The following is a 72,089-nucleotide window of genomic DNA, read 5'->3' as shown; positions in this document are numbered from 1 at the left end:
ACATAAACATTTGTAATTAACTAGTCTTACCAACAAGTAAGAGCATTTATAATCATACAAAATAGTAATTTAGATCATAAGTAAATACATTACCAAGTACGCCAATATTCACAACCTATGTATGTAAACACAAAAACATGCATGAAATGCATAAACACTTAGGCTAACATATAACACATAACACTAGCATACTTATGAACACATTTAATACATTGTTATATTGTTCATCTTTCCTTACTTGGGGGTAAGTCTGAGGACTTAACTCCCACTCAACAATCACATGGGGTGTTTATTTTAATTTTTCCAAGAATTCGAAGAGTATGTGAACTTTCACAGGGGGTGGTTTGTGACCGTGAGAACCCACAGTGAATTGTGCAGAATCATAATTCCTACTCTATAAAGTGATGAACTACCTACCTAAGCCTCTTTGGTAGCCCGACTCCCTACGTTTGAGGATGAAAGACCCATGGAGATGTCTTTGCTCTCCGAAAACATTTACAACACTTTTCTCGACCGTGTGTACCAACTACCATCTCCAAGGTAGTTATTGTCTAAATAAGCTACTAAGTGATCTTTACTTAAGGTTGTTTAAGTGCTCTCAACACTAAGGCTCTTTTAGCTCATATCCACTTCAAAAACTATAACACATGCAATTTGTAGTCATTTAAGATCGAGTTCTCGATCATACCCCATATGAGTAACCTTGAGCCAACAGTGCCTCTTTAAGGCTTAAGTGTGTATGAGTATGTCAAATATTTACTTTTCTTGGTGCACACTAGCACTCACGATTCCACTAAACTTGGCGCATCCATGAGCCCAATGTATGCATGCCTTACCAGACTTACAAACATCACATGCCGCATATCACACTACTTGATGCATGAGACTCATTTCAATATAACATGAATCCTGAATAATATAAATAATATATGTATGCCAATGCACACTGCATGGTCCATCTATCATGCCCAAAACTCATAGGCTAATATGCAGTCTCATATGTCATCATGCATAAACCATAAGCATGCTTGCATACACAATAATCATATAATGTCACATGTTGTAAAACACATGTATACCATTACATATCATAAGCAAACATGATTATTCAAAATAAGACAAGTTCACAAGACATAACATGTGCCAAACCAGGGACGATACACAACAAAAATTTGGTGTTGTTCCTAGCTCTATGGACCTTAACATGGCGCATATCTAAGCTCTTAAAAAAATAACAGTCATATCAGAGGGTGTTTGCTTTCATATCGAAGTGATAGCTCAGAAAAAACTATTTTCATTCGTTTGTAGTCATTCATGGATTGTAAGCTATTTTTTTGTTCTGTTAGAACATGACAAAATTCTGTTTCGCAAAGAAACAATCACCACCCCAAATACGGGAGGAGTCTTAGCCTACTCGATAGCTTTCAAATAAATATTTTTTCATTAAAAAACTCCTTAATATGATTTTTTTGGAGCAAACCCTATCTGAGACAATCCAGATATAGGTTCTTTGCAGAACCCTGATTTTCACCCGACTTGTGTGAAATTATGGGATTCACAAGTAAAGAATTTGATTTTTTTTAATTTTATCTAAATTCACACACATGACACCCATGACATTCAAAAATCAATCAAAAATATTAAATCCCTGATTTATTGGATTTTTCACACACTAGGCTATCGAAAACAACTCTGCATATGCGACAAAAAATTTATCCGATGTTACGGTAGCTATAACTCTTCCCCAAAGGGTTTTCTGACCAAGCCCTAATTACTGGGATACTATGTTGATGTTTACATGGTCCATGTAAAAGGGTTTTATCATAAACCAACCCGTTTGAGTGGTACAATTCTCCTACCAAATATGTTTGGTTAAAAAAAGTCAAAATCTCATGTGTAACATATACCAAAACATGCTTGACTGAAAAAACACATGCTTTAACATGTAAAACTAATTTACCGGCATCAACCATATACACAATACCTATGCACCACGTAGGCTCATAACATGCATCACATGATCATAAAACATGCGTTGGAGCACTTCGCTTCTTTAAATTATCCAAAACTATCCATATATTTCATTATTCATACAAAAAAATATGTAGTTTACAAATCTTGCATGCAAAATAACCATAAAACACAAAATAAATTGCAGATCCATGATCCATGCTGTAAACACATGAAATACAGTAGATATAAATTTGATCATGCTTAACTAAAGTAAAATCTAGTATCATACACAAAGATATCGCATAAACTAGACATGAAATGTGCGGCTTGGATAAAAAACATGTATTTTTCAATCTTAGTCATACAAGAACACCGTAAATCATGGAAGATACATGTCCAAACATAATACATGTTGAACACACCGATGTTTATACAAATATCAATTTGGAATTGTTTAGAAACACAAAACTACATGTTCTATGGTACCCGATTTTTTGATTTGGGCATTCAGGCATAGTTTTGCCAGAAATGTGATTTCCATTCATTTTTTAAACCATGATATCAATTCAAAACATTTTTAACACATTTTTCTAATTTGTTTCATGTCTGATCCACCATGGACCGACCTACAGAATCGGCAAGGCGCACAATCTATGCGCTTGCAATCGATCTGCGACTATGAGTAAGGAGTACCCTACCTTCATTGGTTTCCCGAATGGATTTTCGCCTTTGTCTTCCATCGGAGCTTCGTGTTGTAGAAACAAAGGCTGCTATACACACACCTAGGCATGTGGGATGAGGAAAGACGAAGAGGATACAAAAAGAGGGAGAGAAGGAGTTGTAGAGAGGTGTGTAGGGATAGGAGACATAAGAGAGAGAGATTAGAGGGAAGACCCCTCTTATCGTGGAGAGGTGGTTTCCCAAACCACCTCCCGCTCGCTCTAATATGGGCCCCACTAAGGGGGCATCCAAGAGGACCCCTACAACAGATGAGAGGTGGTTTCCCAAACCACCTCCCTCTCTCTCTCTCTAATATTGGCCAACCTAAGGGTTGATCCACCTAGGAAACTCCTCTATGGAGTCTCCACTACCTAAACTATCTCCCATTGTTGACTTTTCTTTTTTTATTTATAATCTCACTTACCTAATTAACAAGGTGAGGTCCACTAGGGGGCTTCTAGCCCCATCATATACTTTAATTAACATAAACTAATTAGATTTTATCTCTAATTTTCCTAATTGCCAAGTCAATTCCCAATACTTACCAACTTTAAGAAAGAGAGAATTATAGATTCCTTCTTTAGGAATTTCTTGAAAACTTCTCTAATTAACTTTTTTTCTTAATTATTTTTTTTAGATAATTACCCATATTTTCAAGTGTCATGAAACCCACCTTTAGAATCTCTACTCATTCTAAAACCACCATGTAGCATAGAGAAGGTGTGAAGGAGCAAAACATCCCTAGCCACCTCTATGCCTCCTATGAGCCCCCACGTTGACTTGTGGTACCATACAAGGTTGGGCGTGACCCTCTGGCCTCAGATGTCAATAGTGGTATCCTATAGGGACTATGGGTTGGGTCCAAAATATGTTCTGGTCAATTTTTCAAAACACATTTTCTAATCCAATCAAAACCCAAAATCTTCTAATCGGACCTCCTACGAGATTTGTGGCCTATTTCAGATTTAACAAGAGTCATCGTTCAATCATAACTCATAAATTTAACCTGAATTTTACTGGATTTAAATATTAAAAGCGCGAAAAACTCATAGGTATTATATACATAAATTGTTTACGAGTATGATTGTATGATTAACGATGATACCTACATAATTGTATGCATGAGGTATATATGAGCATAATTTTATGCTTAAATGAAATAGATGTTTAACTATATGCATGAATTTGCATGTGAGCATAAGTGTACGCTTAAATGACCTATGTGCATGAATATATGCGCAAATACAAGTACATATGATTATATGTGCACATAAGAGTTTGTGTGAATTGTATGTTTTACTTACCCAAAAATAAGTGTGTAAATTATAAGTATATTTACACATAAAAATATGCATATGTTATATGTTTATGTGCGTATAAATGTATGTGTGCATTGTATGTTTGATATATGTAAAAGAGTGTGAGTGACTGATTGCGTATGTATACATCAAAGTATGTGTGCATTGTATGTATGGTATGTTTGCTTACATCATCATAGGATGATGTAAAGGTTATGTAGGTTAAACCATAACCATTATATTTTGTATTCGTATATTTTAGACCTAGTAACTATGTGCAAAATTGTGTTGAGACATGATGTGTCTGACACCCCATTTTTTTCTCTTTTCAACTTTGTGGAAGTAGACAGACGAATGCTGATGCACATAAGAATGACTGTGTTTCACTCAAATATACTTTTCTGTTTCTTTTTGGGTTTTTGTGTACAAACTCTTAAATTTTATTTATAAAGTAAATAAAATCTTTTTATGATATTTGAATTATAATGGTTTAATTCTAATTTTGTGATGCGCTCGAGTTTGGGGATAATTTCAAATTGGTTCGAAAAAAGTCTTCCACTATATTTAAAAAGAAAAACCCATTGAGTTAAGGCAGGGCGTTCTAGGTGGTTGCCTGAAAAAATAATAGAATTTATTTTTTATTTTTTAAAGATTTTTTTTAGCAAACCACTGGCTGGTGTTGCTCAGTATGGGCGACACCAACTCGACCATTTTCTGGGTGGTGTCTAATTCAAAATTTGCTGGATTTTTTAAATTTTTTAATGTTTTTTTCGAGAAAAAAATTGATCAACCACCAATAGGACAATCGCCAAGCCGATGTCACCCAATGTGGGTGACATCATCCCAGTTGCCATTTCTTGGTTGGTGGTTTATTAAAAAATGACCATATTTTTTAATTTTTTTATTAAATTTGCAATAAAAAAAAATTGGTTAGCCATTGGCAGCAAAATGATCGGGCCAGTGTCTCCCAACATGGGTAACACTAGCCCAACCATTTTCTGGTTGGTGGCTGGTTGGAAAAAGGTCAGAAAAAGTTATATATATTTTTATCAATTTTTGAATAAAATTTTCAGCCATTTTCTAGCCAATCATTTTTAAATAAACTTTTTCAAATGTTTTTTTTAAGATTTTTGGTTCAAGTCGACCACCAACCAGAAAATGGTGAGGTTGTATCTCTTGGTGAAGGCAACACTGGCCTAACCAATTTTTGACCAATGGTTGCGAGAAGATGGCCAATGTTTTTTTTTACCAAAAACTTGGTTTTGGTCATCCAAACACTTGATAACCCAAGTTCCTCTCTTGTCATCTAAACTGAACCTTAGTTCCAATACAAAAACTTGAAGGCTCTATTTGGAAAACAATATCAGAGGAGTTGAGACTCTGTAAGAGACACTTACATAACATGGTAGGGTCAAAGACTTACATGTCATGGCAGGATCCAAACATATTTGGATTGTGATTGGGAGAGGGAAGCATGAATGTTGGATAGAAACCAACCACCTTCAAATACTAAAAATTTTAAATTTCAATTGAGCTAATAAAGTGAAAAGAGTAATTTTGAAGACTTACCATGCTCGTCTATCTCTCAAATGAGCAACACGATAGACTTGGATAATGACAACAATGCAAGGCACGAGTTTTCAGCTACTCAAATTGAACAAATGAAGGCTAGCATAGCAAGTCACGATAAGGATCCATTTGTCACGATAAGTCACGAAAGGCAAAACAAGAAGGGTAGCAAATCTGATAAAAATAGAATGGTAAAGGATAGAAACTATCCTAACAGAACTGGGAGATTGGTTAATGACGATAATCTCCACCATTTGTATAAATTGGAAAACATAAAGGAAACACACCACGAGTGATTGTGTGTATGATCGTGGATGTAGGATTGATCAATCCGAACCACGTTAAAAAATCTTGTTTTGTTTTCATGGTATCAAAGCGTTGAAGATCTTTGCTCTGCCACTGCGTGTGTTGCTCCCTTCTTAACTTGTCGTTTCTGTTAGCATTTGCTGAAGAAGGACTTTTTGTATCTTCACTATGTCAAGCTCAAGTCAGGATCTACACCAGCTAAGTATCCCTATCCTTCATCTATCAGTGTGGCAAACTTTGTCACCATAAAACTCACACACAAAAACTTCCTTCTCTGGCAAACACAAATCCTAGGCTTAGTTGAAAACCAAGACTTAATCGGTTTTTTGAATGAAGAGTATTTTGTGCCACCCATGATTGTCACTAGAATTGACAATGTGTCCACACTGAATCCAGACTATCTGGTATGGAAAAAGTCTGATAGGTTACTAAAGGGTTGGATCACTGGATCTCTATCCAAAGAGGTTCTTGGCCTAGTAGTCAGTCTTCAAACCTTGACAGAAGTTTGGAATACTCTTGTCTCGACTTTCGCTAGAGAATCAAAGCATTGTGTGTTCCTTATGCAAAAACTTTGAACTTTTCATAAGAAAGAGATGTCTATTACTGAGTATATTACTGGTTTTAAATCTATATGTGACGAGTTGGCTGCCATTGGAAAGCCTATACAAGATCAGGATAAGGTCTTTTGGCTTGTTAATGGACTCAGATATGGCTACAAAGCTTTTATGACAGCTATGTTGAAACTGTCGATTCCATCCTACTTGGATGTGGTATCATTACTCCAAGGGCATGAGACTGTGAAACATCTTCATGCAGGAGAAAATGAAGTGAACCAACATGTTGCCTTTTACAGTCAACAGACATCAAAATCAAAGAACTATAATAACAAGCACAATAATTGCTTCAACTCAAAAGGATGTGGATTTACTCCCTCAAGTTAGTCAAGAGGAAACCAAAACTCTAATCAGTCGAACACATGAACACAAAGAGAGAAGGCAACGTGTCAGATCTGTGGTCTTACAAATGACACGACATTAAAATGTTACCACCGGTTCAATCAAGCATATCAACCTCAAGATGTTCCTCAGGCATTGGCTGCACTCAAAATTTCTGATGCTCAAGATTCTCAATGGTTAACAGAGACAGGCGCATCGGCCCACACAACGGATAGTACATGTAATCTTTCTAATTTTGTTGAATATACTGGTGATGAGAAAATAATGGTTGGAAATGGTAGTAAATTGGACATTACGTACATTGGAACCGCAGATATTGATCTTGGGTCTTCTTCACTGAGATTAGATAATGTGTTGGTTGTTCCTAAAATTAAGAAAAATGTAATTTCAGTGAGTCAATTAACTTCCTCTATGCCATATTCGTTTGAATTCACCTCTGATGAATTTGTAATTAAGGACAAAGCCAGCAAGGCGATAGTGGCAACAAAGATTAGGCACAGGGATCTCTATGCTTTGGCTCAATTAATAAAGGAGGTGCACTTCTCTACTCAGTTCAAGTCTGCAAATAAGGAGGTTTGGTATCGTCGCCTGGGACATCCACACTTGCAAGTTCTGAATTTTCTAGATCAAAACAAACTTATTTTAATGTCTAATAAACAACAACATTCTGTATGCCAAAGTTGTCAGTTAGGAAAAATGTGCAGACTTCCATTTATTCCTGTCATTGAACATTTTGGTGAGATTTTTTCTAAAGTATATTATGATTTGTGGGGGCTGACACCTATTCTCTCATGCCAGAAGATGAAATTTTATGTTATTTTTATTGATGAATACTCAAGATTCACCTAGTTCTATCCAGTGTTGTGAGAGGCGTACGCCTCAATACCTAAAGCGTATGCCTTATAGGCGAAGCACACGCTCAAGGTATTGAGGCGTTTCAGGCTTGAAACGCACGCTTCACTCATGTGAAGCGCACGCCTCAAGTCGAAATGAGCTTCACTTCTAAAGCGTACGCATCTGTGTAGTCCCTACAAACCGCCCCTTTCTTGCCAAAATCCGTCACCAGGGACAATGACGAGCAGGTTGGCGCCATTGTCAATGGGCTCAGACCACTTGCTGGAGAGCCGAGGTCAATTTCGTAGAAGGTGAGATGCTTCTGAGCGTCGATGGAAGCATGGCCGGAGGGGTCCTGGTTGGCTTCAGAGTAGTCGAGCTTGGTGGCGGCAAAGATGGAGTTGTTGCAGTAGACGACAACGATGGAGTAGACGAGGGTGTGGGACTTGTGAGCCTCAAGAGGGGTGGAGATGGGGAGGCAGGCAGCAGTGTCGCGGTTGAGGGCGTAGACGAGCTTCTGCTTCTCGCAGGCGCCGATCATGACGGCGCGACCCTTGAGGTCGACGACGAGGAACATACCCGGGACGATTCGGTGGCAACTGAACTTGTTGAAGGTCTCTTGGTGGACCTTGTCGAAGGCGTTGCGCTCTTTGTTGTACTCGAGGATGCTGCTGTAGTCGGAGTCCTTCTGGGAGCCGGTGAGGCAGAACTGGGCGAGGGAGCGGACAGTGCCAAAGACCTCGAGAGAGAGAGAGAGAGAGAGAGAGAGAGAGAGAGAGAGAGAGAGAGAGGAGGATGCTCTAGGGGTCCGGGACTCAGGGGGTGAAAATGGATCGGGTTCGATTGAACCCCCAATTGATCATGAAGCTTACGCTCCAACGCCTCGAGGCTTACGCCTCACTTCATAACATGCTCAATGCCTCGCTTCGCCTCAGCGCATTTAACAACCTTGGTTCTATCCGTTACAAAAGAAATCCAAATTGTTTTCGAATTTTATGGAATTTCACAAAATGGTTCTTAATCAGTTTGACAAAAATATTAATTTTTGAGGTAAATTCAATAGTGATGCTTTAGCCACGTATTTAAAAAGTCATGGCATCATTCACTATAAAGCTTGTCCAAAAATGCCTGAGCAAAACGGATTTGCTGAACATGAACATCGATCAATCACTGAGCTTGGTCTTATTTTGATTTTTCAAAGTGGCATACATACTCGGTATTGGGTGGAGGCATTTTCTACTGCTACATGGCTTGTTAATTGGTTGCTCTCACCCACTCTTGAGGCGAAGAGTCCTTATCAATTGTTGTTTCACAAAATACTAGATTACTCATGCTTGTGTTCGTTTGGAAGTAGATGTTTTCCTTACATTAAGGGTTATAAAGCTCATAAGTTTGAACCAAAATCCCTGTCACATGTGTTTATTGGTTACAACGACTCTCATAAAGGATATAAATGTCTTTATCCTCCCACTGGTCGCGAGTATATTTCTCATCATGTGGTGTTTGATGAAAACTTAATCCCTTTTATTCAACCCAGACTCTTATTTTCTCAAGCTCAAACAACTAATGACTTGATTTCTTTTCTAGATGAAGCCCCTCTTTCCTCTACTTCTTTCTCTCCAGAGTCGACTCCTCCTCCGGAGATCACCTTTTCTCCTACTGAACAACCATCTTCTCAAGAGTCCGATCCACATGCATACCTCAACGTCTTGGATGAATCTTCTACTTCCTCCAACCCAACTATCAATGATTCATCTATACTTGATGCCTCTCCAAACATTGTTGCATCTCCTTCACTCGAACCTATTATTCACCATCCAATGGTTACTCGGTCACAAGTAGGTGTAGTCAAGCCTAAGCCTAAGTATTTCTTGTCCATGTCAATTCCTCTTGAACCTCACATTGTAGCCAATGCTTTACAAAACCTAGGATGGTGTTAGACCATGGAAGAAGAACTCCATGCTCTAAAAAATAATCATACTTGGACATTTGTTCCTCGAACTTCTAATATGCATGTCATTGGTAGCAAATGGGTTTATAAGACCAAGCTTCGTAGTGATGGACAAGTTAAACGGCTTAAAGCTCGTTTAGCTGCATAAGGATACACTCAAATACCAGGTCTTGATTTTTTGGAAACACTTTAACCTGTTATCAAGCCAACAATTATTCGTTTAGTCTTATCTTTAGTGCTTGCTTTCAACTGGCCCATTCGGCGGCTTGATGTGAAGAATGCCTTTCTTCATGGCAATCTGAATGAAGAGGTTTACATTGAACAACATCCAAGCTTTAAGGACCCGGCTATGCCTCACCATGTTTGTCGCCTTTATCGTGCCTTATATGCATTGCGTTAAGTCCGTCGAGCATGATATGACCGGTGTGACACGTTTTTGCTATGCATGGGTTTCTTTGCCAATTCTACAGATTCATCTCTTTTTGTTTGTCGACAAGATGGCACCACTACTTTACTTCTTTTTTATGTGGACGATATCACCCTCACAGGTAGTTCTCTTAAGTTTTTGGCAACCTTTGTAAAACAAGTTAACTGTGAATTTGCTATAAGCGATCTTGGAAATCTCCATTATTTCCTTGGTATTGAAGTCCATCAGAGTCATGACCACTTATTTCTCAACCAGAGACGATATGCCTTGGATCTATTAGACCGTGCACAGATGACAACATGTAAATCCAATGCTACACCTATGGTGACAAATCTCTGTCCCATGCAAGGAGGAGATCAGTTGTTATAAGATATTACTACATATCGCAGTCTCGTCGGTGCTCTACAATATTTGACAATCATACGCCCCAACGTATCATATGCTGACAATCATATTTTTCAATTTATGCACTCTCCAACTATGCATCATTTTCAAATAGTTAAATGGCATCTTCGATATGTTCATGAAACTATTGATTATGGTTTGACATACTCTCCTCATTCTCCAATCAAACTTGTTGCCTACTCAAATGCATATTGGGCAGGTTGCCCCTTAACTAGATGTTCTACTACAGGTTTTTGTATGTTTCTTGGTTCAAACTGCATCTCTTAGAGTGCTAAGAAGTAGCCTATTGTAGCCCGTTCTAGCTGCGACAGAGCCATGGCCTTAGCTGCGGCCGAACTCACTTGGCTATGCTACTTATTATGGGACATTGATTCTCCTCTTTTGTGCCCACCTACCTTGCTCTGTGATAACATGTCTGCTCTTCCGCCTCAGTCAAGCCTGTTTTTCACTCCCGTATGAAGCATGTCGAACTCGACTATCACTTCATTCGAGAAAAAGTTGCCCTTGGGACCTTTGATTACCAAGTTTATTCCTATTGACCATCAATTTGCAGATTTCCTCAATAAAGTTTTACCTAAGTCTCGATTTCAAGTTTAGCGAGACAAACTTGGCATGCGATCTAAACCCCTACCATGTTTGAGGGGGAATGAAAAGAGTAATTCTGAAGACTTACAATGCTCGTCTATCTCTCAAATGAGCAACACGATAGACTTGGATAACGACAACAACCCAAGGCATGAGTTTTCAACTACTCAAATAGAACAAATAGCAAGTCACGATATGGATTCATCTGTGGCTAAAGGGAAAAAAGGAAGGGTAGTAAATATGATAAAAATAGAATTGTAAAGGATAGAAACTATCCTAACAAAACTGGGGGATTGGTTAATGATGATAATTTCCACCATTTGTATAAATTGGAAAACATAAAGGAAACACACCACGAGTGAATGTGTGTGTGTGATCGTGGATGTAGGATTGATCAATCCAAACCATTTTTAAAAAAGACTTGTTTTGTTTTATAAAGATGTGATATTTATAACTCCTTGAATCACAAGGATTCCGGTGAGTTCTTGATTTTTGAATGGTTCAAATTGTTTACCCCGTTTACTTTGATAAATCCTACATTCATCTATTTTAACTCATTATTGACTGCAATACAACTACACTCACCTACAACCAAGCATGGTGAGGAATAGGGGGAGTTGAAAGCCTGAAACTTTGAAAGAGTTACTTATGCTTCCAAACAATAGAAAGAATCTTCTTTGAAATCTATTTTCCTTGAAGTCCAGTTTTTGTATTTCCCTGGACTCCTATTAGGTTTGAACTTGTAAATTATATAATCTGAACGCCCATTCTAATCTCATTTTAACGAACCAAGAGATAAAGGGTTCGACCAAACCGGAGCCATTTGCTCCTTCTGCCTGAACAATGTTAGAGTATGCCACAGCTTGAACTTAGGGTAGCCATGAGGCCGGGTACCCGGCTTGTTTTGGGTCGGCCCATCCCCATGCACAGGACGTGGCTCGACAGGCCCAACCCGTTAAATGGGTCAGGCTCAAAGGGTCCGATAGGAGTCCAGCCCAAGCTTGATTATTACTGGGTCAGACCGAGCTTAGGCCAGAAAATGGGTCGGGCACCGCAGGTCTTTATCGTGCCCTAATCAGGCCAGGCCGGGTCGGCCCGATGAACCAATCTGTCGGATCAAATATCGTCACGGATCCGATTCATTGAGATGTTGATGAATGACATTTACGTAATTCAAACATTATCCAAGGTTGCAAATAACAGCGTCTGTCATTTCTTTGTACAGCGCTGCATATAAATATCCACCGACCCAGAGTTAAAACCCTAATCTCAGTGCGGGGCTAGGGTGTGTTGGTTCGGTTAGCTCGGCGTCACAGATTTCCAGCGTTAGGGTTTCCCTTCACGGTTTGGATTTCCGGCGTATTCAGGCGTTTCGTGACGTAGATTTCGCGGTACGTAACTGTAGTTTTGATCGGTTTTATTAAAGAAATGGGAGAAAATATCCTTTCTATTTCGTCCGGAAACCTCATAGCGTGCGGAAACCGGCGAGGTTTTGGGCATCTTTTCGTCATATCTTTTGATTCATTCATCCTGTAAATTTATATAGAAGTTGGGATTTGGTTGGAAAACGATGATGTTACATCTTCTTTTGAATGAGTGCAAAAGTACGAGGAGGGCGAGAGGGAGGAGACTTGTTTATATACTTTCAATTGTAGTTTCCATTTCTAGCTGTTGCTGTTCGAAGGCGAATTTCGTTCTCGTGCCTGTGTGTCCATCTATGAAGATCTTGTTATTTATTTCATTGGGTCTTGTTGTTCTGATTCTTTTCATCTGTATTGTTGGATATCGCTTGTATTTCTTCACATGTTATTTTTTGGGATATTTGTCCGATGAGACTTTTAGGTTTATTGTTGGAGTATTGGACGATAACCTTCTTGTCAGGGTGTGTATTGCCTTCTTTTGCCGGTGTCATTTCCGCTTCTGTTAGGTTCTTTTACTTACTCTATTTTGATTGCGAACATACAAACTGTGTAGTTGCTAGCTCCAATACGTTAGTCTTCTTCACATATTGAAAGCTTCTATTTGTTCGATTGACTCTCAAGCAACAATCAGTTCGTTCCTGTTTTTCTCTTGTACTGGGAAAAATGCTGAAGGTTTTATAGAGCATCAGTAACACAATTCATGCAGAGCTCTTCTTTCAAAAATTCCCATCGTACAATACAAGCCTTTCTTTCGTGCATGCATTGGCAGAATCAAATATTTCTCTCTCTCTCTCTCTCTATATATATATATGTATATATCTATCTATCTCTGATTCTCTCTCTATATATGCTCTATGGGAATTTTGAAATACTTCTTCAATTTTGTTGAGGAATAAATGCTTGGCGTATATGTAGGAGCTCTTAGCCTCTTCTGTTCCTGCTTGTGTAAACCAACTAGGAGCCTTAAGAAATTTTGCTGAAACCTGTGTCCTCTTTTGTTCTTGCATTGAGTGAACCAAGACATTCTCTTTTTCATTTTACCAGGAATTTGATTGGTCCCTTTTCCACCATTCCATCTTGCTTATCTGGGAATCCCCTTAGCTTGAATGCAATTTTCATGGTTCTCTGTTTCTTTTGGTTGCTTCCGATGGAACACACATGCTGAAACCAGAAGGGTCATAGCTCTTCATATACAAAACAACGGTCGTTGCCTGGGTAATGCATGCAACACTATGTAGCCTATTTTACATGTGTTTCTTGTGTGCCCTCCATATTTCTCATACAATTTTCTTTTAACATTAGTTGTTATTATTTGCATTTTCATTACATATTTCTCTTTCCACTTCTGTGTTACATTTACTGATTTGGTCAAGGCTGCCAGCTGCATCTGTTTTTTCTGTTACTTGATTTGCCACTTTTATGCTATCCAATCAGCTATCCCTGGCTGTCTTGTACTAGTTGACATTTTATACTGGTTGGAGTGATTCTGTGATAATCCTACTCGATGTTGATTCACCTTTTGTTCCATGCAGGAGTCGTCTACTACCTAAAGTTTGTTCTGCCAGTATCATTTCTTGTTGCAAACCAAATGGTGGCTCGCCATAGTCATTACCTTGATAGGGTGTGATTGTTGAAGGATTTTCATCAGTTCAAGAATGGGCTTTGATAACGAGTGCATACCGAATATTCAATCACTTGCTGGAGAATATTTTTGCCCCGTTTGTCGTCAACTAGTTTATCCAAATGAAGCTATACAAACACAGTGTACTCATCTTTATTGCAAACCCTGTCTAACGTACATTGTTAGCACCACCAAAGCCTGCCCTTATGATGGCTATCTGGTCACAGAACCAGATTCAAAGGTATGGGCAAATGACGACTCATTGTTTATGTTTTCATCTTGTTTTGATTAGGCTGTATGGTTATCTTATGCACATTAAATGTTTGCAGCCCCTTATAGAATCCAACAAATCAGTTGCTGAGGCGATAGGACGTATACCAGTGTTTTGCCTCTATCACAGGAGCGGTTGCACGTGGCAGGGTTCCTTCTCTGACTGCACAACACATTGTACAAGTTGCCCTTATGGTTCTTCCCCTGTTGTGTGCAATAGGTGTGGGACACAAATTGTTCACCGGCAAGTTCAGGAACATGCCCAGAACTGCCCGGTGAGTTCACTGAGAATTTCAGAAGCCTTGTTAATCTGCTGTGCTGTTTGAGGAAATTCTTACTTCTGATCTCATTTACAGGGAACACAGCCTTTACAACAACATGAAAGTACTCAGGCTCAAGCTACACCTGCAGCAGTTGAACAGAACCAAGGTGCTGCACAAGCTGGTGCATCCACTGCCGAAGCTGCTGCTCAGACTGTCCAGGATCCGAGTCAGCCTACTATGAGTGTGCAACCTCAATCCGTTGCCTTGGTTCCAACCCCAGAGCAATGGTATCAGCAGTATCAACAATACTATCAACAATATCCACAGTATCAACAACATTTTCAGCAGTATGATCAATATCAACAACCTGTTCAGCAATATCAGCCACAACCACAGGCTTATCCACAACCTCAGCCACAACAGGTAGTGCAGGGACTGACCACTGCACAGCCATATTTACAGCCTCAACCTCATCCCCATGTTCAGCCTCAAGCACTTCCTCACCCACAACAGTCTCATGCACCGCTTCAATCTAATGCTCAAGCTCAAACACATGCACATGGGCAACCTCCTGCTCAACCCCAAGCACAATATGGCCAGGGAAGCCAAGTTCCTCATCAACAACCCCAGGTCCAACCGCAGTCACAGGCACAACAACAACCTCAGGCTCAGCCACAGATGCAGCCTCAAGCTTTGCAACAGGCGCAGGCCCAGCCCCAGCCCCAGGCACCGATGCAGCCGCAGCCACACCCCCAGTCACAGCCACAGCCTCAACTTCAGTCACAGCCTCAGCAGCAGTCACAGCCTCAGCCTCAGCAGCAGTCACAGCCTCAAGCCCAGCCTCATTTACTGCTGCAACCACAGATTTTGCCTCAGCACCATCCTCATCCCCATGCTCCTCAACCACATTCATATCCTCAGGCCCAAGTCCAGACTCATCAGCATTCTTATCCGCAACCTCAACCCTATGCCCATGTGCAGCAGGCACTTCCTCCTACACAAACTCAGACCCAGCCCCAGCCCCAGCCCCAGCCCCAGCCCCAGCCCCAGTTCCAGCATCAACAATTGCCCCACCCACAAGCCCAACCTCAACATCATCCACAATCCCATTTACATCCTCAGCATCAGCCACAGATGCAGCATCCTCCAGCAGACCCTTCTAGGATGGCTCAGGCAGTGACAGGTCATCAGTTGTATCCCCCTCATGGAATGCAGGCCCAGGTTCCACAGCCACAACATCAGCAGCAGGTTATCCCTGTACATCCACAACCACAAAATGCATCAGTTCAGCAGCATCCTGTGCAAATGCATGCTCAACAGCAGTCCTTAAACCCGCCTCTTCCTCATCAGATGCAAGTACCAAATCAATTTCCTCCCCAGAAGCTCCAGCCGCATCCTCCTCCAATGCAACCTCATGGACCTATGCAACACCAACAACAGCCAGCCATGCTACTGCCGCAGGCTCAATACCCACACACCCCTCCACAGCAGCAACCACATATGGGACCTCATCAGTCTGGCCAACCACTTCAAGGTCATCCTCACCCAGGCATGCAACCACCACCTCAGCTGCAGATTCCTCCACAACAGGTGCCTATGACACAGTACCATCAGCAGCCACAATCTCATTTGCATCATGCTCAGTCATATCCTGGGCAACCACCCAACATGGGGCATCATCAGCAACAGCAGCCTCCACAGCAACCTTTGCAAGCACAGCAATCTCTCCGTCCACAAGGCCCTTCTGTTATGCAGCAGCAACCTCCAGCACAGATTCCATTGCACCACAATGTGCCACCATCACAGGTTTTACCTCCACAACAGTTTGTGAGTGCTTCTCAGGGGGCTATTCCCCGACGACCCATGCAGAATCATGGAGTTCAACAGCAGCCCTTACAACAGACTCCTGGTGGACTCGCCCAGGGACAGGATGTACGTGCCTCTGTCAGGCCGATGCAGCCTAGTGCCAGCCAACAATTATCCTCGATTAAGAATATGTCAAGGACAAATGCTCCACTTGTACCTCAACAGCAACAAAATCCTTCTTTATTGCAACATTCTTCTAGTCGGCTCACTCTATCGACTGCTTCTTCTGGGTTACAGTCGGGGGCTAATCTTAATCGGCCTTTGACCAGTGCTACTTTGACACCAGCTGAGAAGAAACAAGATGCTGTACGGGATCAATTTAGTGAGTCTCCTGCTTTGCGTGTTAAGTCCGAGTCTCTTTTTGTGGATGGTATGGAAAGAGTTGAAGCAGATGCTAGACATGATGATTTTGAAGAGAATACAGTATCAAAATCCTTAAATGATGTGGAGTCATTGAATGATAAAGAGAAAAAAAGTAGTGAGGTTGGAGAGAGAAAAGTGGTATCTGCAGTGCCTTCTGTTTCTGAGGATTCTGATTCTTCTCCAAATCTTCGAAAGGATGCTGAGTTGGGTGAGCATGATGATCGCTCTCCAGTCCAGATTGTTGCCTTGAAGGATGATGCTTCTAGGGAGCTGTTAGAGCCTTCAGATAATGGTAATTTGGATGATACAATCGGAGGTCCTGATAGTGCCTCGAAGCATGATAAAAATGCTCAAGAAGAACAGGAAGGGCAAGATGTTCCTCTGGACAGGGAAACTTCTGAACAGGCAGTTGATTCCATTGAAGCAAAAGATGATAGTTTGCATGAAAAGAAGGATACTGAAGATATACAAAAATCTGAGCAGTGGCAGGACGCTAATGGGTGTATACATACTTTTGAAGGTTCCGAGAGAGGTCCACAATCGAACAAGCAAACTTCAGGCTCTCAGCCATGGGAGAATTCAGTTTGTGTACCACAAGCTTTTCCTGGACGTGACAGGAACGGTCATCCACCCATCAATCAGGGAACAGAAAGAAATAATCTTCAGACTTCACAGCAACATACTGTTGGAGGTCCTGATAGACATATCTTGCAACATCCTCAGCACATGATGGTCCCCATGCATGAACAGAAGGTATCACAGCCTGGTCTTCCGGAAAGAAATTTGCCTCCACTTTCTCACCAAGGCCCTGCCCCTGATGGAACCCGTGTAATAGGCCTTTCAGCTCGAGCAGAGCACAGCCAGATGCAAACAAATAACTTCATGCAGCCTGCCCATCCCATTCCTGCTCCCAATGAGAGGCACCCTCAGCCATTTTCTGTTAACCAGGGGCCTCCTTATGGGGCTATGCAGCGGCCTCCTTCACAACCCATGCCTCCTCCTGGCCTTAATCTAGATAGGAGATTTCACGGGCCACCGCAGCAGATGCAAACTCAAGGTCAGCTCCCACCAATTCATAGGCCTCAAGGATCTGGTCCATTGGAAAATCTCCCTCAACAAGGGCAGCAACAAATCACGCCTGACCATTTTCAGTCACTTGCTGTAAAGCAACAAGCTTTGCCGCATGGCTTCCTGAATAATGAACCCAATAATTTTCCTGGTGCACCACCGTTTGGCAGAGTGCAAAACATGGCTCCTCCACAGAAAAACTTTGACTTACCATCGATGCCGCCTCCGGATTACAGTCAAGGACATGCTTACCCTCCTCATGTTGCTGGCCCTAAATTTACTCCTGGAGATCCAGTTGGAGGACCACCCATGAGGCCACCACATCCTGGTCCTTTTGATTCTCCAGGCATGATCCCCTATGGTCCTGTGCGAGGTTCTGATGGTCAATTAGGTAGACCTCCTCCAAATGCAGTTGATCAGCCTGATGGCTTGCCAAATAGAAGGCCTGGAATTGTTGAAGGTTGGCAGCCAGACATACTTCAACCTTTATCAGCTGATTGCCCACCATTGGGCCAAGCTTCCGGTCTTCAGCCTGGAAATGGGCCTAATGGTTTGCATGGCCCTGCATTTCCACAGCCTTTGCCAGATGAAAGATTCAAGCCTCTTCCTGGGGAGAGGTTGAAGCCTTTGCAGGAAGAATTCAAGCCTTTGCCAGATGAGCGCTTCAGGCCTTTTCCCCATGATCCAGCCAAACGAACTATTGACCGGAAAGAGTTTGAGGAAGACCTTAAGAAATTTCTTCGGCCAAGTCATCTCGATGGAGAAAGGAGACCACAGTACGATGATTATTTCTCATCTTCACGGCATCAAGTTGGTCCATATTCATCTTCTATGAACTTTGACCATTCGAGGAATGCAGAAGGTGGGCTACACGGATTTGGCCGTGATTCTGGGCCTAAATCTGATGCTGCTGGAGTTCCACCAAGGCCATTTGGTTCATTTCCGGCTAACAGTGGAGGGTTGATGGAAATACCACCAGATATGGGAGACAGGTTCCGTCCTGCTGTTCATGGCGATAACCTTGACAGAAAAGCTGATCATGTTGCACCTAGGCCTGATTTTCTTAGACCCGTTCATGAGTTTGGTCGTCCTCGCCTTGATAGCCTGCCACCAGCAAGGAGTCCAGGAAGGGAATATAGTGGCCTGTCTGGGCGTTTCATTGGTGGATTACCTCATGTTGGTTCTGCTAGTCTTTCACACTCATTGGAGGATTTTGGTGGAAAAGAGGCACACGGTGTTAGTGAGGGAGCTAAGCCTTATAATCTCCCATCTGATGACATATCTAACAGTTTCCATGGCAGTAAAACACCAGCAGGTGCATTTGAAGGCAGGTTCCCATCATTTCCGTCATCTACTCTTGGTCTTGGGGCTATTAGTGAGTCGTTTGGTCCAGGTAAGTTGCCAGTCCACTTGAGACATGGTGATATCCCTGGCCATCTGCGAAGCGGTGAACCCATTGGTCCTGGCAATTTGTCTAGCCACTTACGGGGCGGTGAACCCATTGGTGGTTTGCCTAGCCATTCACGTTTTGGTGAGTCTGCTGGTCCACTAAACTTGCCTAGCCACTTGCGGATTTGTGATTCAGTTGGTCCGGGTGGCTTGCCCAGCCATTTACGATTTGGTGAGCCAATTCGTTCTGCTAATTTGCCTCATCTGAATATTGGCGAGCCTCTTGGTCCTGGTGCTGTACGGACTGGTGATCCAGGTTTCCCAATTCGTGGTGAAGGCAGTTATTACAATCCAGTAAGTAAAACTCTCTTATATTGCTTTGTTCTTTTTGTCGTGAACCTGCTGTAGCTTACTCATCTCTCTAAAACACGGACTATGCCTTCTCAGTTGTCACGTCAGCATGATATGAATCTCTTGGATCAACCAAGAAAGAGGAAACCTGGCAGCATGGGATGGTGCCGCATCTGTCAAATCGACTGTGAAACCGTGGAGGGTTTGGACCTGCATTCCCAAACACGAGAGCATCAAAAGATGGCTATGGATATGGTGATGAGTATCAAACAAGATACTGCAAAGAAACAAAAGCGGTGAGGGCTCTTTAAAATTTGTTTCTGCCATCTCTGAACTGATGAAATGTTCCCTGTAACTTCCAGGTTCCAGCCTATGTCACACGGACTCGGCTAGGGGGTCAACGCACCCGCGTCGACATGCCCCGACACGGGTGCGGACACGGATGCGGCTTCGGACACGGTCAACACAACGGGACTGAGTTCGTCCATATTTTGGAATCGGTCAACTTTGACCGAGTCTATTTTTGTCCATTTTAGGGCAAAAAAAGGGAAAAATTGATTATATATATATATAGCCGAGTCTTATTATTGTTATATATATAGCGGTGTCCCCTAATGGGCACAACTTTGACCGAGTCTTATTATTGTTATATATATATATATATATATATATATATATATATATATATATATATATATATATATATATATATATATATATATATATATATATATATATATATATATATATATAGCCGAGTCCCCGTGTCCAAATTTTTTGAAATTGCGCCGCGCCCGTGCCCACACCCATGTGACATAGCTTCCAGACCTCTGAGTAATACTTTCTTTGCTTAGAAGTTGTTTCTCCTTTTCTGCAGGTCGTCTGAAGATCATATGCTGCAAGACGATACGATCAAGTCTAAAAAATCCAGTTTTGAGGGTCGTGGTAACAGGAAGTGAAACAATGATACTGTCTACCGAATTCTATATCATTGTAATTGAAAACTGTTTTAACAGTTTTTTGGTTATTTAACCCCTGTCATTGCTTCTCCATTTCCCTGCTTTTGTTGTCGGGATTTTCTCCTGCCCCCTGGCCAGCCTGTTTCTGGCCACCTTTTGGTGTCCACTATGAATGTTTTTTGGGGCTTACTTTGTTTATTTTCTTTGCATTGCAGCTTCCTCTCCTTGGTCGGCCTAACATTTTGTGGAGATGGGTTGTTGATATTCAAGTTCCCAGATTGCTTTTGGTTATCTCAGCATCGTGAGTTCTTTAGCTTGTAGTCGGATAATTCACATAGTTATGGTCCATGATGGTGTTGATAATTGGATGGCAAATGCTTGAAGAGAACTTCTTACAGTGGACATTTTAGGGGGCCACAGAAAATACTTCCTTGCTAAGTTGCTCATGGCGGTTTCTTCTGTTTCTGTTTTTGGTTATTGTTATATTTTAATGCTATTTTTGTTCAGATACTTTTTTTTGTATGTCTTTGCTGTTATTCTGTTGACATCGAACATGAAAGTCTAGACTGTTCCATTGGTTTTCAGGACTTGGTTTCTCCTAACATAATCCTATTTCTTTCTAAAGGCGAAGATTTGATCCTTTTCTTGCTGACAAGAGCAAGCTTCTAAATTGTATATGCTCATGTTAGGCAGGACGTCATCGGTCCAGTTAAAGGGTTATTTTTATTCTTTCATCTGTCTCACATGCATGTCTATCACATTTTTGTCCCTTGTGCTTTATACCTGCTTTGTTGTGCTTTTTAATCTTAAGTTCATAACTATTCACTTCACAGTTTTACTTTCTGAGCTTGTCTTTTTTGATCCCTGATTGTTCTGAGGCTTCTGAGTTCACATCTTCCTCTCTTTTCTTCTACACCTATTTTCTGTGAATTGATCTATTCCGAGTGTAGATCCATGTCTCAAAGGTACTTTCTCTCCATTTCCCTTCTTTGTCATTTTACATTGTTCTATGGGAATACACAGAGGTAGTTGTATGCTGCAGCTAAGTCGTGGGCGCATGGTTTCAGATCATCTTGGGATATTCTTAAATGTGTCATGGTCTGGATAATCCTGTGTCATAAACAGTATTTGATTGGCAATGAGGAGAAATTAGTTCAGTTCTCCAATTTAACGACAGAAAAATGATTGATCAAATTTTATTGAGTCTGCAGTTACATTTATCAAAGAATTAGTCAAATGATTGAACAACCAGGGTTCATCTACCTAGGATAGTTGAAATTCACAAAGAATATCTAATGCTATGTGTTCAATAGAATCTATTTATCTAAAAGGTGGATATTCCTTGCCCAGAATCTGACAATTAATTGTCACCCGCTTTTGCAATATTTCATTGCTAAGCTGATGACCCTAAGCATTGAGTTGAGTCTGTTAATGTTCTCCAAGTTGGATTTACTGATTATCATGGACCTGGGTGAAGGTTGTATATCAACAATTTGTTGATTCTATTATGTAGTTAGATCAACTACTGTTGTGAGGTGATTATATGTTTGTCCTATTTAAGCAAAGCCTGTGTGTTGCCTTGTAAAAGGTGGAAGGACTGATTTTGGTCGCAGTGGATTTTTTCTTTCCCTTAGTTCAGTTGTATCTACAGTTCATGTTTGTGAACTGGAGAGAAGATTGCTCTTATTGATTTCTTTCATACTGACGTTGAAAAATTGTCTTATCTGTAATAAATTATAAAGATAAGAGATGCTCCTCCATTTTCCAGTCTCTGTTACCTGGTTTGTTGTTTCTTTGACTAGTTTGTCTCATGCTGGATGTTGTTTTTCTGCTGGTTTAACTGGGGGGAGTTCACAGTTATAGTAGTATAGATCATGTCTAAGACCACCATGAAAAATTGTCGATTTGGTGCCTTGTCTTTCATGTGGTAGAGATATCTTGATTGTTGCTTTAGGTTCAGCCTTGAGAATAAGCTATTCTGAATTGTTTATGGTTCTAGGTTGAACTCATTCTTGATAGGAATTTCATTCGGTATCAGGTCAGTTTCTCTAGAATTCCACTGGAGATTTGTCATCAGCTGCTCCTTTGTATGGAGAAGATCTCCTTTGATGATCCATGGCTGAATTAGTCGAAGTTGGACCTTCCAAGCTCTGTGTCGGCTAAAGCGTTTTATGACCATATTTTCAAGTCTTCCATCCATGTAGAGACCGCTTCAGTCTTTCTTCTGTTGTTTGTGGAGGCCATCGTGTGCGATAACTTTGATCCCTCATAGACTCAGGAGTTCATCTGTTTTTGGAATTCTGTGCAAGGAGATCCTGGGTTCCAGTTTTTTGTCACATGATTATTTTCTGAATCAACTGAGTGGAAATAGATCACTAGATGCCTTACTGCATATCGTTCTAAGTCACATGGACTCGGCTAAAAGGTCGATGCACCCGCGTCGACCGTACCCGACACGGGTGCAGCTTCGGACACGGGGCGGACACGGTCAACTAAGTGTCAGACTCGACCAACGCATTGGGGCCGAGTCCGTCCACATTTTGGACTCGGTCAACTTTGACTGAGTCTATTTTCGTATATTTTTAGGGCAAAAGACGTATAAAAACGAAAAAACAACTGATCTTCGATCGTCTTACTCCTTTATGTGTTATATTTTGGTAAGTTTGTGTTGTTACTTCAATAGAATTACTTTTTTTATTTTTGCTTTAAAATTTACAATCTTATATATATATATATATATATATAGCCGTGTTCCCGTGTCCAATTTTTTTTTAAAATTGCTCCGCACCCATGTCCGTGCCCGCACCCGCACCCGCACCCATGTGACATAGATATCATTGTGAACATGCAACTATTCCTTGGGGTTAGGCTGTCAGAAATGCATTATGACATTTTCTGGTTGAATGGAAATGTAACCTTTATTTGTGCCCATGATTCTCTACATGCTACAGCCTGGTCTATGATGTGACGGTGGGTACCGATACTTCAAGAACGAATATGACAGATAGAACTCATGTTCTGTCTGTTCTGTAACAACTGTACTAAGGCCAACATTTGTTTCGACTGTACAAGAAGCTGTGCTCCTTGTGTCCAATGTTTGTCTTACGTTGTGTGCGGACAACATGAACACACATGGATAATGGGTCGGATAACTTCGTTTTGGATCATACGACTCGATCCGCCCAACCATATGAGTGTTTTAAAATGTTCATTATGGATTTTAGCCCCGGATATAGATCTTGGATTGGATCTAAAAACCAAAAAATGTTTAAAATTTGAGTAATTTGAGAAAAAACAAGAATTGATATTTTTTTGATATATAAATGATTTAATCAATGTGATATTACACCTAATTATGAAAGTTTATCATAAAAATATCAAACACTAAAATCAAATTAACTATAAGAATCAATTATTAAATCCTATTAAATCATAAAACCTTAAAATGCAAGAAAATAAATCATAAATAAACCAAAAACCCTAAACTATAAGAAAATTAAACCATAAAATTAAATAAAAAGCCCTAATTTATACCCTAATCAAAGAAAAAAAAGTCATAATCAAATACAAGAAAAGCCCTAATCAAATTAACTATAAAAAGCTTTAATTAAAAAAATTGATTCAAAACCCTAATCATAAAAAATCAAATAAAAAGCCTTAAATAAAAAAAATTTGGTTCAAAACCCTATTCAGAAAAAATCAAATAAAAAGCCCTAATCAAATTAACTACAAAAGCCCTAATTTAAGAAATTTGATTCAAAGCCCTAATAAAAAAATCAAATAAAAAACCCTAATCAAATTCACTACAAAAGACCCTTATTTAAGAAATTTGATTCAAATCCCTAATCAATGGAAATCAAAGAAAAAATCCTAATCAATGAAAATAAATGAAAATCAAAGAATAAATCCTAATAAATGAAAATTAAAGAAACACTCCTAATCAATGGAAATCAAAGAAAAAAACCTAATCAAATCCCTAAGAACGAAGAACGTCTTCGCCTGCCGCCAGTGCCCTTGCTTGGCTGCTGCAAGGGGGGGGGGGAGAGTGAGAGAGACCCCCTCCACTTGTGTTTTTTTAACTTCATTGTTCCCCCCGTCTTGTTCTTTTTGTAACAGGTGGGAGGGGTGAAACATTGAAAGGGCGTTCCAGCACGTTCCGCCACGTCCAATGCTTGTTTCAACCATGGTTTTAAAACTCGCCGAGTCAACTTAGTGACTCGGCTCGACCCTCCAATGAGTCAACTCGGCAAGCTAAACTCGTTCTGCGAAAACTCGGCCTTGACTCGGCCTGACTCGGGTTGACTCGGGCGAGTTTTGGGCACTTTTTTTTTTTCATTTTTCAAAGTCTATGGGCATTTTTTTTCATATGTAAGTGTTCAGTTTTCAAAGAACAAATAGCATAATAACAATAGGCTTACCAACTTAATATAAAATCACAAAATTAGTAAAAGTCAATCAAATTTCACATGTCCATCATTCATTCCTTTTGGTAGCTCCAGGTAAGGAATCAAACCCAGTACCCCTCAATGAACATAGAGTGAATCCACTAATCTAGCTAACATAACTGATCCCTCATGCAACCATCTCTGAGACCTACACAATAGTTGGCAGCCAACCTGTTCAAAACCAATAGCATAAAATGCCCACATTTATCATTATAATATATATACATCACAACATTCTCATTATCCAAAGCTTATATGCATTTATGTGCAGATATATAAGGCATGGTCCAATTAACTCTACATCAGAAACACACTTACAAATATCATGATAAAGTTCAATGTTCCCAAAATTTTGCAAGGATTTTCTGAGGCCCTGCAGCACAACAGCTATGTCCATATATTCAGGATGTAAACCATGATCGAGCATGGCTATTAAAGTTCTTGAAGCTAGTAATTAAGTCATTCTTTATATATTGTCTTGAAAGACTTGCTCCTGCTCGTGTAGTTTCTTTAGTAAATGTGAGATTTGAATTAAGAGCAGTTTTACTCGATGTTATTTTACTTATTCATCAATTAAACTAGTAATGAAGTCATTCTACAAACCTTTATATGTTTAAATGACAATTTATATATTGTCTTTGTTTTAAAATCAAAAGTTAACAAAACCCGGTCCGAGTCACCGAGTTGACCCGCCGAGTCACGAGTCAATAAAGAACCAGTCGAGTTCCGAGTTACGGGTTTTAAAACCTTGGTTTCAACAAGCGTTCCCACTGTTCGTGCCGCCTGAAATCGGGCTGGGACAGTGGATCAAACATACCCTCATGGTACCTAGGCATGGATACAAGTGTTGGTGTTGGACATTGGTATAATGTGGTCAATCATGTTGAGGCTTAATGTCACAACTTTCGTCAGTTTGAAATTATAGTTATACAATATTTAGTTAAATGCCTCGACTAGGCACCGACTAGTCCGCCTAGTCAATCAGATGTAAGTAAAACACCTAGGCTTTGCAATTCCTAGGTGGGTACCTTAAAAGGTACCAATTTTGCCGACTAGGCACTAACTAAGGCACCTAGTGGGCGACTAAGCTGCCTCCTCCTAGTCACGAGGCCAATTTAGCCATTTATTATTCTTATATATTGTTATTTTTACGTGTGTGTGTGTTATTTGTTCTGTGAAATCATGAAAACATACTTAGTTATTATATTTATATATATGTGTGTGTGCTACTTTGCTTTTGGGATTTTTTCTATGAAGCATTGAAAGCTTGCACAGTTAATTTTAATTGATTATGTTTTTTATATTTGTGTGTTTGTTTCTAATGATTTTTTCTATAAATTCCTTCAAGCATGTTTAGTATTATGAATTATGTAATATGTTATTTATATATGTATGTGTTATTGTACTCATGTGAAAGGTTGAAAGCATATTTTGTTGATTATACTGAATATGTTATCAATAATTGAAATATATATATATATATATATATATATATATTTATTTATGTGTGTGTACAATTATATACATATATATTCTGGTTATGTATATTAATGTATTTTGTGAGAGCATGTGTAATTTTGTACTTGTGTAATGAAAACATCTTATTAGTAAAAGAATTAAATATATTTTTATGCCTAATGAGTGGAGGAAGAGTACTTTGGTGCCTCTATATAAGAATAAAGGTGATATACAAGATTGCACAAACTATCGTGGTATAAAACTCATGAGTCATGCTATGAAACTTTGGGAGAGGGTGATTGAGTCTATCGGAGAATCAATTTGGTTTTATGTCTGGAAGATCAACTATGGAAGCTATACATCTTCTTAGACAACTTATTGAGAGAAATAGAGAGAGTTATAAAGATTTGCATATGATTTTTATTGATTTGGAGAAAGCATACGATAGAGTACCTAGGGACGTTCTCTGGTGGACAATGATGAAGAAAGGTGTTTTTCTTAAGTACATTAGTATAATTAAAGATATGTATGAAGGAGTAGTAACCAGTGTCCGCACTTGTGGAGGGGTAACAACCAATTTTCCTATAACGGTTGGGTTATATCAAGGATCTGCTTTAAGCCCTTTCCTATTTGCTATAGTGATGGATGAGATTACGAGATCAATTCAAGAAAATGTGCCGTGGTGTATGTTGTTTGCTGATGATATTGTTTTGATTGATGAGTCTAGAGCTGGGGTTAATGCTAAGTTAGAATTATGGAGACAAACATTGGAAGCAAGAGGTTTTAAGTTGAGTAAGAGTAAGACAGAATACATGGAATGTCGGTTTAGTAAGCAACGAAGTAGTGATGGGAGTGTAGTGAAGCTTGGTGAGCAAGAAATACCGGTGGATGATTGTTTCAAATATTTGGGATCTATCATTCAAAAATATGGAGAAATTGATGGAGATGTAAATCATAGGATAAAGGTTGGGTGGATGAAATGGAAAAGTGCAACTGGAGTGTTATGCGATCGTAGAATGACATTGCTGTTGAAGGGAAAGTTTTATAGGACGACTATTAGGCCCGCTCTACTATATGGTACGGAATGTTGGGCTGCCAAGAGACATCATATTCAATAAATGAGTGTACCTGAGATGCGTATGCTGAGATGGATGTGTGGAAATACAATAAAAGATAAGATTCAGAACGAGGAGATACGTAAGAAGGTAGGCGTTGCACCCATTGAAAATAAGATGAGAGAGAATCGTTTACGGTGGTTTGGACATATTCGGCGAAGGCTTAATGATGCTCCAGTTAGAAGGATGGAGAAATGGGAAAATATATTAGTTAAAAGAGGTCGGGGTAGGCCTAGGAAGACATGGATGGAGGTGATAGGAAAGGATATGAATGCTTTGAACCTCACCGAGGACATGGCATTGGTTAGAAATGATTGGAGGAGAAGGATTCATGTGGAAGACCCAAAATGATTTTCTTTTTTGGTTCATATCGCCGACCCCAATTGTTTTGGGATGAAAGCGTAGTTGTTGTTGTTGTTGTATTTTTTTGTACTTTTTTATATTTTTAATTGGGGTACCGACTAGCCCCCCCCTTGTCCTCTAGTAGTCTTTTTAGGGGTCTACCGACTAGACACCGCCTAGCGCTTTTGACTACATAGGTTATACATGCACACGTGTTTGAATTATGTCACAATTCTGTCTTGGGAAAATCTTGTGATATTTTAAAGAACAGTATATTATATATATGTATATATGTATGTATATCATATATAATCCTAAAAAATAGGTTCCTAACTTCCTATCACATTAATCATGATAAGAAGACAATGCTTTCAAAAGTGATGTTTTGAGAAATTGTGTTTTTTAGAATTATATTTTCTTTTGCAATATTGCAATAAAATTGTGATATTTTCAAAATATCACCAATATCCATTACGTAGGTTTGATTTTTGAGCTACTGAGAGAGAGGGTAAAGCATTAGACATCGGTAAATAGGTCTCAAGTCAGTAATACAGTGCATAAGTCTAAAAATCAGTAAGATGCTAATACTTTATGTCTTGGCTTCTTTTGATGATTCAATTAAAAGCCTGAAGGTATATGTAACATGAAGGCATTAAAATGCTTTTAATATTAGACACAATTATCAAAAATGTCTTTAAACACAATGTCTAATAGCGAAAAGTTATTGAGTTCAACCAACGGGGGGCTTCACTTGTCTGGCAGGGGCAGTTAGTACACATCATCTTGTGTTGGGACGTTGTAAGTTAGAATCCCAAGTGGTATATGGTTGTATAACTGGTCTAACCCCAGCTTTCTCTGTCAAAAAATGGAAAGAAAAGTTATTAAGTTCATGAAGATCTAAAACATGGAGTGGTGTTGCCAACTATTAGACTTGGGCATGCCAGCCTATTTTGTATCCAGGTAACTTGGCTGATACTTGTGTAAGTTTGATTGACTTTGTTGGGAGAATGTTGCATTTGTTTAGATTTGTTGCTCGTTGATAGATTATATATTTATGTAGTTTTTTCGTGTCTTTGACTTCTGTGCTATTCATCGAAGGAGATAGGCACAGGGCTGTGAATAGACTGAGGAGGCTGGGTGTACCGGAACAAATGGATTAGTAGCATTTCTTTCGTATTTGTGTTGTTATTAAGTTGGGAAGATGGATGTTTTGGTGGAAACATATGAACTTCATGTAGACAGACCTCCTGCTCATTTTTTCCTGGGGTTGCTGTGAATTGGGAGTGCATGGTTTTGGTATGTGTCACCTGTCAAGTTTTGCGGTGTGGTGCCTAATGTAGGTGCAGTAGAGAAATAATGGTGGTCCAGACTCCAAACCTTCAAGGCATGACATGTGTATAGCTGTTAGTGGAAGAGTGCTTTAATACTTTGTTAAAGATCCATACTGTTGTCCAGACCTCTGCTTTTCCATTTTCTCTATTGTAGAGTGTGGTTGGTGCACTTGAACATCTGCTAAGTAATGACTTCTCTAGGAGAGGTTACTCATGGGCTACTATTATGTAATATGTGAAGAATGGCTGGGCAGATCATTTGGTTCCCTTTAGAAGAAGTTCATGGTTGAATTTCCATATTACTTTTCTTTGGAAGGAGTACATGGTTTAAGTTACCATAATTACTTGTTTCTTCATTGTCAATTATGGTGTTTGCAATCATTTTATTCAATGTATTGTGCAAACTAAGTTTGCTAGTATGTGGTTGCTTGTAATTGGAAAAATGCTGTGAGTGGAACTCATTGCAAAACTTTTTGGGGAATTCTTCTTTTTCAGGGAAACACCTGTCCTTGATCTAATTTTTATATCTGCATTATATAATCTTATGTTAACATACAGTTTTTCTGCAAATTGCGGAATATTCAAGTATAATTAGGAGTTTGTAACTTTGAAGGTTTATTCTTTTTGCTAGAAAAGACACTTCATAGTGACCAGCAATAATTTTAGTTCTAGTTTGCAAGCATAAAATCTGTGATATGGGAATACGTTTTGATGGTCATAGGACGGTGAGCACACTCAATGATATCGTTATACCTATTCTTGTACATTGCCTAGATGTTAACATACAATGACTCATGTATTGTTGAGGACAACATGTAATGTATTGGTATTAGGTTGGAAATGAAGAACCAAAAATAGGTGGTATAAGGTGAAAATAGGTAGAAATAAGCTCAGCAATACACATAAAGTGAAAATGAAGACATTTTGGAGTAACATCAAAGGAAATGAGTTTACCTTTGGTTTCCATACTTTAATACCTACTTCAATTTCATACAAATCTAACTCCTAGGGCTTGAATTTGAGGGTTAGAGGTAAAAAACATAGGTTGCTTAGGATGAAAATGGGTAGATTTGTGGTAAATCACACCTCCAGGGCTTGAATCTAGCAAAAATCCTAACTTTTGATATTGATTTGATCTAAAAAATAAACGGGTTAGCTATGAAATGGGGTTTGGGGGGAGAGGTGGAAATGGGGTCATTTGGGGTCAAAATGACACCTAAAGGCTTAAAAAGGGTCATCCTGAAGTGTCCAATCACCACTTTTCTAGCGTTAGAAAAGCTAGAAAATAGTTGACTCATACAATACGCGGTGTGTCGTATGATATAGGACAATACACCCCTGTAACGTATGAAACAGCAGTCTGATATGGACCAATAATCTTAAAAAATACGACATATGCTTTATATCGTATTGATTCATGCATCGGTACAGTGACACATCTTATTGTATGGTGTGGCACAATGCGATAATCTTTCCTTGTTTTTTTGAAATTTTGGAGTGAGATGGCCTCCAATTACCCATGTTATGAAAAACCTAAATTAAGATAACAGGGCACCAGTCCACACCCGTGTCGCACCCGCACCCATGCGGGCGTGACACAACTTCCTTTGTGTCAGGTGAAGTCAACCACACTGAGGTCCATTTTTGTCCAAAAGTAGATTCGGTTAACCCTAACCAAGTTCAGTTATTATCTATATTATGTATATAAATACATAAGTGCACACACATACACGTAGTGTTAACTTAAAACTGTTAAAAATTATATATATATCCTCCCCGCACCCTCGCACCCAAGCTTTTTTAAAGTGCCGAATCGCCGCATCCGCACCCGCACCTATGTGACATAGATTTGAATAAGAAGGGAAGGGAAGGGAAGAAGATGATGGATTGGTTTTGTGCTTTGCATGGGTAGTGAAGGTGAAAATGCGGCATTTGCCTGGTATCTAATATCAACTCTTTCAATGCGCACTGTAATAGGAAGATCTCAGATTTGGTCTACAGATGATGGATATCTGACTGGTACTGCTGTATGCTAATAATCTGCCGCAAGGTCCAACATAATATTCAACATTGCATAACAAAAATGCATTACGAAAGGTTTAATGAATTGCCTCATTAACCATGTATTATGTCTGGGTTAGAATCCTGATTCCTGAGCAATGGATATGCTTTAAAGTTGTTTTTGCTTATAACAAAGCGAGGTATAATACACATCACTTAGGCACTGAGGTGAACATCCCATGATTGAAATGCTGAATATTGTATGAACCTATATAAAAGTCCTAAACCTGAAAATACAAACTTGGGCAGTAAGGTTAAGCGTTTGTGTTCTTCGACAAATGGAGTATTCAGTACCCGAAGATGTTGCTGTTGTAGCTTGGAGTGGTGCACTTTTATTTGCAAGAATGGTGTTATTTGGATGTTTAATGAATGCCATGTATATCTGCTGGAAGGTTGTTGATTAAATTCAATTAGAGGGCCATGGCAACCGTTTTCCATCGAAAGATTAAAGAAAATACGATAATTAGCTTTTGTTGAGGAAATGCCGTAGTTCCTATTGTGTGTAATGTGTAATACCCTTTATTTGTATGTTTTTTTTATATAAATTATCGTATAGGCATATTACTGTAAACCAGCTTTTAACCCAGTACTCCACTATCTCTGTTTTGTCTTGTAGTGGCCTCTATGGGGGTCGACACCCCCTTTTTATCTTGTTGTAACCCTAATAGCTACTCAATGAAGTAACTCTTCCTCTCTCTTAAATATTATTCAACATGGTATTAGAGCCATTGAAGGACTGATAGAGAAGATTGGTGAAGGTGAGAAGTGGCTTCATAAGCTTGAGTAGAGGGCAGCTGAAGTGAGCATCGTGCATATGATTCTTCAGTTTTTTTTTTGCATTTGAGGGACATTAAGTATTATAGTTTGCGGGTTGAGTTGAAATGGAGAAAGAAGACACTATTCGGTTGACTTCGGTTAAGTTGGATGAAACAAACTATTATTTTTGGTCTAAATTTATGATAACCATCATTGATGGTAAAGGACTAGAGGAGGCTTTCTTGATAAACTGCAATGAAGCCCACACTTGGAGATACGAATTATGAGAATGTGGTTAAAGAATGGAAGATGAATAATGTGTGAAATGAAATGAAATGGGGATCTTCGAAACACGAGCTTAGATTAACAAGAGCAAGTGTCAAGAATGACACTAAAGCATAACCCTTAAAAAGGGTATAACTGGAAACAAAATAAAAATAAAAATGTATTCTTTATTGATATGAAAAACCAATTGCTTAAGAAGCATTGGAGTAAAATACAAGAGGGGCTGCACCCCTTTATATACACAGCTGAAAGAGGACTCAATAGAGCTGTTGGGCACAGTCCAACAGCTCTATTGCTAGTCAAGTCTGACAGTCATTCTAGTTCAAACTGAACTAGATGACATAAAGACAAAAAAAAAATAAAAGAAAAAAATTACAGAAAAGAAAGAAATGAAAAATGTATTTACATATATATATATATATAATAATATAATATTATTATATATACATATATGTACAGTTTTACATTTTAACACTCCCCCTCAAACTTACGGTACAATGAGCAAAAGTTTGTCTAAGAGAAAGTGAAATCGGGGAGTAGCGAGAGGCTTTGTAAAGAAGTCTGCTAACTGATATTCTGAAGTGACATATGGCAGATCAATTATCCCGTGTAGATATTCCTCTCTGACGTAGTGACAATCCATTTCGATGTGTTTGGTGCGTTCGTGGAATGTTCTGTTACTGGCAATGCAGATCGCACTTTTGTTGTCACAACACATTTGTGAAGCCTTTGTTGCTTCAACTCCCATATCAGCAAGCAGTAGTCGGAGCCAAACTACTTCCATGGTCGTGGTTGCCATGGCTCTGTATTCAGCTTCGGTGGATGAGAGAGATACCTTCTGCTGCTTTTTACACCTCCACGAGATTAATGATTCCCCTAAAAAGACACAAAAGCCAGTGGTTGAGTGTCTGTTATTGGGATCACCTCCCCAATCAGCATCAGTATATGCAATTAAATCAAGAGAAGACGAGGAAGATAAGAAAAGTCCTCGTGAAAGAGAGGACTTGATGTATCTGATAATACGCATGACTGCTCCCATATGAACAGAAGTAGGAGCATGTTGAAATTGACTTGCTGTATGAACAACATGTGCTATATCTGGTCTGGTAATGGATAGATAGGAAAGTGCCCCGACAAGCTGTCTGTAAGGAGTAGGGTCTGCAAGAAGTTCTCCATCATCAATCTTCATTTTAACATTAACAACTTCTGGAGTGTCGACTTTCTTATCATCAGTAATACCAGACCTGAAAACAATATCAAAAGCAAATTTAGTTTGAGATAATAAATATCCTCTAGGAGAATAAGCAACTTCAATGCCTAAAAAATATCTCAACAAGCCCAAATCAGTCATTTCAAAATGAGATTTAAGAAGTGTTTTGATTGTTTCAACTCCCTGTTTATCGCTTCCGGTGATGATCATATCATCCACATAGAGAAGAAGCACAATGATCCCTGCATCAGAATTCTTAATAAACAAAGCAGTGTCAGTTAAACAGAATTGAAAACCAATATCAATCATAACACGACTAAACCTATCATACCAAGCTTTTGGTGCTTGTTTAAGTCCATAAAGAGTTTTTTCTAAGCGAAGGACTTTACCCTTAGGAATACTTAGACCAGGAGGGGGTTCCATATATACTTCTTCAACTAGCTTTCTATTTAAAAAAACATTTTTGACATCCATTTAAAAAATAGACCATTTTTTGATAGAAGCTAAGGCAATTAAGGTTCGGACAGTAGTCATACGAGCCACCGGAGCAAAGGTTTCTTCATAATCAATCCCATATTCTTGGGCATAACCTTTGGCTACTAAACGGGTTTTATATCTTTCAAGAGTACCATCAATCTTGGTTTTAATTTTATAAACCCATCGACATCCTATAGTTTTCTTCCCTGGAGGAAGATCTTGAATATTCCATGTAGAAGCCTTTTCAAGTGCATCTAATTCAGCTTTCATGGCTTCTATCCATTTGATATCATTTTTTGCTTGAAAATATGTGGATGGTTCTTCATATGAGTGAATTAATGCAATAACTGCCCTATATGTGGGTGAGAAAGACTCGTATGATACAAACTTTCCTGGAGGCCTCGAGATTCGGGTTGATTGTCTAGTTGGAATGTTAGAATATTTCTCAAGTGCACATGGAGGATTAGACTCTTGTCGCCTGGAATATTGAATACTAGTATCTCTATGAACTTCTTCATTTTCAACATTAAGATCAATAATTCTTTGATCATCATCAAAGTTACAGTCAAGGTCATATTCATCAGATGTCGATGTTAGATCTAGCAAAAAGGAGTACTCAGTGATGTCTTTTAATTTTTTAAAATCAAAGAAGCTCTCATTTTCAAGAAAGGAAACATTTCTAGACACATATAGTTTATTATTTTTGAAGTCAAAACATCTATAACCAATCTGGTTTTCAGCATATCCTAAAAAGGCACAGGGAATCGCATGAGGGGAAAGTTTATCATTTTTGTCAGTAAATATGAAACATTTGCACCCAAATATTCTTAGTCTAGAGTAGTCTCGAGAAATGTTCATAAGTTTTTCAATGGGAGTGATATTTTGTAACGAAGAAGATGACATCCTATTAATGAGATAGGTGATAGTTAAGGCAGCTTCTGCCCAAAAGTCTTTCGGGACTTGATTTGCTATTAATAAAGTCCTAGTGGTTTCTATAATATGACGATGTTTTCGTTCTGCCAGTCCATTTTGTTGAGGTGTATAAGGACAAGATTTTTGATGTGTGATGCCATGCAATTTAAGATAATTTTGAAAATCTGTGGATAAAAACTCTCCCCCTGAATCTGTGCGAAAAATAGTAATATCATTTTGAAACTTGTTTTTAACCATATTATGAAAAGTTTGAAAGTATGAAAATACTTCAGACTTATGTTTGAGAAAGTACATCCACGTATGTCGGGAGAAATCATCGACAAAAATAACATAGTAAACAAATCCTCCTTTAGAAATTACTGGTGCAGGACCCCAAACATCCGAGTGTATTAATTCAAGTGGTCTTGAAGAGAAAAAGGTTCTGTAATCTTTTCATTTTGCCGAGAATACAATCTTTACAATCAAATGATTCAGAGTTACAAAATTTCCCTAGATTTGGAAAATGTTGGATTTTGGCTATATGTGGGTGACCAAGTCTCTTATGCCACAGTTCCAACTCTATTTTTTGAATATTATAACAAAAAGCTTTCTTCGGCATTTCCAAAAAATCCATGTAATAGAGTCCTCCTTCTCTATGGCCTTCCCCAATCAGCTTGCCTGACTGGCGATCCTGTACCCAACAACCATGAGAAGAAAAAGAAATATTACACCCATAATCAGAAATTTGAGATACAGCTAAAAGATTTAAATTTAATTTGGGAACATGTCTAATTTCTGGAATAATTTTTTTTTGTTTTATAAATTTTTTCAAAATTTCCTATTCCTTCTATTTCAAGAGAAGTCCCATCAGCAGTAAAGACCTTTGACATTTGAAAATGCGCTTGATCAGCTTCCGCTAGGCAGCTGCTCACGAGGTGGTGTGCAGGCCAATGAAAATGATTCTGCAGATGAAAAAGTGTCGGTACGTGGCTTTTGTCCGTTAGGTTGGCCAGATTGGGCAGTTTAGCGCGTCGGGGGTTTGCGAAGCATTTTATGCCCATGACAAATTAGTTGCAAGTGAGCGACTGGAAGGCTTGCAGCGGTAAGGAAGGACCGTCGCGTTAGACTGGCTTATTGAAGAAATATGCCTGTGACAAATTGGCATCAGAGCAGAAAGATTCACGGAGACCTTGATGCTCATTGTGTGCGACACTGAAGAGGACAATGATGGTTTATCTTGGTTACGCAAATTTTGCGCAGTTGAAGTATTGTTGACCGAGCACAAAAGCAAGATGCTGACATGATGGTATTGGGTATCTTGATCATGGTAAGCAGAAGTGCAAGATTGGTTAAGAGTACGTAGATAAGCCAAAGATTTTTACCAGTTGTGCGTTAGGGTCGTAGGTGAAGCGTGACGTTTGCCTTGTGCATGCAGAGAATGCACGTTGGATTTGGCTGCATGAATTTGCACCTTTGGGTATAGGAGACTCAACTAAAGTTTTATATTCTCTCTCAGGATTGTGGGTTAGCGGAGTGCCCATGTTGAGTATAATGTTGATTGTTTTGGTCCCTTGACTTGGCAGTTCTTCTGTGAATTGTGAATGCGGAAAAAGTTGTTTGTGGCTCGTCGGTTTGGTTCTTGTGGGAACGTTTTGCCGACTCTGAGAGAGAGTTACAATGTGTTGGCTCTGGATGAGAGTTGCAGCGTTGGGCCAAGGTTCTCTTGTGAGGACGAATGCCCAGGAATACACTTTGAAGGACTGCTTTGGGGTGATACGCAAGAAGGCGTTCCCTCACTTGAGGACTAGTTTGGACCGTTGGAAAACCGCAAGTTGGTGCCTAAGGGAGTTGATATTCCTGCAGCACACATTGGTGATGGTCTTTCTCTGCGAGGAGCATGAAGGGCTTGAAATTGCCCTTGCTGGGATTGGAAGGCACCCCAACCATGAGCTTAAAGATGGCAAGTTTGTCGTGCGGGCGAGGATGACCCGCTTGTGTATGAGACTGCACTGGTGTCTCACGAGTAAAGAATGCTCGATGTTGGTGAAGCGAAAGACCACTGTCCAAGTGATCGGAAGCGCGCTAAGGAGTGAAACTTGGCGTGTTAAAAGTTGCGGCAAGTGGATGAAAACCAGAATAAGTTGAGTAGGGTGAAGAAAAAAAGTAGACCAAAGATAAATACAAAGGGAAACTGTTATATCAGTTAAGACTGTGTTCTTAACTTGACATTGTCGAGGACAATAATGGTTTAAGTGAGGGAGAATGTATCATATTGAACTTTCGGAATGTGACGGTTGCAGTGCGGAGCTGTATTGAGTGAAAAATGCATTGAGTGTAGGAACGCACAATATGCGTTGGCTTGATCGGTGAGATGCGGTGGTAGCATGGCGCACGATAGGCAACAATATCGTCGTTAGTGCATCGCTGTGTGGCGGCACAGACGTGGAGCGTTGTTTGGTTAAGCAGTGCTAGCAGATAAGAGGATGTTGCCTTTGGAGATTTGGTTAAGGACCTCTCGACTTGCAGGAGTGTCCCACGCATAGCGGTTGGATGCACGGGGGTGCGTGTGAGTTAGGGCTAATTCCTTCAGGAATCACCTAAGGTGATTCCAACCGAGTATGGTGACTTGGGGCTAGGTGAGAGAATGCCTAAGCGCCGACGAATGAGTCTAGGTGGTGCTCTTCACTATGGTGTTCAATCATCAACTGATCTTCGAACTAGGGGCTGCAAGGTCTTGTTCCTTTAGTGACGAGGTTTTGCTGTAGTGTGCGCATGGAGTCGCAATATGTTCCATTGCATGCAAGGCTAAGGCAAAGTTTGTGCCCTTTTCAGAGGTGATAGCTGATATGAGATGACTATGCACCAAGTGGCATAGACTAGATGAAATTTGCTTTTGAAGTTGCGCTTGATCAACTTTCACTAGGCAGCGCACACGAGGTGTTGTGTAGGGCCAATAAAAATGATTATGCACATGAAAAAGTGTTGGTATGCAGCCTTTGTTCGTTAGGCTGGCCAGATAGAGCAGTTTGACGGGTCGCGGGTTTACGAAGCATTCTATGCCCGTAACAAATTAGTTGCAAATGAGCGACTGGAAGGCTTGCGGCTGTAAGGAAGGACCGTCGCGTCACACTGGCTTATTGAAGAAATAGACCCGTGACAATCATAATTCACATCTTCAAGTTTGGGCTTTACTATAGTCCCATCAAGAAAGCTTCTTAGTCCTTTACCATTAATGATGATTATCATAAATTCAGACAAAAAAGAATAGTTTGTCCTATCCAACTTAACTGAAGTAAACTGAATAATGTCTCATTTCTCTATTTCAACCCAACCCCAAACTATAATACTTAATGTCTTTCAAATGCACCAAAACTGAAAAATTGTACTGATGATGCAGACATCAGTTGCCTACTATTCAAGCTTTTGTAACCCTAATAGCTACTCAATGAAGTAACTCTTCCTCTCACTTTAATCTGATTCAACAACTTTGAAGGTTTTTTTGTTATGGGGTGAGTGAAGATTCATTGTCGATAATGCACTGTACTTGCAAGGTTGGGATGATTTTGGAACTGTATTGCAAGATGGTGTTTGTAAATCTGCTAAAAGATTGGTAATTATCATCAAGTGATTATGATATCGATTTACCTTCAGAAGGAAAAGAATATGAAATTGCCATGGTAAGGTTTGAAGACATTGTCTTATTGTGGGGAGCATGATTCTTGACTCGACATGCTGCTGTTGCTGCTCTTTATAATCAATAATCTATACAAAATGTTGTTAAGCTTCAAGCATACTTGTGTCAAACACATGGAAGATAATTTCACAGCTGATACAATTCCCTTATATAAGCTATGCACATTGGTTCTTGCTAATTTCAGAGAGAGAGAGAGAGAGCAGTTTAAACAGATAAACTGGAAGTAGTGTACAACTAAACTAAGAAACCAGGCATATGCATCTATATTCATGCTTCTTCTATATCTGGAACTGAATGAAAGGATTCCTTACGAGCTATGACTATTAAATTTGATACTCTAAGTCAAAGTTTGGTCACAGTGTCATGTTCTCACTTGGAGACATCATCTGCATGCTCCAATATTTTTTAGCAGCTTTCAAGAAGGGGGTAGCTGGGTAGCCTATCAACTTTACTTTATTTTACGGAGTTGACCTTTGTATATCTTAAATGTCTCTACTCCTTGTGTCAGTTGAATGCTGTGAAAAGACTCCTCCCTGTTTGGGAAAAAGTTTATTATTGTTCTTGTTTTTTGTCAGAGGATCCAGTGCCTATCTCATTACTTTTGAGTGATAATTTTTTTCTTGTATCTATTTGTTGTTTAGATGTCATAAGGATCAGATTCAACTGATTTAGTTGAAGGATTGGATTTATGCTTACATTTGGTCGAATTAGAAGGTATATTTCATCCACACTTTTGCTTTCCTTTTCCCCCTCTTTTCTTTTGTTTTTAATTTTACTCTCCGCAGCTTGAAATCACTCATTTCTATTATGAGGGGTAGGTGTTCTCTGTTTATATGGCTTACTGCCCATTTTTGTAGTTGCCCCCACATCTTTATGTGATGATTGATTTTATGATATGTCATTTTTAGAACTGTTGTGCATTCCACTTGTGGACTATAAATCTATCTCATAATATGGAACATGATTATGAATGAATACTGATAATCTAGAGATTGTCTTAAATCATAATATTGTTTTGAGGTTTGATATATATTTTTTTGTAGTCACGTTGCTGTAATACCTCAAGTCATGGAGAAGTATTCTAGATCTCGGTTGATGAAGGTCCTAGGGATTAGGCTTTTCATTGTCAATTATTGCTACCACTTGTTGTCAGGGGGTTGTTCTGTCTTTGTTGGTTTTCTTTCTTGTTTTTGAAATAGGTCTGTGTTCCCAGTTAGGTATCAGCAACTTCTTTTAACTAGGGTACTTCTGATGGTGAACCTGGAATATGGTGCTAAGGCTTAAGAAAGGAGAGAGATAAAGTGGAAATGAATAAAGATGTGGTGTTATATGGTGCATGACAAATTGGAGGGCCACTAGGGGCGTCAGTAAACCTAAAATATGCAAATACTGTAGGATGTCTAGGTCTTCTATCTGTAAAAGGGTAAAAGATCCCTTGCTATGGCAGCATGTTTAAAAGGAGGCACAAAGGTTCTTTTGCGTGTTTTGTGACATCAAACACTTGAATAAACATTACCTTGTATTTTATTTATGCAGAATGCTGCTAATTCAGTAGTTACTGTTGCCCCTCCTGTTGGCAAACTGTGAGTTATGGTGTGTCTTAGTTCCCATCTTCTAAGTAGTTTGGTTTAAGACTTTCTGATTTTGTTTTAATTGAATTCTGACGTCATTTGAACGAACAACTGACCCCCAAAAGCAGAAGTTTCACTGTGTTTGCTTGCTTAACCATAGGTAAAACTATCCTTGAGGTCTGGAGGATGGGGTGGGAGGGACATAGATTGGCAATTCATTCTTTGTAGTTTCAAACACGTTGTGTTAGACTTATTCAATGGATGTTTGTTAGAAAACAAAGGTGAAAGTAAAATAGTTAAATGCTAGATTATCAGGACTGTATACAGGAAAAAACCAATAGGAAACTTCAAGAGCTGGAGAACCTGGGCTGGAAGTGGAAAGACAATGGAATGGGACAAAAACTCCCTTTTAGAGGAGTATTTTTGCAAATTTATGAGTAATATTTAAAGAGTATCTTAGTCTTGACTATCCCATGATGGATTTAGTGTCCATCTAGATACATTGGTTAAAGACCGATGACTTGTCTCTTGTTTTGTCAATCTTTGCTGCTGAATTGTTGCCACCGAGAAATAAATGGATCTCCTTTCACATGGTTTCATTTTTAATCTTATGTAGCAGTGATAGAACTTGGGAAAACAAATTTATGTGTTCCTATATGACAGAGGGGTAAATGTTTGGCACAGTGGTATTCAAGATCTGTATGTAGTATCTAAAAAGTAATTTGCTGTGTATCTGTAAGTAGTCTCTTAAAACGTAATTTGAGGTGCATATGTATGTGGTATATAAAAAGTGATATTTTGTATGGTCTTGTCTTCTTGATTGTATGGCACACCATTTAATATATAATGTGACAAAGCAAGTGGCAGTGCACTTAAAAGTGCATGAAGGAATTGGAGTTTAGACTTTTGAACTTGTGCCGTTTAGGATCCTGCATCTTTACGAGGCTAGATTGTTAACGGTAGCTTACAGAAATTGCTGGGCCTTGGATATTGTAAACACTTGTATTCTAAGGGTGTGTTTGGATTCATGTTAATTCTCAGGAAAGAGAATTCACATTTCCTAATTTCCCCCTGCCACATCAGATTCTCATGTTTGAATCTGATTTATGTTTTGAGAAAAAGAATTCTCAAACATTTAGATTCCTTATTTCCAGGTGGGAACTCTAATTCTTGGCGGCCATGAGTCTCTCTCTCTTTTTCTCTCTCCCTCCGCCCCTTTCCTTTCCTTCTCTCCCCCCCTCTTTCTCTTCTTCCTCTCCTTCCCCTCTTCAGCCTCTTCTCTTCCTCCTCTCCTCCCCTCTGCCGCCACTTTCTCCTCTCCTTCCCTCTTCCGGCTCTTTCTCCTTCTCCACCTCCTCTCTCTCTCTCTCATAGTTGCCAAAGCTGGGTATGGGGACAAAAATAGGATACAAGGACAGGTACACAAGTTGCCAAAGTCATCTTAATTAGTACAAGTTTCTAATAAACATTGGCACAGATTTCTGGGATGCGTTCATATAAGCATTTATAAGATATTGGGTGTCGATCAACCCACTTGGAGTTTACATTGCAGGGGGCAGACATGATTCTTAGCTATGGTTCCTTGTCATAAAAAAGAACTAATAACTAGAACTTAATATTGATAACAAAGACATTTATAAGGAATAACTAAAATTGCTCATGTAAAGATTCAAAGGGTCTTCAATCATGTACCAAGAGTTCACCAACTCCAACTTGAGTGAATAACCAGAAAAGTTTTTACTAAGGGACACACTCACAAATCCCACAAAGAGAACCACAAAAGTGTTGTCTAAGGAACACACTCATAAATTCCACAAAAGGGGATGCAAACAATAAGGCACATAATATAAAAAATATATTTGATTCAACGAAACAAGTGTGCAAAAGCATACTTTACAAAGGGGAGAACACCTCTATTTATACACAAATAGAGATAAGAGAGAAAGCTAAAAGAGAGAGAAAGCACTTAGAGTTGAGAGAGACCTCCCAACGACTAGATTTCTATCCGTTGGGAGCAAGTCAAACTGTCTTGACTTGGTCCCAACTGCTAGAAATCTAGCCATTGGGATACAGTCAACTAGTTTGACTTCATCCCAATAATATATATTATATATATTTATAAATGAATAAATATAATATATATTACAATAACAAATATATATACATATTATATGTAAAAAGTATAAATATATGTATACATCTACGTATATGCTATACTATATATATATATAAACATGAATAGTTACAATGTAACACTCCCCCTCAAACTTACGGTAGGGTAACCGAAAGTTTGCCTAAAAGGTAGTGAAACCGAGGAGTAGAGAGAGGTTTGATGAAAAGTCTGCCAACTGGTACTTAGATTTAACATAGGAAAGATAAGTGATTCTTTGAAGATACTCCTCTTGAACATAATGACAGTCCAAGACTCCATCTTCATGTGCTTTGTCCTTTCGTGAAAAGTATTGTTGTTGGCAATGTAAATAATACTCCTATTGTCACAACACATCTTTGAAGCTCCTAAAGTCTTGATTCTCATATCAGCTAACAATCTTCTTAGCCATACCACTTCAATTGTGGTAGTAGTCATGACTCGATACTCGACTTCAGTTGGGGAGAGAGAGATCTTATGTTGCTTTTTACACCTCGATGAGATCTGTTTACCTAGGAAAACACAAAAACCCTTGGTTGACTGCCCATTATTAGGGCCACCTTTTCGATCTGCATCAATATATACAAGTCTAATGCAGATTAGGAATACATAAACAAGCCTCTAGAAATCAAAGTTTTGAGATATCTAATAATACCAAAAACTACTCATGTGAACAAATATGGGAGCGTGCTGAAAATGACTACCTGTGTGTACTTGTACTATATTAGGTCTAGTAATTATTAAGAAAGAGCGCCGATAAGCTGTCTATAAGGAGTTAGATCATCCAGAGGCTCCCCATCATCAATTTTCATTTTGACATTTGTTACCTTCTATTCTTAGAAAATATCGTAGAAAACCCAAACCAGTCATTTGAAAACTAGTTTTAAGAATATTTTTAATATGTTGAACTCTCTTTGTGTCTCCTCCATTATATCATCAGCATAGAGAAGTAGAATAACAATACTTGCATAGTAATTCTTAATAAATAAAATAGTGTCAATAACACAAGATCTAAAGCCAATATCAAACATAACATTGGTAAATCTATCATGCCAAGCCTTGAGAGGTTGTTTCAAACCATACAATGGCTTATGCAGGCGAAAAGGCCTTCTCTTGAGGTGTACCCATGCTTGGGGGCACCTCCATGTACACTTATTCTATAAGATTTTCATTTAAAAAGACATTCTTACCATCTATTTGATATATGGATCAATTTTTAATTGAAACAAATGCAATGAGAGTTCTAACTGTGGTCATGCGGGCAATAGGTTATCTATGCCATATTCTTGTGCATATCCTTTGGCAACTAGTCTAGCTTTGTATTTCTCACGAGTCCCATCACTCTTTGTTTTTATCTTGTATATCCATCTACAATCTATGAGTTTCTTTCCCTGTTGAAGATCTTGAATATACCAAGTTTGAGCCTTTTCTAGTATATTTAGTTTTACCTTTGCGACTTTAACTTATTCAAAGTATTCTTTGGCTTGAACATAAGATGAAGGTTTTATATATGAGTGAATTAAGGCCATGCATGCTTGATATTTAGACGAAAAAGAATCATATGAAACAAATTTTGATGGAGGCTTTGAAACTCTAGATGATTTTTTAGTTTGCTGGCCTTTTTCAGCTAAATTAGATAAATTTTCAAGTGCACATGGAGGTTTATGACATCCCGGTCTAGAGTATTGTAAGCAAGTTCGATTATCATGGAGACTCTCTATCTCTTGATTAAATGACATTCTCAAAATCATAATTACAATCACAATCACAATCATCAATATCTTGGTTGGAACCAAGATCAAATAAAAACGAGTACTGAGTTACTTCCCTAGTTTGATCTTTATCAAAGAAATATTCTTTTTCTAAAAAAGTTACATTTATAGAAATATATAATTTTTTAATCTTGAGATCATAACACCGATATCCCTTTTGGTTGTCGGCATACCCAAAAAAAGCACAAGGAATAACTTTAGGAGAGAACTTGTCATTTTTGTTGGTTAATACAAAACATTTACTACCAAAGATTCATAGTCTAGCAATAATCCACAAGTTGTTTTTCAATAGGTGAAATATTTTGTAAAGAGGATGATGACATTTTGTTTATAAGATAAACATCTGTTAAGACACCTTCTGCCAAAAAAATCTTAGGCACATGGCTAGCAATAAGCAAGGTTCTTGAAGTTTCAATGATGTGCCTATGTTTTATTTATGCTTAAGCCATTTTGTTGTGGTGTGTAAGGTTTAGATCTTTGATGTGTGATGCCATGAAGTTTAAGATAATCTTTAAAATCATTTGATACAAATTCTCCCTCTGAATCAGTATGAAGTATATAAATTTCGTTTTCGAACCTATTTTTAACCAACTTATTAAAATTTTCAAAATGAAAAAAAGACGATTTATGTATATCCAAGTGTTTCTAGTAAAGTCATCAATAAATATGACATAATATGCATATCCACCTTTAGATAATAGGGGTGCGGGACCACAAACATCCAAATAAACTAACTTAAGTGGTCTCTAGATGAAACAAAAGTTCTTTCATTGAATGATAATCTCTTTAGTTTTTCAAGAACATATTCTTCACAAGAGAAATAATTAAGATTACAATTTTTTTTCAAATTTAGAAAATATTGGATTTTTGATACATTTGGATGTCCTAGTCTTTTATTCCATACATTAAAATCTAATTTTTGGACATTACAACAAAAGACGGCTTTGGGTATTTCTAAAAAATCCATATAAGTATAGCCCTCCTTTTCTATGGCTATGTCCAATCAACTTCATTGACTTGCGATCTTGCACAAAATTTGAACACAAAGAAATGTTATAACCATGATCAGATATTTGAGAGACAAATAAAAGATTTAGCTTTAATTTAGGAATGTATTGGATTTTTGGAATAAAAAACCTTTTTTATTTTGAAAATTTCCTATTCTCTCAATTCGAAGAGATTACCATCGATCGTAAGTAGGGATGGCAATGGACCAGGGCGGAAGCGGGGGACAAGGTCTCCACCCCCACTCGTCTCAAAAATTTGCCTTCCATCCCCGCTTTTATCCTCGCACGAGTTTTGATTTTAACCTTCATCCCCGATCCAAATGGGGCGAGGTGGGGCGGGTTCCCGTTTCTCCCTGGTCCACTGGCATCCCTAAAGGCAATTTAGTTATTTTACTAACGGGGAGGAGGCAGGGCGGAGTGGGGCAGCAAAAAGCGTAAGTCCATCCCTGCCTCCATCCCCGCACGAGTTTTGATTTTAACCTTCATCGCCGCCTCCATCCACATTTCACGTCCTCCATCCCCGGTCCAAATGGGGGCCAAGCAGGGCGGTTTTCCTCCAGTCAACTGCTATTCCTAGCCGTAAAAACATTTGACACACTTGAGTTATGATATTCAAATAATATATCATAGTTTGGGGTCTTGTGAAACATTGCACTTAAATCGAGATGCCAAGGAAATCTACCAGGGTTGGATAAAGATGAAACAATGGCTGTAGTTGAAAAAGATGTTCCCTTGACAAGGAAGAGGTTGAATAACTTCCACTAGTTGACCTAAAGACATGGTTCTAATAGAGGATTATTGGGATGTGGGATTGTCACTGGACTATTGTTGAGAGCCAACCGAAGCGACCTTTTCAATTGTGCCTTTTAGCTTAAGACATTGCGGCTTGGTGTGTCCCTGTTCATGACAATAATAACAAATAATTTTCTTTCTATCATAGTCATTTTCTTGTCTTCTATAATGAGGTAGTTTATATGTTCGAACATAATTTCTTGGTCTAGAGACAGCCAAAATCGAGTCATCTTCATTTCTTACCAAACGTTTTTCCAACCTATTTTCCTCTGTACTCAACTCTATAGTGTCTTCAATAGAGAGAACTTTTCCTTTATGAAGAATAATAAACTTAGTTGCTTTAAACTCCGGTCTTAAACCATTGATAAATTGATAAAAGTGCTATCTATTTGTATTTGTTTTTGGCGGAGTTCAATATCTTTGGGGCAATGCCATTTTGGCTCTGAAAAAGTAAATTCTTTCTAAAGTTCGTTCAAGTCATTATATTATTATCTAATACTTTTTTCACCTTGGGTCATAGTTCGAGCTCTCTCTTGCATGTTACACACATGTGCAATATCTTTAAGAGAATACATTCTCTTGAGATACTCCCAAGCTTTGTTTGCATGTTCGAATTTGACAAGGCTAGAGCATTTTTTAACGTCCACATTATTATAACAAGTCAAGACATAATCTTGGCATGTCACATTCTCCATTCTTTTCACTTCTTCTCATAGTTGGTAATGACTTTGGTATTTCACTTTTGGTTAGTGGATCTTCTTTCTCACCTTCTACCTTGGTAAGAACTAGCTTGGGTTCCGGATCAGACCCATCTACTAGTCCCCTCAACCCTTTTCTCCAAATAAGGTACTTCTTAATAGAAGCTCGTGTTATATACTTAAAATTATTGAGTTTCACGGGTTTAATGGTGACATTTTCATTGCCATTCATTTTTACAAGCAATGGGTAGAGAGAGGGATAAATAGAAGAACGTAGAAAACAAAGAGAAGAATTCGAGCACTCCATGGTTATCACGCAAGCATTTGAATCCTCTAATGATGCACGATCACAAGCCACAAGCACTTGCACAATCACGATCACACTAACACTCCACCAATGTCTCAATCAAGAACACTTGAATGAGAATAAAAAAGAGCCAAGCTCTGATACCATTTTAAGATTCAAAGAGGCTTCAATCAACAAACCAAGAGTCCACCAACTCCAACTTGAGTAAATAACTACAAAAGTGTTAACTAAAGAACACACTCACAAATCTCACAAAGCGAACCACAAAAGTGTCCTCTAAGGAACACATTGACAAAGCCCACAAAGGTGATACACATAATAAGGCACATAATATGAAAAATATATTTTATTCAATTAAACATGTGTGCAAAAGCATATTTTACAAAGGGGATAACACCCCTATTTATACACAAAGAGAGAGAGAGAGAGAGAGAGAGAGAGAGAGAGAGAGAGAGAGAGAGAGAGAGAGAGAGAGAGAGCCACTCAGAGCAAGTCAAACTTGTTGACTTGACTTGTTCCCAATCTAGCTGTTGGGATCAAGTCAACTAGTTTGACTTAATTCTTATAATATATATTATATATATATTTCTATACAATAAATATATATAATATATTAGAGTAACAAATATATATACATATTATATGTAAAAAGTATGAATATGTCCGTATACATCTACACATATACTATACTATATACATAAACATGTATATTTACAATTTAACAGTTTGACTTAATCCCAATAATATTATATATATATATATTTCTATACAATAAATATATATAATATATTAGAATAACAAATATATATACATATTATATGTTAAAAGTATGAATATATATGTATACATCTATGTATGTACATGTATATTTACAATTTAACAGCTCCAAAAAGAAATCTCTAAAGTTTAAGCCTTTGCCATTCAAGCCAAAACTCTAAATATTTGAAATTTTGAACCATCGCATTCAATGCAATTTAAGTCATTTCAATTCAAGCCAAAGCTCTAAACCTTCAAAATTTTGATCCATCACATTTGTCAACCACTAAACCCTAGAATGACCTAATTCCTAAACCCACCACAAATTTTACTGAGAATAATTCAGCCAGGTCTAATTCTGAGAGAGAGAGAGAGAGAGTTGGCCCCACCCTTTTTAATTTAGTTTCTCTTTTAGTTTCCTAGGTTTTAAATGAGAATAGGGATGGTTTTTTACCCTCTTTATTTAATGTCTTTTACCTAATAAATATATTACTATGAAAGTACGTATGGTACCTGTTTTTCTATAATAGGAACTAGTTTTGTGTTAAATTGAAACTCAGTTTCACATTTACCAGAAAGGAGTTTCTTCTTTTCTGGTACCAATTTCGTATGTCTGAAACAAGAAACACTGGGGTATTACATCGTTTCATATCAGCTATACTCCAACCGTAGGGTTGCAAAAGGGTCTCTCTCTCTCTCTCTATACAACCTAGGGTTGCCAAGGGGGTAGGATACGGGATCGGTTCATGTTAAATCTAAACCAAAATCCAAAATATATGCAATAAACCTGGATTTAAATATGGATCCAAATGATATCCAATGAATTAGGATTTCAACCAGATCTAAAATACAAATAGCAATAATGGATCCATAAAAAAGTGCCAAAAAAGCATTTTTATATGTAAAAATGCTAACAGATCAAATTTGATTTGAAACCAAATACAGATACAGCACAAAATGGGTTTTGAATACGGTTTGAACTAGAAAGTAAACCCATTGTCCCCGTAATCGAAAAGGAGGATTCTCACATCAATACCATGATAAAACCAAATAATGATACAAGAATTTTCAAACAAAAGGAGTGAGTGGGTCCGAGTTATCCAAATGCTAGAAATCTAGAGGTTAAGAATTGTCTTAATATTTGTTTGGTATGAAATTTCATTCTTACATGAGAATTCTGTTCCTAGGATACGGATTGGTTCATGTTAAATCTAAACCAAAATCCAAAATATATGCAATAAACCTGGATTTAAATATGGATCCAAATGATATCCAATGAATTAGGATTTCAACCAGATCTAAAATACAAATAGCAATAATGGATCCATAAAAAAGTGCCAAAAAAGCATTTTTATATGTAAAAATGCTAACAGATCAAATTTGATATGAAGCCAAATACAGATACAGCACAAAATGGGATTTGAATACGGTTTGAACTAGAAAGTAAACCCATTGTCCCCGTAATCGAAAAGGAGGATTCTCACATCAATACCATGATAAAACCAAATAATGATACAAGAATTTTCAAACAAAAGGAGTGAGTGGGTCCGAGTTATCCAAATGCTAGAAATCTAGAGGTTAAGAATTGTCTTAATATTTGTTTGGATTGAAATTTCATTTTTACATGAGAATTCTGCTCCTAAGTATCAAAACACACCCTAAATGTTTCTTCGCTAACTATTTGTGATTTTTGTATTTTTTGCTTGGTTGGATACGGGTTTGGTTGGATATAGCTTTTGACTGATTGGATATGGTTGGATGCAGTTTTTTGTTTGTAGCGTTTTTTTGTTTTCCCCTTGGTGAAATTGGTGGAAGGTTGAACTTGAGCTGGGCATCCTTTATTTCATGGTTGTTTAAAATACACGGCTTGTTTAGTTTGGGTTGTCTTGTGGTTGGTTGGAGATGGTCATGGTCTGACCCATTGATATGCCTAACTAAAAATAAGAGAAACAGGTAAAAGGGCCTAAATATTTATTTTATTTAGGCAATTTCGTGAAGAAAAAGTGTTTTTTGGCCTATCTATGTATTTCTCACTATTTCTGGAACCTGTTTATATATATACCTACAAAATCTGTGTTAATTAGGGTGGGGTAGAAATCTTCATTTGTTAGGGAAGCAAATTGATGCCTTAAGCCGCAAGATTTGTAGTTTGACCATGGTTTCCTTGAGTTTGGTGCAAACCATCGCTTTATGCTTATATATTGCTCCACCTGTCTTTTCTGTTGTCTCTACTCTAGGGTTCATCAGATCTTTTTTGTCTAGCCTGTTGCTGGTCTCTGTTGACTGAAGGCATTCATTTGGACTAGTATTAGTTTTCCTATGCCTTTGCATGCTACCGAGTTAAAAGAAAAGGTTTAGTGCAGAAGCTGCTCTAGGTTTCTTCCCTTGTTAGTTATTGTTCTTGTTCATGTGCATCATAAAAGGTTAGCTGTTCAGACGAGCCCTAGGATTTGACACATGGTTCTCTAGCTGCTATGGCAACAAATAAATTTCTCTGATAGAATCATTTTTCAAAGTTATGTAAACCATTTCCCATATCTTAACATTCGACGCAGAGTGGTTGGTCATTTACATAAACAGACGAGGCATTCAAGTTGTATCTTCTTGAAATCCCTTATAAATCCTATGGCTTTGTTGGGGGAATGACATTAGCTTTCTACGGTTTCTCACTTGCTGGATATTCATATGCTTCCTAGGGTTTGCTGACTTGCATATTCTTATCAGCATTCAATAGTGGAAAAAGAGAAAATGAAAGAGTAATTTATACGGCCTGTGTGATGTTTTCTAGATAGCGTAGATGATATGAAACTTCAAGTTATATATATATAAAAACATCTAAACTCTTGAGGGGCTTGTAGCTTTCATTAGCTAATTCATGTAAATTTGATTCAGTTTCCTTTGTGGGAGTTAGGAGACTCTAACGTGTGCCGTTGATATTAGGGCCAAACATAGGATGATGATAATAGCACAACTGTTTTATGTCACCATAGACCTCTTGTTTGGTTCCTTTTTGTCCCGTTCAAAATCTGCTTTAAATTTGCCTACCCAAACTTACGAAGCCTAATGTCCAAGGGGAGTTTTTCTATCGTATATTAATTACAAATTGTCCCTAGGTGTTATTGCACTTTTAATAACTTTTATCTGCCGGATGTCACTTTTGTGTCATGTCGTGCATGATTTGGTGTGATTACATAATCATTTGAGATTTATTGGCGATTTTTATAGCTTTCGACCTCTAATCCTTTCTTTCAAGTGTCTATGCTGTGATCTTTTGCAAGGATTTCCTAGGGGACTTGTTAGAGGGACTACTGCTATTTGTTGAATACTCGGTCTTCTATACTCGGTCCTCATATCCTGCAACTGTGCATGTTTGGCATCTTGATTCTCAGATTCTGTAACATTGTTTGTGGCGTTGTGTTTGCAACACTTTGCTGACTTGGCGTCTCCGAGTCACCGATATTTTTGTGATACTCCACAAACGTTCTGGCTGCATTGGAATATGTTTGTATCATTTCAACGGGCTTTTGCGAGATTTTGAGCTCCTCTCTGGAATGGATTTCAATGCAAGCTTGAACTACCCCCGTTTCAAATTTGTTAACTAAGCTCAAGCAAGGCCATGATCGTGAAAAAAAATATTGGCTACACTAACTTTAGTGGGTTCTCTGAACCCCCTAATTGTAACTCATAGGGTCAGGTTGTGTTGTCCAATTTGACCTCATGGATGTGATGTTCAAGGTAGCAGGAATTGTAATTTTTTGACGTAAAAGGGTAAATTTATCACATTACAGGCCATTCATTTTTCTATCCTGGACATGTCTGGTAAATCAGATCCCCAAAAAAAAAGTTTTGTTTCATTGCGTAGGAAGTGGGCAGTTTCTACAGAAGTTCAGAGGTGCCTGTGCCATTTCTACTTGCCTCATAATGCAACCCAAACATGGGAGCTGCGGTGGACAGATTTGTATTCTGCAGAAGGTGCTGCCATGGCGCCTTCCACTTTATTGTCCCCAACGTTTTTCTTGTATACATGAAAAAATCTCATGGTTTGCAGTCCTCTCCTTAAATTCATTTTGGTAACCTTTGTACACTGAACGCTATCGTGATGGGATGCCGGGAGGGTGTGCACTGGCGTCCTGGCTCAATCCTTGTGAGGGCTCCAAAGTCTTCCGGCGACTCAAGGAGGAGTTGCTTCTCGATTCCCTGGGACAATGCCCAGGGGTGCTGCCAGTCAGTTGGTATTCCGGCAGCTCTGTAGGTGTGTTGGGAGGGGTAATGCCTGAGGCGGGAAGGCTTACCTCTGCGATGGTGCCTCGGAAGGGGCTTGTGGGGGTGACCACGGATGTGCACACAAGGCTGGGGCTGCGGTCTGCTCCTATTCAAGGGCCCCAGCTGCAGGGGGTCTTCTCCTTGCATGAAATGCCGGAGGGAGGTGAGATGAAGTGGCAGGTGACCTGGCCTTGCCGGAAGGCTGAGGGTGGCGGGGAAAAACCATGTCCCCACGTCCATGTAGAGGTTTGATAACCACGCCCTGACCTTGACCTCGTACAGCTGGGTTGCTGAAGGAAGAAGCAGCAGGGAAGAGGGGGTGAGAAACGAGACCTCGTTTTCGGGGCCTTTGTATGGTCAGATCTATAAAATATGTAGTGGAAACATCTGAAAATCATCGACTGCAAGATATTATGTCACCAGAAACGTGATTAAAGTAACGTCCCGTAAGCACTTAACTTTTGCGAGTTTAACTGGACTCTTAAAAACCAGTGTCTGCAGTCTAATTAAACTTAGTCATGGTCTCCTAGATTTGATTCAGTTAAAGGCTATGTTTGGTAGCCTTGCAATGGGATGGAAAAATGGTTTCAGTGTATAGCCAAAATATCTTTTGGCCAATGTGATGAGTCCCAAAAACGTCCTCTCCTGAAAGGTTTTGGAATGTGGTGTTGGGCGTGCCAATACTCAACACTTCGTTTCAGCAAAGCCACTGCTCCCAAACAGCAAGAGAGAATATGGGAGCCTGGTGAAAACCACAACACAGCAGCCGATTCATGTCTCCGAAACATAGGCCTAAATGTGGTTTTACTTCAAGAATTTCTTAGTAATGACTTTTCTTGGAGGAGTATTACGGAAGTCCCTTTAAATGATGACTTTGATTGAACTTAGCGAAGAAGACTGGATCAACTTCAAGTCCTCAACAATTGATGGCTAGGACTGAAAACGCTAAAGCTTGCCTAGGTTGTTCATGCTTATTGGGCCTCTGAATTGCCTTGAGGGCCCACTGATGACGAGGACCAAGTTCTTGCCAGGTTTTTCTTTAAGGCGTCAAATGCAACTTTTATGTGTTAATCTTTTCATGACGAGTTTTTAGAGATTTGCCTTTCATTTCATGAAAGACCTTTCCTTTCGCTGGATTGAAACAATGGGCTCTTACTAGTTTACTACTACTATAGCACAACCCTGTCGTATATATATATGTGGGCTGAGATCGAGCATAGGTCCATGCTTGCCTGCATAAATGAGCTAAGGTTTTTTTAAGTTCATTAATCACGATCAAGTTCAATCTGCCATGATCAGGAATGTTACGTGTACTTTAGACCCATATTTGACTGACATAAGGATCTAAGAAATTGAGAACTTCAGCTATTGATTTTCATGTGAAAAATGGGTCGACATAGTTATTCTAATCCAACACAACTATAATGCTGATTTGCAGTGTTGTTAAAAGCACACTTTATCTAAAAACTAATCCCATACCACTCCAAAGTGCAATAGAAAAGCTCTAGGTAATGAAGTGCGTGATTTTTTTACAAAAGCGTACGCTTTATTGCACCTTGCGCTTTGAAGGGAAAGCGTACGCTTCACTTTATAAAGGCTATTTTAGCTTCACTCGAAGAAAGAAAAAAACAAAAAAAGGGTTCTATGAACCTCAGTACCTCTCTAAGTCTCTAACATGGGACTGCAGGGTAGGGTAGGGTAGGATTGGGCTGTTTAGTCAAGTAAAGGGAATAGCGAGGGAGCTCCTTCTCGCCAGAGAGCCCCACCAATCGCCGGCTAGTTGTTCATGTTATTATTTTCCATTGTCATAATTTCATTTTATAAGAAAATTTGTGTTTTGAATAATTGTGTGAAGCAATCACGCTAAATAGTATCACTCAGTGTTTGGTGCGCCAACAGAGTATACATTGGGCATGAGGCTGGCACAGAGCTTGGCTTGGCTCAACGAGGTGCCTATTGGGCTTGGGGTAGGTCCAAGTGTGGGTGTCACTGGATGAGTTATGACCTGATCCAAACCATTGGATCTAGTTTTGGAATTAAGACTTGATGCTGGATCAATATTGTCTGATTAATATGTGGAGCGGGATTTGGTTTCTGAAATTTCAAACAAGACTCAGTCCCGATTTGAGTCTTGATTAAGATCCCCAAATTTTCAATGTAAAAAATATAAAAAGTTTTATTTTACTGGATATGCATCAGGGATGGACTATCTAATCTTTATAGGAGGACCCTGGCATGGTTTTCCGAATGGTAGGACTGGTTGGATCCTGGATCCATACCTGGCACCCCCGCCTCAAAGTTTGATCCAAGTTCGGACTCAACCGGGTCCAGAGAAGATCTGACCAATTGGAAACCCTCGTCCAGGCACAATACTTGATTTAGCTTTTTTGTAGATGGACCCAGGCCTGGGTCAATTAGGCAAGGCCGTATGACTGGGCTATCAATCGGGCTGCCTTGGATGTCAAGTCCATGTTCAACTGGATTACCTGCCCCCCCCCCCCCCCCCCGAAAGCTTGTGCTGCTCTGGTTGCATTCCTATAAAATCATCTCCCATCCGGATCTACTAGCCCCATAAGCTAGCGGAGACGATCCACAACTGGCTGCATACTCCTTCAATCAATGGGAATATTGGGGCTCCAATGCGATTAGTGTGGGTCCGGACTCCAAATCCATCTTGAGGTGTTGGTACTCTGTAGGTGCCCGGTTCCCACCAGACTTTGCTTAGGTAGCATCAGACCCGGTTCTACATTTGGATAGCAAGAACCAGTCTCATTGAAATCTCTATTTTATGTTGTTCAATGTGTAAACAGTTCTGGATCATTGTCCGGTCTCAAGTGGAATTCATGTATTATTTGCAAAGTTCCAATGCACACCTGGATCCATACACTACTCAGAACTTGTGGGTGAGGTCCAACTAGTTAATTGGACCTTCCTTAGTAGATCCATATCTTAATGCTGTTAAGCATAGTGACAAATCTCTCAAAAATATCACGAGAAATTATTCGAAAGTTTAAAATGGTAATTTCTCTTGATATTTTCAAATTCTCTTTTGAGTTTTTTGTCAAAAACATAAATATCACGTTTTAAACATCATATTTATGTTTTTATCATGAAAAAACAAGTGCATATTTTAATTTTTATTATAAAAATAAATTTATATATTTTAAATTTAGTTTTTATTGCGGAGTTTTGCCAGAAAACATGAGATTTTCAAATTCTCGTGAGTTTTTTTCTGCTGTTATTTTGCCATTTTTAACTTTTGGCACTATGCTGTTAAGTTGGGGGTCTTTGTCAAGTTGGGTGACAGGCCAACTATTTGTTTGGCCTACCAACTTGTTTGGTAGGAGTTGTTAGTGTGAGTCACCTTGTTTTGAGACGTTGTAAGTTCAAACCCCAATGGTACTTTGTATTTGTATAACTGGTGGGGTCTGCCTAACCCCAGCTTGCCTATAAAAAAAAAAACATTTGTTTGCCTAAGATTAGTTTGGATTCAACCATGCAAAATACACTCTTACACTAAAAATGAGTAGCAGTAAAATGGGAATTTTATCAGATATCCAAGTAAATTCGATTCCCTTATTAGCTGCTTTTGGTGAGCCAAAACTATATCGGATGAAGCAGAATTTGATTTTTTGCTACTGAATCCAATAAATATCTGAATTTGACAGATATCCGAATCCATTTACATATAAAAAAGCAGATTTGAAATGAACTTTTCAGCATCCAAATCCGAATTTGAATTTGAATCTGATTAGCCAACATCGATCAGTCGAATATGCTACTGGCCACATCCAATCCAAATCCGAACTGTTTACATTTGTGGGTGGCAGTATATTTGGACCCAGATGAAGAACAGCCTGGACCAGATAGATGTACAGATTCCATTTTGTTGATACAAACTAGCACGATAAAAATTCAAAAGTGCTCTGTCGTTTAAATATTCGTAAATGACAAAAACACCCTTAGTGACCCAATACTGGATAGAAATTTCTTCCAGAGTAATCCTCAATTTTGGGAGGCCAACACAGGCCGTCTTACTAGTTACTGGACGTTACTTGCCAGCCAGGCGTCCCCCAAAATTTGAATTTCGAAACGACGAATCCCATCTGACCGTTGGATCAGCGCCCGTTGGCTCGGCTCCAACGGTCAGGAGAAGCCCTATTCTAAAAACGCACTTCCCGCTATCGCTGCGCAAATAGAGCCGTTACGCCACCGCTTCCATATATATCCTTTCCTCTTCACACGCCTTGACTCATTTTTCTCTCTCTCTCTCAACAGCGCGCACCACCATGAGGGAGATCTTGCACGTCCAGGGTGGTCAATGTGGCAACCAAATTGGTGCCAAGTTCTGGGAGGTGGTCTGCGCCGAGCACGGCATTGATGCCACCGGAAGGTACAATGGAGACTCTGATCTGCAACTTGAGAGGGTCAATGTGTACTACAACGAAGCGAGTTGCGGCCGCTTCGTTCCCCGGGCGGTGCTCATGGACCTTGAGCCCGGGACGATGGACAGCATCAGGTCCGGGCCTTTCGGCCAGATTTTCCGGCCGGATAACTTTGTTTTCGGGCAGTCGGGCGCCGGGAACAACTGGGCCAAGGGCCATTACACGGAGGGAGCGGAGCTCATCGACTCGGTTCTTGATGTCGTGAGGAAGGAGGCTGAGAACTGTGACTGCTTGCAAGGTATCCCTTAAGAATGATTTTGTGTTATATTGTGCTTGTACTGTAGGCTAGTGGGCTTTCCCCCTTCTTTTTGTGTATTTTGATTTTGGTTTTCAGGTTTAATATGATTTTGATCACCATCTGTTTTTTTCTTACTTGGTTGAAATGGGTAATCATCTAATGCAATTATGCATCCAAAATGTGGACAAGGAATTGAGAGGGACATTATCAACCCATTCTCCATTTTTGCCATTTTATCTTAATTCAACATGGAAACATGCCCTGTTCAATGGTTTGTCTTTCAAAATGAGATCACAGTCCATTTCCTGAATATGGGGCATGATGGCCTTTCTCAACTTTTACCATTTCAGAAGGTTTCCCTCTAATGGTTCTCGTCTGTTTGTTGCAGGTTTTCAGGTGTGCCACTCCTTAGGAGGAGGAACAGGGTCCGGAATGGGCACGCTACTCATATCAAAGATGAGAGAGGAATATCCAGACAGAATGATGCTTACCTTCTCTGTCTTTCCTTCTCCAAAGGTGTCTGACACCGTCGTCGAGCCTTACAATGCGACGCTTTCCGTTCATCAGCTTGTTGAAAATGCAGATGAGTGCATGGTTCTTGACAATGAAGCTCTTTATGACATCTGCTTCAGGACTCTGAAGCTCACCACACCTAGTTGTATGTTTGCATCAATCTCTTAACTATGTTTATATGCATTTGTCGAAATTGGTTCACATTGTTCTCATCCATGGTGCCAATGTTTTCTTGCAGTTGGTGATCTGAACCATTTGATATCTGCGACTATGTCTGGTGTAACATGCTGCCTGAGATTTCCGGGCCAGCTGAACTCAGATTTGAGGAAACTCGCTGTGAACCTGATTCCATTCCCGCGTCTGCATTTCTTCATGGTGGGTTTTGCCCCTCTTACATCCAGGGGCTCTCAGCAATACAGGGCTCTCACCGTGCCCGAACTAACACAACAAATGTGGGATGCCAAGAACATGATGTGCGCCGCGGATCCGAGGCACGGGCGGTACCTGACGGCATCTGCAATGTTCCGTGGCAAGATGAGCACCAAGGAGGTTGATGAGCAAATGATCAATGTCCAAAACAAGAACTCCTCCTACTTTGTGGAATGGATCCCCAACAATGTGAAGTCCACCGTCTGCGACATCCCGCCAACAGGCCTGAAGATGGCGTCAACCTTCATCGGAAATTCGACATCCATTCAGGAGATGTTCAGGAGGGTGAGCGAGCAATTCACTGCTATGTTCAGGAGAAAGGCTTTCTTGCACTGGTATACTGGTGAAGGAATGGACGAGATGGAGTTTACAGAGGCAGAGAGCAATATGAACGATCTGGTTTCTGAATACCAGCAGTACCAGGATGCTACCGCAGACGAGGAGGGAGACTATGAGGAGGAAGAAGAAGAGGTTGATGAGATGTAATGCGGTTATAGTTCTTAAGGGTTTTGGGTGTCTGCAACTCCCAGTTGCCTGCTTCATGTGCAATCTTTCTTAATTAGTGTAGACCATTTGTTTTTCTAGTGGAAGCATTCTTAATTAGAGTAGTCCTTTTGTTTTTGCTTATCTTTTTGATCTTTTTTTCTTATTCCTATATATATATATATATGTATAGGAAATACTATACCAATCTATATCACTTGTATAATCCGGGTGTGTGTGGGTGCGGGTATAACATGACAATTCCAAAAAACATGGGTACGGAAGCACGACTAATATATATATATATATATTATCAGATAAATACAAAATAAATTCAAAATAAACTGAATACGATCTAAATATATATATGTTATATCCAAAATATAAAATGATAAACTAAAAATATAATTATAAATTATAAATTGAATACAAACTTGTAAGTATAGAGGTAAAATGGCGTGTGTTGATGCGTGCCATAGAGACATATTAAATTTCTAGATCCAGACTGTCCTGCCAGAGAGGACTGGATTATTTTCTGTTTCACAACATGGACGCTGTTGGCCAACAAGGGCTTGGATTTCCCTTGATTTGTCACCTAACATGAGACGAGTAATTAAAATGATATAGAAAAAACAACAAATATTTTTTGGTTTTAACCCATATGACATAGAAAAAATAAGAAAGGAGAATATAGAAATATTTTAAAGGGCATCGCTAGTCGGTGCTCTAATTAAAATATAAAAAATACATAAAATATACTTAAAAATGTTTAATTCTTACACGACACATGCTTTCACAAAATATATATAATACACACACACACATATATATATATATATATAAAATTGTCTAATTAAAATATAAAAAATACATAAAATATACTTAAAAATGTTTAATTCTTACACGACACATGCTTTCACAAAATATATATAATACACACACACACACACATATATATATATATATAAAATTGTCTAATTAAAATATAAAAAATACATAAAATATACTTAAAAATGTTTAATTCTTACACGACACATGCTTTCACAAAATATATATAATACACACACACACACATATATATATATATATAAAATTGTACACATACAAATCAACAAAATATGCTTTCGGGTACTCTAATTAAAATATAAAAAATACATAAAATATACTTAAAAATGTTTAATTCTTACATGACACATGCTTTCACAAAATATATATAATATATCTATACACACACACACACATATATAAATAACATATTATATAATTCATAATACTGAACATGCTTTCAGGTTTTTATAGAAAAATTCATCAAAAACAAAGTTAACACACACATATATATAAAAGTCATAATAAATTAAAATTAAGGTTTCAATGTTTTACAAAAAAAATCCCTAAAGTGTTTCCTAGGATTTCATTTGGCTTAGAAAAATAAAGTTTTTTTTTTTGAAAGGCATGCAGACCAATACCGTTATACGTTACAACTATCCATTGGGTTTTTGAACCTGCAACGTCCCAACACACGGTGACGTGCACTAGCAGCTCCAACCAGACAAGCCGAGAGCCCCTTGGTAATGGCAAAATGCATGACCAGAGACCAGATTCAAGATTTCCAGAAGGCTTTCTGCTTATTGGACAATGATGGGGATGGTTAATTGCAATTTCGTCCCTTGGGTGTCTCAGATTTTTGAGTTTTCTGATCGCAAAGCCTTTGCTAGTTTAAGATCTTACTCTTCGTTTTTTTTTAAAAATTTTCCTTTTTTATATTCACTGCAGGCTGATTGCTCGTCAGCTCTGTTGTAACCATACTGACAAATTTCGCGAGGTTTATGAAAATATCACAAGAAATTCTCCGAAACGGTAATTTCTGGCAATAATTTCAATATCTCACAAGCTTTTAGACAAAAACATAAATATCACATTTTAAATGAGATATGTTTTTATCTGTATTTATCTTGAAAAAACTGCGGTTTTAATTTTTAGATATTTTTTTTACATTTCCTTGTAAAAAAATATTTTTTTATATGTTTAATCTATTTATTGTTGCCAAGATTTTGCTGAAAAATACATGAGATTAAAAAAAAAAATTTAATTTTTCGAGAGTTTTTGGCTGCCGATATTTTGCCGTTTTTAACTTTTGTCACTATGGTTGTAACGTTTGCTAAACTTTAATGCTATCACTTCTCTTTCCCTCAAAAAAAAAAAAGTTGGATAAATCCTTAAACTCAATTTACTCAACGAATTCTCCACTACTGCATAATAATTACTCTGGAAGATTACTAAGCTCTAGAGGACGTCAACTTGAGCTTGTCAATTTCATGTTTGATTTACACCAACAATTCTCCACTGTTGGATATCAAATCCCCCTGAAGAGGACATTGCAATGCCATATAAACTTTTCCAGGCATTTTGAAATTCATTTTCTCCTGTGTTGTATTTGTGGTCCTGAAGATTGCTAGGCTCTGACAGACATCATTTCTCGCATGGAAAACAGAAATCCCTCACAGCAATGACTCCCCATTGTAAAAAAGCCAGCTTTTTCTGTATCTGTTCCCCATATAAAATGAAAGACTTCCACTTTTTCCTCTCCTTCCATTGCAACTACTCTCTCTCTCTCTCTCACACACACACTCAGAGAGTACACCACCATGCACGTGATACATGATATTGCAGAACAACTTCGTCAGAAATGTATTATTAGTAGTTCACTAATCCAAAAGAAAAGACGCACCCCCTTTTCAAAATTCTCAATTTGTCATCATTTGATCTGCACTCCAGAGTTACAGTGCATTCACGCAGTAAAGAATATCAACATGGCAGAATCACAAAATCTACATGGTTTTTTAGGCAATATCTTTTGCTTTCCTAGTGAGGCAGCAGTAGAAGAAATGTAACAGAAGAGCCAAACTTGCAAACTACAAGGGAGAGATTTGCAAGCATTAGTTTCTGTTCCTTTTTACTGTGAGAGAGCGGCCAACAGTGGCTCCCATTCTGGCATCAACCATCAAAAGTCACAACTTTTTTGGCCCTCTCCAGCGGTGCTTTTCAGACAAGATTTCAGAATCCATGTTCAAAATTCAGCCATGGAGACAAAAATACCACTGAAAAATAAAAGAAATCAAAATAAGCAAGAACGCCATTGAAGGAATACCAAAAGTACACTTGGACGATCAACACAACGTAAATCTCCACCGTGGGACTTTGAAATTACAGAAAACGGAAATAGTTTCATAACACTTCGAACACCAGAAGAAACTGTTTTTTTCAGGAAATACATATTATGCACACAAGAAACTAAGGTTGATCTTCTAGCATAAATGCATGTGTACAAGAAGATTGCACATTATCAAGCATAAACCCACCACTGTACGAAGTGCGCTTCTTCTCATCCGATCAGCCTCACCTCTGAAAATTTCTACAATTTTAAAATTCACAGATTCCTGCTCGCTGCAGGACATTAAACATGCAAAAGAGCATATCATGAAACACTTCATCAGATAACAGCAGATGCAGCACAAAAAAATGGTAGTTATACTACAATTCAGTAATGTACAACGCAAGAGCAAGATCACTTATGATCCTTCACTTCTTAGCATCACACAGACCTTCAGCTCCAACAGCCTTGATTATGATCCTTTACTTCTTAGCATCAGACCCACCCTTAGCTCCAGCAATTTTGATCTTCTCGCACTCGAGGTCTACAGGGTCGCCGACAAACTCTGTCGGGGCTATCGAATTTCTCCTGGCCAAGAGTGTCCTCATCAACAACAATGCGACCACAGCTACGGCACCAAACGCAGCACCCACAACAAGGGCAGCCAGAATTCCTATCACACTACTCTTCTTCCTCTCTTTTACATCTTCCTCACCGAATTGCGGGAAATCCCGCGGGTCCAACGGCTCAGAATGCAATGTGAAGGCCGAGTAGCGCCTGCTGAAGTTCCAGGAGTAGAGGGTGGCGATCTGCGACGAGTTCACGCTCGAAGCTCCGATGCCCACAAACATCTCCTCATCCCAAACCCTCGAAAGATCGGCCGAGTACGAAATCACCGGGCAGAGACGCCGAAACTCGCTCGAATTCCCGATCCTCACCTCCACCACCCTCGAATTCGAGTCGTACTCGATCCAGCAACTCAACCGCTCCCCACTATTCACCACCAAACCCACCGTCGGGGCATCGCTCACCCGAATCGAAATGAGATCGCTCGAAGCGTCGAATCTAACCACGAAAGCCCTAGATTTTCCGCCGGATGATCGTTCATGTTCCCACCCGTCCGCAAACGAGAAGCCTCTGGGGGTGAAAGCGTAGGCTAGGCACCCGCCATTGCCGGGCGAAAGCGAGAAGGACAAGAAGGAGAAGAACGAGATTGGGGTCTTGGCCTTCCCTCTGAACATCTCGATAGGGTTCTTGTAAAGAACCCGTCCCGAGCTCGGCGATGACCCATTGGTGATTCTGATGGCGGAATTGTCCGGAGAAATCCGAGCATCCCCAAAAAGAGAGATACTGAAATCGCTTTTACTGTCTTCAAATCTGGGGAAGGAGAAAGAAGGTTGGTAGGAAAAATTGGGATTGGGGTTAGGGATTGTTTTTGCAGAAATGGGGAAGAGATAGAGGAGAGTGAAGGGGAACAGGAGCCTCAGGCTGAAGAAGTTGAAGGAGGAGAAGGCAGCCATTAGCCTCTCAGAAGAAGGGAGGTAAGGTGGGGTAAAATGGTGGGTTTCTAGGGTTAGGGATTTGGTGGGGGAGAGTGTGAAGAGTAAAGAGTTCGAGTGACAGAGTCCGTGCAGAGAGGAGGAAATGGTGCCTTTGGTGCAGATTGAAGAGAGCCACGGAAAACAACGATTTTTTTGGTGACACTGCAAGCCTGGAAGGCTGGAACGGCTCTTTTTCTATTTTGCTTTTCTCCTCCTTTCCCCCACTTTTTTTCTTCTTGTTTTTTTCCTTTTTTAGGCAAAATTTCATGATCTGAGATAAAAATTTGTTGATGTTTCAGTACAGGCACCATCTTTTCAAAAATCTTGGAAGCTGCTATCTTTTTATATTAATTGACAAAAACAGGCATGGTGTTATACCTCTATCTAGTTAACTTGGGCTAAATTTGAGTTAATTCATGTAAAATGACCTTATGAAACTTACTTGGAGTATTCATGGAAAAAGTAACTTCTTTGCTAAAAAAAATCTATCGCTAGTATCCAAAAAGCTCTATGGACCCTTGTAATTTCTCTCTCTCTCTCATTTGCAGAATATGAGATACTTTGTATAGGCAGCCAAAGTGTTTGAAGTGGAAATTGACAAGAAGTTATCTTCCTTTCATTTTGTAGGTTTCTTGGCAGCTGAAGCATTTGAGAGAGAGAGAGAGAGAGAGAGAAATTTTGTAGGTTTCCACTCATCACATACTTCGTCGGCGAGAAGGACACCCTTTCTTCCATTGCCACCATCTTCAATTCTACTGTCAAGGACATAGTCTGTAAATGGTGGTGGGGTGACTAAGCTTGTTCCATGTTTTTCGTTTTAAGGTGGAAGGGCAAAATGGGGAGGCCTTCTCCCAATCTCCCCCCAACCCAGTTTACCTTTACACTAAATTATCCTAAAACTTGTGGCTTCTTAGGATTGTATCAACTCCTTAGGGCAAAATGGCTTCCCTACACCACATTTGATGGTAGGATTCAGGAGGTTTCTAGATGGGGGCACTTCAACAACTTGACAAGTTTGCTTATTTAGAAAGTAGAAGCCTGGTAATATGGATGCTTCATACTCACAGAGGAGGTCCATAGTATCATACTAGAGAGTCGCCCGTTGCCCACAAGCAGTGTTCAAAATAGAGACCAGCTATACTTTTTTGTTTCCTTGACAAGGAACCCACTAGGATCAGACCCTGATTGACCCCGCCCTATAATGACAAACCGCAAGAGAGTGAACTGGCCCGGCAATGCTGTTTTCATGCTTGTAATCAGCCCCGCCGCACGAGTGGCCGCATTGAGGAGAAGGTGCTGACCTCTTCGTTTAGGTTCGACTCTCATGCGGGTGCCATAAGAGCTTGAGCGTTGGTGATCTGGTTCTCGGTGAGAGTTTCTTGTCATAAAATAGAAAAAGAAAAAAATGCAACTAAAGATGGCAACACTCGTTTGATCTACAGAAATCTGATGCCCATGCCTTCAAATCAATAACCTTGTTATGAACTGAGTCATGGAATCCACATTCTAAATAAGATGAGAGAGAATCATTTACGGTGGTTTGAACATATTCGGCGAAGGCCTAATAATGCTCTAGTTAAAAGGATGGAGAAATGGAAAAATATATTAGTTAAAAGAGGTCGGGGTAGGCCTAAAAAGACATGGATGGAGGTGATAGGAAAGGATATGAATGCTTTGAACCTCACCAAAGACATGGCAATGGATAGAAATGATTGGAGGAGAAGGATTCACGTGGAAGACCCATAATGATTTTCTTTTTTGGTTCATATGGCCGACCCCAATTATTTTGAGATGAAGGCCTAGTTGTAGTTGTTGTTGTAGTGTCCCCCTCCCCTCTGTGTGTGAATAAAAATGCCAATAGTAAAAGAACAAAATCCTGAGTCAATGGAATTGACATAGGGACCAAAAAGCACATAACGATTTTAGTGTGTTAAAGTTAAACATATATCAACAAAAATGAAATGCATCCCAACACTATCCCCCATCAACCCCAACTGTGAAAATAGTGTAGGAGGCAAGGGGTAAGCTAACAGAGTTTTACGCTGCCAGGACAGGCAGAGCCAGTGAGGTTAGGTCTATGATCTTGATGGCAGTTTCTCGGTGACAGGTTTGTAATTACCAAATTGCCCTAAAAAAATTCAATACCCATTACTCTGGTTGAGTCTAGGGCTGGTAAATGAACTTTACAGGATGAGCTTGAATTGTTCTAGGCTCATTCTTGTGGCGAGCCAAGCCAAGTTCGAGCTCATAATCAGTCCAAGTTAAATGAGCCAAGTTCAAGCCGAATTGCTTATAGAAAACAAAATGCATTTTCTCTAGCCGAAAGAAATAAGTTTGTAAAATAATACATATAAATATATAAAATATATTCCTTGCTACCTAACGAGTTTATACGAGTTGAGCCTGAGTACCTACTCATATGCAGCTTGCCCAGCCTACTTTATAAGTTTTAACAAACTCTTTACGAGCCAAACATAAGAGTGACCTTGTTTTTCAGTCCTATTGGTTTGTGATGCTATGTTTGTAATTTCACCTTTAAAAGTTGGAATTAAATGAAAAATTTTGTCTTCTCAACGAGTCGTCCAAATCTGGTTTGGAGAGCATGATAAGGCGTGGGGTATGCTTTTTTTTTTTTTGAAAGGCAATCTGAGGTAGGGATGGCAGTGGATCGGGGCAGGGGACAAGGTCTCCACCCCCGCTGTCATCTCCGTTTCATGTCCTCCATCCCCGATCCAAACGGGGTGAGGTAGGGTGGGGCTCCGTTTTCCCTCGGTTCACTTCCATCCTTAAAGAAGGATCGGGGACGGGGAGCGGCTGGGCAAGGTGGCGATTGGAGACGGGGACGGGGCGGGGAAAAGCGTTAAGTCAATTCCTGCACGGGTTTTTTATTTTAATCTTCATCCCTGTTTCATGTCCTCCATCTTCGTGCCAAACGGGATGAGGCGAGTCTGGGCTCCATTTTTTCCCTTATCCATTGCCATACCTAAGCTGGGGTTAAGCAGACCCCTACCAGATATCTCTTGAGCCCCATGTGGCATAGGGATTCGATCCTGGCCTTCAGCTTTGGCACAGGACCCCCACTTACCCCATGGGCAAGTTTTTTAAAAGGAAAAGAGCCTTTATTTTAACCTACTTGGATATACTGAAGAAAGGGATTAGACATTTACTTACAAGTCCTTTATTTCTTTTTTCATTGGTAAAAATTTGGTTCGAAACCTATGGGTGGCGTCCCTTTGTAAGGTGAAAAGCTGGGTGTACTCGCGAGTGGGTAGTGGGACCTCGAGGGTTTTACCAACCGTAATTTTCAAAAAAAAAGTTTAAGCCTTGCATTTGGACATTCAACAATGTCACAAAGATACGAGGACACGCATGTTCAAACATTTTTCAAAAATAAGACGAGGATAAGGGTTTAAAAACAAAATCAATAAATAAAAACTATTCAGCAATTTTATTTTAAAAAACCTTTTATTGAATTATTAATAAAAGTAATAACAATTTGAAAATATTAAAAAAGTAGCTGTGCAAATATGTGCCCAAACCAAAGTGTCATAGGTGTCCGGTCGCGTCACAAAGATTATGTAGGGATGACAGTGGACCGGGGGAAAGCGGGGCCCCGCCCTGCCTCGCCCCGTTTGGACCGGGGATGAAGGGTATGAAACGGGGATGAAGGCCGGGACGAAGGTTAAAATCCATCCCCGTTCTGGGATGAAGGCGGGGATGGACTTACACTTTTCCCCGCCCCGCCCCGTCCCCACCACGATCCCCGCCCTGCCCCATCCCCAGTCCTTTTAAAGAATAGCAATAGACTACGGGGAAACGGGCCCCGCCCCGCCTCATCCCCATTTGAACCGGGGATGGAGGACATAAAACGGGGATGAAGGCAGGGGTGGAGGTTCTAATCTTGAGACGGGGCGGGGGTGGAGACCCTGTCCCCCCGCCCCAGTCCATTGCCATCCCTAGGGATATGCAGCCTAATGGCACATAGGTAATCACAATCATCAATTTTTAGTTTAAGACTTTTTGTGCATTATATGATACCTCACAATCTCAGATCTTGTTAGTATTGGTTTGAAATTTTATACTGTCAGGACAGCAACCGTAAGTACTGCAGCGACTAGGTCTATGATCCTGGCGTGGTTTTTCCGACTAAAAAAAACATAACCACTAAAAAAACTACTCAAAAGGGTTCTGTTATTGTGGTAATGAACCACATAACACTTTTAGGAGCATTTGGAAGTGAGAAAACGATAGGACAAAATACGAGTGAAAAATAAAAAAAAACGAAAAAAAAAATCAAAGTTTTTCATATGAAAAATTTATCCATCTCCAAAGTTGGAGAAACGTTTCACATTACAAACTCCTCTCTCTCTCTCTCACTTTCCAAATGCCACACAAACTAAAGAAAATTTTCCATGCAAGAACTTTTCATGTGTAAATTTGTCTTTGTATATGTGATTCTTTCTCACTTCCAAACATGGTCTTAGCAATATGTCAAACATGTGCAAGAACTAAAGAAAATCGATACTTTGTTCTCGCTAAGGGGGGGGGGGGGGACGCAGAGTTACTTTGGGCACCAAACAGGACAAGCGTCATGTTGCATTGGCGTTTAACATTTTACAATATAACCCAATGTTTAACCTTCACTCTCATGAACCACATAACTTATGGGAGCACTCTTGATTTACATGGATATAAGCTCCAAAAGCAAAATCTGACCTTTGGATCATGCTTGTCATGTTGTATGGGGCTCAGTTTGTCTGGTAGGAGCAGCTAGTGCACATCAACTTGTGTTGAGACGTTGCAAGTTCAAATCTCAATGGTATCATTGTATAACTAGTAGGGGTCGGCCTAACCCCAGCTTGCCTTTAAAAAAAAAGAAAGAAAAAGAAATGACAGGAGGGATACGAGAAACAATGAATGAAGCATGAATTGAGATGCGTAAGTTTAAGAAATATCAGAACACCAGAAACCTGAAGCATTTTAGGAAGCAAGAAACCACGATGAAAGCAGTCACCCTAATTTTAATAAGATCTACAGTTTTGTAAACTCAAGATATCGTTGAATTTGTGAAAATAATTGCAAAAATGTTGCTGCGTTTGAGTTTGAGCTTGAGCTGCCAGGCTCGGATGTGGTTGAAGGTGCATTGGACCTACTTAAACTCGAACCCACTGTGAATGAGTCCTATGAGAACTTTAGATCCAGGATCAGATGCCATCACATTGCACACTTTAAGTGTACCACTGCATCTGGCCGATTTCCATCTCTGGACTTGCCAGCTGTGAGGCCCAACACAAGATGGCAGATCAGATGCGGCTGCACACACACACACACACTAAAGTGTGCAATGTGATTGAACCTGTTCCGCCAACGTACCCTTACAACGGGAAGGGACTAAGCCTGAGAATTGGATCCAAGGTCATTTTATGTGATGCAAAACGTACCCTTTGGTAATTGGTAGGGTCCAAGCTTGATGGTTGGTACCAAAGTCTATGTGGTCATGAAGTCACAACAGCATACAATTATGGTTTTGGGACCACTCCTTTGAGGTGAGTCCAATGAAAGGACACAGGAAAGTTTGAGACATAAATTTGATTTGTGCCTCACAAGCAGAAGATCCATCATTTGCCGGGATGCTAGCTGTCTTTGATGGGGAAATCATAGGGTGCGTTTAGGGATGGCAGTGGATAGGAGAAAATGGGGACCCGCCCCGCCTCATCCCGGTTGGATGGAGGACATGAAATGGGGATGGAGGCTAAAATCAAAACCAGTGCAGGGATGGACTTATGCTTTAGGGGTGGCAATGGACCAAGGGGAAATGGGGGTCCCGCCCCGCCTCATCCCGGTTGGATGGAGGACATGAAATGGGTATGGAGGATAAAATCAAAACCCGTGCAGGGATGGACTTACGCTTTCCTCCACCCGGTTCCCAATCCTTCTTTAGGGGTGGCAATGGACCGAGGGGAAATGGGGGTCCCGCCCTACCTCGCCCGGTTTGAACCGGGTATAGAAAACATGAATTGGAGATGGAGGTTAAAATAAAAAACCTGTGTGGGGATGGAGGGCAGGATTTTGAGACGGGGTGGGGGTGGAGACCTTGTCCCCCGCCCTGGTCAACTGCCATCCCTAGGTGCGTTTGATTGCCTCTCTCTCTCTCTCTCTCTCTCCAAACATGATATTTGAAAATCATTCCCAGATCCACCAATTTGAGATCTTATGATCTCAAATTACCTCATATATGAGATCTGAAAGAATCAAAATGCGTCTGGTTTTTGCAAACTTATTGCATGTCAAGCTTGAAGCTGACTTCATGTTCAGTGGAGTGGAATTTTATTAACAAGAAGACTTCAAAAGGGTTGAAGTTTGCTACAATCATTTACAATATGTGCCAACGACTCAACTTTTTTCTTTGGTGTGTCATCATGTATGTGACCTACATTTTGCTTTTAGTGGATTCTGAACAAATCCTACTTCAAATCCACCGATTTTAGAGAGGGCCGAATTGATCCCTGTTTCAAATTGGCTAAGGACAGATTCGATCTGAATAGGCCGATTTTGACAACATTGGTTTTAGGGATCTTAGATCCGAAGATCTGATATCCAGAATTTGTCAGAATTTCGGATCTGACATGGGCCCCATGTTTTGATCTTCGTGTCCATGGATGTGCAACTGCCATCCTGCTCCTGTGATGGCTGGAACTGTGGGTATTCTAAATAAGAGCAAATGCAATAGCATCAAGTAATGGTGCCATTATTTATGAGGCACCCTAACTTCACCCGTGAGGCCATGCCGGGCACCTCCCAAGTCCTCCGGTGACCACACCAGATGGGCAACATTAATATCATGATTAAACCAAGGTTGATTATTGTCCAAGCCACTTTGATGACTTTTCACAACCCGCACCAAAATAAATGTCTTCTTTTTTAAACTTGCATCAGTCATCCCCTCCTGATAGAATGCATCAAATATACAGGGAAAATATTGGCTGCACTTGTTGGTTCTAAACAGAGGCGGAGCCAGAAATCCAAATTAGAGTGGATATATATATATATATATAAGAGAGAGAGAGAAGGGAATGGATGCCTACCACCTTCCCATCAATACCCGAGCCTATTGATAGAAGTGAGCGATGTATGTTTGCTTGGTTATTTTTTTTTGGCCAAAATGGCCTTTAGCAGTGGTCACGACCACGGTCAAAGACTGTTTTAATGATTTTATCGTAAACAACTGTTAGATCATGCGATATGACAGTCTCAGGAGGTCCATGGTTGTTTATGTGGGAAGGTGCTAAGCAGCTACCTCTCTCTCTCTCTCTCTCTCTCTTAGAGAGAGAGAGAAGTATATATATAATAAATAAAAATATGAAAACTAATTGTGAACCGCTATTTTCATGGTTTTTTTTGTTTTTTTCTCTTGAATCTAACTGTACATATGCACGATGCTTGGATTTATAAGAACCCTATTGAATCATCTGATTTTGATGCATAAACATGATTTTTTAAGGTTTTAAAATCAATGGCTCATAATTTTTGTAAATATTCAAGCATTCAAAAATCATATTTTTTCATAAAAAATACACCATCCAATGGTTGATTCCTACCAAATTCACCATGCCAAGCACATCCACAAGGTTGGATTTTGCAAAAAAAATGTTGAAAATGCCCATATCTCTAGTTCGCATATTTTAGTTACTCTCTTTCTTTCTCTCTCTCTCTATATATATAAATAAAAACCTACCCAATGGAAAAAATTTGATATTTTTATTCAAAATTCTTATTGTAGTATGATTGATTTACTAGAAATCTACGCTTGGATCATGAATTTTGGATAAAAAAACATGGTATTTAGAGCTTTAAAATTTTATGAAAATGATACGCTGTTGATTTTTGAAACTTATAAAAATATATCCATGCATAATAATCAAATGCTCCAAGAACTGATTCCTATAAAAACAAGCATACAAATCACATCTGTATGGTAGGAATTTTGAAAAAAATACAAAAAATTCAATAAAACATGTGGTGAGTAGGTTTTGTAGGCATTTCCTGCATCAACATACACATAAAGCGTACCTAAAGACACCATAGAGTATGCGTGCAAGTGCTTGACATTCTTCTCATTCGATCGACGCCCACGATGAGCCCAGACCTTAGGTCGACAGTGAGCAGAACTCTGAAACCACTGAACCGAATATGGGTTAGGCCAATGTTATTACTGTATGACAATGATTTCTCATCATTCATTGCAGCCAACCACCCCTTTATATAGTGGAAGAGGGAATTGAGGTATAATGAATGTGGACATTCCACATTCACGTAACCTCCTTCTTTATGGCAATAACTGCTTTCCACTATTATGCCCACTACCCCACTAAGCTTTTAATGTCAAATTGGGTCACCCAATGGGTTGGACCTGATCCATATGTCCAACATTCTTTCACTTGACCCATTGACATTAAAAGTACACTAAATTGAGATTTAAACCGTTATCTCGATTTAATTTTTCACGTGGGTTCACATGCTACCCTTTATCACAAGAAAGAATAATATGAATCATGAAGATGAACACTCATTTATAAAATATCATATTCTTATGTACTACACTATAATTCACCTTCACTTCTTTAGTATGTTGAAATTACCTTTATGAATAGGTTGGTCTCTTAGCTATTCTATTGGTCTTTTCATATTGTTATTTTGCTATTCTCTCTAACTCATATGAGAGATCCTTTATGCAAAATCAATAATATACAAATCTATTGATAATCAAATTCATATACACAAATGTGATCACATATAATGTATTGTCATACATCAGAAGGAATAAAAAAGACCCATCCCCTTTACATGTTGGAAATATAATCCCGGTGCTAGCCCTTTAGTAAGTGGATCCAGAGTCATTTCCTTCATCCCAATTGTATCAATACACACCAGATGATTCTCAATCATTTCTTTAACAACAAAATATTTTAACTCCATGTGTCGACACGATGTTGAGCTTTTGTTGTTATTTGAAAAGGACACGGCTGCTTCATTATCACAAAAGATCTTTAGTGGTCTCCCAATATAGTCCACAATACCAAGATCTATAATGAAGTTTATTATCCAAATGGCCTGAGATAAAATCTCGTATAAAATCAATAATTTTTATCCCAATAGATTTCAAAAATCCCTTTACTATCCTGCAGTGAGAGATGACACCTCAAATATTCTGAGCCACTCGCGATTGCAAAAACAACGAACTATGATATTCAAATACTCTCACTTCTCATGAACATCATTTTAAGCGCTCCCACTTCTCATAGACAACCTTCAG

At 39.2% G+C, this 72,089-nt stretch overlaps 3 protein-coding genes across 7 annotated transcripts; 2 read left to right on the top strand and 1 right to left on the bottom strand.

The window, feature by feature from the left end:
* The first annotated feature begins 12,266 nt into the window (after positions 1-12,266).
* Positions 12,267-52,464, top strand: LOC149839963 (uncharacterized). 5 transcript variants are annotated; one of them, XR_016431380.1, is made up of 9 exons: positions 12,267-12,395; positions 13,958-14,287; positions 14,376-14,591; positions 14,673-19,619; positions 19,713-19,912; positions 20,494-20,609; positions 20,791-20,876; positions 39,303-39,375; positions 51,576-52,464. XR_016431380.1 is itself a non-coding variant. In XM_090002944.1 (7 exons), the coding sequence occupies exons 2-6, from the start codon at positions 14,081-14,083 to the stop codon at positions 20,573-20,575; spliced, it is 5,652 nt and encodes a 1,883-aa protein (XP_089859070.1). In that variant the 5' UTR covers positions 12,267-12,395; positions 13,958-14,080; the 3' UTR covers positions 20,576-20,609; positions 20,791-21,085. The 5 variants fall into 5 exon arrangements, 1 of the variants encoding a protein (XP_089859070.1); XR_016431379.1 differs by having other exon boundaries at positions 51,103-52,464; XR_016431381.1 differs by lacking the exon at positions 51,576-52,464 and adding an exon at positions 51,502-51,531.
* Positions 52,465-56,265: 3,801 nt separating this feature from the next.
* Positions 56,266-58,210, top strand: LOC149839962 (tubulin beta-2 chain). Its single transcript, XM_090004291.1, has 3 exons — positions 56,266-56,659; positions 57,048-57,317; positions 57,411-58,210. The coding sequence occupies exons 1-3, from the start codon at positions 56,266-56,268 to the stop codon at positions 58,085-58,087; spliced, it is 1,341 nt and encodes a 446-aa protein (XP_089860417.1). The 3' UTR covers positions 58,088-58,210.
* Positions 58,211-61,288: 3,078 nt separating this feature from the next.
* Positions 61,289-62,943, bottom strand: LOC149839961 (L-type lectin-domain containing receptor kinase VIII.1-like). Its single transcript, XM_090004289.1, has one exon. It carries the CDS (start codon positions 62,753-62,755, stop codon positions 61,718-61,720), a length of 1,038 nt encoding a protein of 345 aa, XP_089860415.1. The 5' UTR covers positions 62,756-62,943; the 3' UTR covers positions 61,289-61,717.
* Positions 62,944-72,089: the final 9,146 nt, after the last annotated feature.

This window comes from Nuphar pumila, chromosome 4 (assembly GCF_984573655.1).
Source record: "Nuphar pumila chromosome 4, dmNupPumi1.hap1.1, whole genome shotgun sequence".
Classification (NCBI taxonomy): domain Eukaryota; kingdom Viridiplantae; phylum Streptophyta; class Magnoliopsida; order Nymphaeales; family Nymphaeaceae; genus Nuphar; species Nuphar pumila.
Note: the sequence above shows the minus strand (reverse complement) of the source record. Positions and strands in the feature narration are given on the sequence as shown.

What these genes read in the sequence shown, in the direction of transcription:
- LOC149839962 (XM_090004291.1), top strand. Translation starts at nt 56,266, where the DNA reads ATGAGGGAGATCTTGCACGTCCAGGGTGGTCAATGTGGCAACCAAATT. An exon ending in GAACTGTGACTGCTTGCAAG is followed by an intron (nt 56,660 to 57,047) that starts GTATCCCTTAAG and finishes TGTTTGTTGCAG; the next exon opens with GTTTTCAGGTGTGCCACTCC. An exon ending in GAAGCTCACCACACCTAGTT is followed by an intron (nt 57,318 to 57,410) that starts GTATGTTTGCAT and finishes GTTTTCTTGCAG; the next exon opens with TTGGTGATCTGAACCATTTG.
- LOC149839963 (XM_090002944.1), top strand. Translation starts at nt 14,081, where the DNA reads ATGGGCTTTGATAACGAGTGCATACCGAATATTCAATCACTTGCTGGA. An exon ending in AACATGCCCAGAACTGCCCG is followed by an intron (nt 14,592 to 14,672) that starts GTGAGTTCACTG and finishes TCTCATTTACAG; the next exon opens with GGAACACAGCCTTTACAACA. An exon ending in ACTGCAAAGAAACAAAAGCG is followed by an intron (nt 19,913 to 20,493) that starts GTGAGGGCTCTT and finishes CCTTTTCTGCAG; the next exon opens with GTCGTCTGAAGATCATATGC.
- LOC149839961 (XM_090004289.1), bottom strand. Translation starts at nt 62,755, where the DNA reads ATGGCTGCCTTCTCCTCCTTCAACTTCTTCAGCCTGAGGCTCCTGTTC.